At 22.6% G+C, this 72,089-nt stretch overlaps 2 protein-coding genes, 1 long non-coding RNA gene and 5 pseudogenes across 3 annotated transcripts; 4 read left to right on the top strand and 4 right to left on the bottom strand.

Annotated features, from left to right (window-relative positions):
- Positions 1–23,660: 23,660 nt before the first annotated feature.
- Positions 23,661–25,933, top strand: LOC143363424 (cytochrome c oxidase subunit 1 pseudogene; annotated as a pseudogene).
- Positions 24,690–25,933, top strand: LOC143363462 (cytochrome c oxidase subunit 2 pseudogene; annotated as a pseudogene).
- A 2,509-nt stretch (positions 25,934–28,442) lies between these two features.
- On the bottom strand, positions 28,443–29,609 carry LOC143363445 (NADH-ubiquinone oxidoreductase chain 5-like; the record flags this gene model as incomplete). Its single annotated transcript, XM_076804023.1, has 1 exon — positions 28,443–29,609. A coding segment is annotated over one exon (780 nt), but the record flags the coding sequence as incomplete, so codon positions are not given.
- A 97-nt stretch (positions 29,610–29,706) lies between these two features.
- On the bottom strand, positions 29,707–35,027 carry LOC143363428 (uncharacterized). Its single transcript, XR_013083823.1, has 2 exons — positions 33,391–35,027; positions 29,707–29,821 (listed from the first exon to the last, which is right to left on the bottom strand). It is a non-coding gene; the product is annotated as an uncharacterized LOC143363428 (long non-coding RNA).
- Positions 30,259–31,368, bottom strand: LOC143363444 (NADH-ubiquinone oxidoreductase chain 4 pseudogene; annotated as a pseudogene).
- Positions 35,028–53,857: 18,830 nt separating the features above from the next.
- LOC143363460 (uncharacterized) lies at positions 53,858–55,638 on the bottom strand. The gene is made up of 2 exons (XM_076804039.1): positions 54,958–55,638; positions 53,858–54,766 (listed from the first exon to the last, which is right to left on the bottom strand). The coding sequence occupies exons 1-2, from the start codon at positions 55,636–55,638 to the stop codon at positions 53,858–53,860; spliced, it is 1,590 nt and encodes a 529-aa protein (XP_076660154.1).
- Positions 55,639–66,927: 11,289 nt separating this feature from the next.
- Positions 66,928–68,428, top strand: LOC143363425 (cytochrome c oxidase subunit 1 pseudogene; annotated as a pseudogene).
- Positions 68,429–68,450: 22 nt separating this feature from the next.
- LOC143363459 (cytochrome c oxidase subunit 2 pseudogene) lies at positions 68,451–69,200 on the top strand (annotated as a pseudogene).
- The last annotated feature ends 2,889 nt before the right edge of the window (positions 69,201–72,089 follow it).

The following is a 72,089-nucleotide window of genomic DNA, read 5'->3' as shown; positions in this document are numbered from 1 at the left end:
ATAGGAATTCCTCTTTAATTTGTTTTCTCCATAATAATTCTTTAAAATTCAATTTTTATATAAATTTTCCCCTGAAATTTAAATAAAAATTATTTTCTATAAGAATTCTTCTTTAATTTATTTCCTCCATAATAATTCTTTAAAATTCAATTTTTGTATAAATTTTCCCCTAAAATTTAAATAAAAATTATTTTCTATAAGAATTCTTCTTTAATTTATCTCCTCCATAATAATTCTTTAAAATTCAATTTTTGTATAAATGTAGGATCGATTTTATCGAGGGTGACGGAAATGAAGAGACGGTTAGGTTATAACAACTAACGATTTAATAAATAACATACGAAATACAACAAACGACGTGACAACGTGCTGCATTCGACCGTTACAACGTATATCCTAAAAAAAACAATCGCCACGCCACGCCGCGCCGCGCCTCCGCGATCGCTCATTCCCGCGTGAAACAAAACATCACGCCACCTTTCTCCCGCATTCGTTAAATTGCGAGCGGAACCACCGTGACGCCATCTTTCCCTTGATCTGGGAAATCACATTCGCGCCCGACCGTAGTCGCAGACTCCCGACTAACCTATCCCTCATAAATTTTCCCCTAAAATTTAAATAAAAATTATTTTCTATAGGAATTCCTCTTTAATTTGTTTTCTCCATAATAATTCTTTAAAATTCAATTTTTATATAAATTTTCCCCTGAAATTTAAATAAAAATTATTTTCTATAAGAATTCTTCTTTAATTTATTTCCTCCATAATAATTCTTTAAAATTCAATTTTTGTATAAATTTTCCCCTAAAATTTAAATAAAAATTATTTTCTATAAGAATTCCTCTTTAATTTGTTTTCTCCATAATAATTCTTTAAAATTCAATTTTTATATAAATTTTCCCCTGAAATTTAAATAAAAATTATTTTCTATAAGAATTCCTCTTTAATTTGTTTTCTCCATAATAATTCTTTAAAATTCAATTTTTATATAAATTTTCCCCTGAAATTTAAATAAAAATTATTTTCTATAAGAATTCTTCTTTAATTTATTTCCTCCATAATAATTCTTTAAAATTCAATTTTTGTATAAATTTTCCCCTAAAATTTAAATAAAAATTATTTTCTATAAGAATTCCTCTTTAATTTGTTTTCTCCATAATAATTCTTTAAAATTCAATTTTTATATAAATTTTCCCCTGAAATTTAAATAAAAATTATTTTCTATAAGAATTCCTCTTTAATTTGTTTTCTCCATAATAATTCTTTAAAATTCAATTTTTATATAAATTTTCCCCTGAAATTTAAATAAAAATTATTTTCTATAAGAATTCTTCTTTAATTTATTTCCTCCATAATAATTCTTTAAAATTCAATTTTTGTATAAATTTTCCCCTAAAATTTTGTTAGGATTAGGGATTGAGAGTGTGCAATAACGAGAACACTGGTGAGATATAAAAACCTTTATTCAAGAATAACTGTAAATTCGGCGCGGTCAAGCGTACGTGCGAACAAGACGCGATGCACTTTCAGAGTGGGGGGAGGACGCGACGAATAACAGAGGAAGACCGCTCGACTCGCCACCAACCTACGACGCTGCAGTTATACCAACTTAAACGTAATGCGGTGGTCGCATTCGGTGATTGGTTCTGACGTCGTACCAACACCCCCCCTCGAGTTGATGGGTCGACACGTCAATCCTGACAATATTAGACGGGCATGCCGAGTCCGCAATGTCTAATACACCACTCGTGTTTCGGTTTAGGGAGGCCCTTAGTGAGTGCATCGGCAATCTGATGTTCCGTAGATTTATGAATTACATGAAATTGCTTCTGCTTCAACATGTCGCGAATGAAGTGGTGCCTTATGTCGATGTGCTTGCTTTTCGCGTGAAAAGTAGGGTTTTCCGCTAATTTGATCGCGCTTAGACTATCGCAGAATACATCTATTTTTCCTAACTCATCGAAACCGAGCTCCTCTAAAAACCTTTTCAAATGTACGCATTCTTTAGCGCATTCCGCCAACGCTATGTACTCCGACTCTGTCGTCGAAAGAGCTATCGTTCTCTGTTTCCTCGCGTCCCATGAAATCGGAGATCCGTGTAGCAGGAAGATGTATCCCGAGTAGGAGCGCCTATCTTCAGAGCTGCTTCCCCAATCTGCATCGACGTATCCGCTAACCGGTCCGGGTTCTGGTCCGTACACCAATCCCAGATCGATGGTCCCCTTTAAATATCGCAGGACCCGCTTCGCGGCCTTCCAGTGCTCCTCGCCATAACAATTATTGAATTGGCCGAGGAAGCTCGCTGCGAAGCTAATGTCGGGTCTGGTTGCGGTCGCCAAGTATGTTAAAGCGCCGACCAGCTCTCGATACGGCAGTTCGGCGATTTCCTGATCTCGCGATTCGTTCTTTTTCAGCTTCAGATTCGCCTGAATAGGTGTAGACACGGGGTTTGATTCGCTCATGCCAAATCTACTCAATAAATCATTGATGTACCCTCTCTGATGCATGGCTATATGATTTTTGCGTTGCGTGAATTCGATACCCAGACAATAGCTGACATTTCCTATGTCTTTGATGTCGAGATGCTTCGAAAGCTCCTGTCCAAGCTTGATGATCGCTCCCCGGTCACGCGACGCGACCAAAATATCGTCCACATAGACGGCTACCATCATCACGTTTTCGCCTGTGTTGACGTGATATAGGCATGGGTCTGAATTAGTTGGAGTCATTCCACAATTTCTCAGAATTTGGTCGATCTTGGCGTGCCAGCTTCTTCCGGCCTGTCTTAGGCCATATAAGGCTTTCTTTAAGAGGCACACTCTGTTGCCCTTCTTGAGATCGGACAACATCTTTCTCGCTTTAAGACCGATAGTGCTTTCTTGTTCGTTCTCAGCTATTCTCTGCAGAATTTCGTGTAAATTCTTCGGTGGTTCCATATATAACTTTTCCTCGAGTTCCCCATTTAAGTAAGCTGTTGTGACGTCAAATTGCCTGATTTGCATTTTGTATGCAGCTGCTAGCGACGTCATCAGTCGGATGGTTCCGATCCGAGCCACTGGTGCAAAAGTTTCTGAAAAATGGACTCCCGGTTGTTGACTGAAGCCTTGTGCCACTAAACGCGCCTTGCGCCTTTCCAAGGTGCCATCCGATCTGAATTTATTTCGAAGCACCATTCGACTTCCTATGACCTTTTCGTTATCAGGGCGACTGACCAGTGTCCATGTATTATTTTTAATGATCGACTTCATCTCGTCATCGATGGCTTTGCACCATTCGTTGGCTTCAGGGCTGCGTAGAGCCTGATTCGCGGGAACTTCGGCGAGATGCCCTTGTTCTTCTTCTACGACGTTCGCATCTCCTGTGACGGTGTGGAATAATCGTCGTGGTCTTCCTCTCATGCCCGTTCTGGTTAGGGCAGGTCTACCGCGACCTCTTCTTGGAGGGACCTGAACGTTCTCTTCTCCTTGAACTTCATGTGTACTTGGTTCGATAGTGTTGTATAGTTCAATATCCATGTGATGGGTTGCGGACGCGTCTTCGTCCTCGACTTCTGGTTGCTCTTCTGGAGCGAAATCTTTGAAGTTGCTTGTGCGTTGTGGCGTCTCATCAACGAATTTTACGTCCCTGCTGATAATAATTTTCCTGTCGTCCGTCGACCAGATTCGAAAACCCTTGCATTCCTCAGCGTATCCAAGAAATAAGCCTTTCTTTCCACGGGGATCAAATTTTCCTCTTCCTGGCTCTCTGTTGAGAAAATATACACGGCTACCGAAAACTCGAAAATGATTTACGTCGGGTACATTCCCGGTCCATACCTCGTACGGGGTTCGCCCGTTTAAACTACTGGAAGGTGAACGGTTTCGAATATAATTCGCCGTATTAACAGCCTCTGCCCAGAAAGAAGGGGGAAGACCGAATTCCATCATTAGACATCTGGCCATCTCTACGAGCGTTCGATTTCTTCGTTCGGCCACTCCGTTTTGTTCCGGGTTGTATGGAATGGTCAATCTTCGAGTTATTCCATTCTTCTTCAGGTAATTTTCGATGTCGTGACTTGTGAACTCTTTTCCGTTATCGGATTGTAAGCATTTAACGCTCGTTCCCTTTTGCTTTTCAACGAGCGCAATGTATTCCGTGATCGCTTTTAATGCGTCTGATTTAGCGTTCAAAAAACGTACTTCGCACCACCTAGATTTATCGTCAATAAATTCTATAAAATATTTCGCACGACCGAGTGATTCGACACGCATAGGCCCGCATAAGTCCGTGTGAATTATATCTAATACGTTTGTTGCCCTGTTCGACTTTTTGGGAAATGGTTTCCGCGTCATTTTTCCCGCCGCACAAACGTTACAATTTAATTCGCGAATTACGTCTCCGTGTTGGATTCCGAGTATTGCCCCGCCGCGCTTAGCGTTTATGATATCTTTTACATTTACGTGGCCCATTCGCCGGTGCCATAATTCGAGCGCGTCGTCGGGCTTCGACGCATTCGCGGCGTTGCATGCATCTGTTTGATATTCGCGTATATAATATAAGTCGCCGATTCGCTCCGCGCATAATTTCACATCGCCGTTCGCGGTTGAAACAAATGCCTTATCCTTTTTAAAATGAACTTCTAGCCCTTTGTCGGTTATTTTGCTTACTGACAATAAATTAGTTCTGAGATCGGGTACGTGCAAAGCATTGCCGAGAAAAATATTCTTTCTTTTGCCGAAAACGTCGGCTTCTAAATGTATCGTTCCCATTGCAGTGACTTCGGTTGACGAATTGTTGGCAAGGTTCAAAACACCGCGATCTGTATTACCTACTTCACTAAAATTATTTAGTTCGTGACATAAATGTGACGTCGCGCCACTATCGAGGCACCATTTTCGATCGCTTTTTCGATCGTAGTCGATCGAGTCGGCACGTGAGACGACAACGGTATTCAAACATACATCTTCAGCACATCTCGCGGATTCTCTATTGTTCACTCTCGCGTAGCATTCGTTCGCGGTATGACCCACACGGTTGCACTTATAACATCGAATTACAGATTTATTCGGTCGTTTGAATTTTGGATTACCGTTCCTATTGGGCGCTTCGCTCCGCTCCCGCCAATCGCGCGCGTTCGCGTGTTTTCTCGCCAACATGGCGTCCGATGACGACGACGACGCCACCGCGCGTATTTCGCTTTTTCGCGCGTCGTTCTCCTCTACAATTTTTATACGTAGGGCCTCGGGCTTCGGTAATTCGTCGCGTGACTCGATGGCGCATCGAAAGTTCTCGAAACTCGCGGGTAAACTATAAAGCAACATGATCGCTAGTAAATCGGGATGTACGTTTACGTCCATATCGGCCAATTTATCGACGGTATCGAAGAAATCATTCAAATGCTCACGCACGTCGCTGTTGTCCGCCATCCTTTGCAGCGTCAGCTTCTTCAGCAGCGTGGCTTTTCTGGCCGGTCCCGTCGATTGATAGATGGCTTGGAGCTTTAGCCATGTCTCGTTTGATGTCTCGCAATTTTTAATTTGCTTCAGCTCGCTCGGGCTGATGGCCAAGATAAGGTCGGACATAGCCTTGCCGTCGTTTCTCGTCCATGCGTCCGTGGCGGCGGCATTCTCGTTTGTCGCCTCTGGTTTTACAGCTGTCCCGTTTGCATAGCCCCACAGATCGTTCCTTATTAGGATAGCTTTCATCTGGAGCTTCCACGTATCGTAATTATTTTTATTTAAGAGTTCGATCCTCACTGTTCCCGGTACACTCATTATCGTTCTGCACGTGGACCGTTACGTCGCTCACGAGAAAAAAAAAAAGAGAAATTGATATTTTAAATACTTTTTAGTCGCGTATCTCTGGGCCCATAACCTGTTAGGATTAGGGATTGAGAGTGTGCAATAACGAGAACACTGGTGAGATATAAAAACCTTTATTCAAGAATAACTGTAAATTCGGCGCGGTCAAGCGTACGTGCGAACAAGACGCGATGCACTTTCAGAGTGGGGGGAGGACGCGACGAATAACAGAGGAAGACCGCTCGACTCGCCACCAACCTACGACGCTGCAGTTATACCAACTTAAACGTAATGCGGTGGTCGCATTCGGTGATTGGTTCTGACGTCGTACCAACAAATTTAAATAAAAATTATTTTCTATAAGAATTCCTCTTTAAATTGTTTTCTCCATAATAATTCTTTAAAATTCAATTTTTATATAAATTTTCCCCTGAAATTTAAATAAAAATTATTTTCTATAAGAATTCCTCTTTAATTTGTTTTCTCCATAATAATTCTTTAAAATTCAATTTTTATATAAATTTTCCCCTGAAATTTAAATAAAAATTATTTTCTATAAGAATTCCTCTTTAATTTGTTTTCTCCATAATAATTCTTTAAAATTCAATTTTTGTATAAATTTTCCCCTGAAATTTAAATAAAAATTATTTTCTATAAGAATTCTTCTTTAACTTGTTTTCTCCATAATAATTCTTTAAAATTCAATTTTTGTATAAATTTTCCCCTGAAATTTAAATAAAAATTATTTTCTATAAGAATTCTTCTTTAATTTATTTTCTCCATAATAATTCTTTTAAATTCAATTTTTGTATAAATTTTCCCCTGAAATTTAAATAAAAATTATTTTCTATAAGAATTCCTCTTTAATTTGTTTTCTCCATAATAATTCTTTAAAATTCAATTTTTATATAAATTTTCCCCTGAAATTTAAATAAAAATTATTTTCTATAAGAATTCCTCTTTAATTTGTTTTCTCCATAATAATTCTTTAAAATTCAATTTTTATATAAATTTTCCCCTGAAATTTAAATAAAAATTATTTTCTATAAGAATTTCTCTTTAATTTATTACCTCCATAATAATTCTTTAAAATTCAATTTTTGTATAAATTTTCCCCTGAAATTTAAATAAAAATTATTTTCTATAAGAATTTCTCTTTAATTTATTACCTCCATAATAATTCTTTAAAATTCAATTTTTATATAAATTTTCCTCTGAAATTTGAATAAAAATTATTTCCTATAAGAATTTCTCTTTAATTTCTTATCTCCATAATAATTCTTTAAAATTCAATTTTTGTATAAATTTTCCTCTGAAATTTAAATAAAAATTATTTCCTATAAGAATTTCTCTTTAATTTATTACCCCCATAATAATTCTTTAAAATTCAATTTTTATATAAATTTTCCCCTGAAATTTAAATAAAAATTATTTTCTATAAAAATTTCTCTTTAATTTGTTTTCTCCATAATACTTCTTTAAAATTCAATTTTTGTATAAATTTTCCCCTGAAATTTAAATAAAAATTATTTTCTATAAGAATTTCTCTTTAATTTATTATCTCTATAATAATTCTTCAAAAATTCAATTTTTATATAAATTTTCCTCTGAAATTTGAATAAAAATTATTTCCTATAAGAATTTCTCTTTAATTTATTATCTCCATAATAATTCTTTAAAATTCAATTTTTGTATAAATTTCTCCCGGAAATTTAAATAAAAATTATTTTCTATAAGAATTTCTCTTTAGTTTATTACCTCCATAATAATTCTTTAAAATTCAATTTTTGTATAAATTTTCCTCTGAAATTTAAATAAAAATTATTTCCTATAAAAATTTCTCTTTAATTTATTCCCCCCATAATAATTCTTTAAAATTCAATTTTTATATAAATTTTCCCCTGAAATTTAAATAAAAATTATTTTCTATAAGAATTTCTCTTTAATTTATTTCCTCCATAATAATTCTTTAAAATTCAATTTTTGTATAAATTTTCCCCTAAAATTTAAATAAAAATTATTTTCTATAAGAATTCTTCTTTAATTTATCTCCTCCATAATAATTCTTTAAAATTCAATTTTTGTATAAATTTTCCCCTAAAATTTAAATAAAAATTATTTTCTATAGGAATTCCTCTTTAATTTGTTTTCTCCATAATAATTCTTTAAAATTCAATTTTTATATAAATTTTCCCCTGAAATTTAAATAAAAATTATTTTCTATAAGAATTCTTCTTTAATTTATTTCCTCCATAATAATTCTTTAAAATTCAATTTTTGTATAAATTTTCCCCTAAAATTTAAATAAAAATTATTTTCTATAAGAATTCCTCTTTAATTTGTTTTCTCCATAATAATTCTTTAAAATTCAATTTTTATATAAATTTTCCCCTGAAATTTAAATAAAAATTATTTTCTATAAGAATTCCTCTTTAATTTGTTTTCTCCATAATAATTCTTTAAAATTCAATTTTTATATAAATTTTCCCCTGAAATTTAAATAAAAATTATTTTCTATAAGAATTCTTCTTTAATTTATTTCCTCCATAATAATTCTTTAAAATTCAATTTTTGTATAAATTTTCCCCTAAAATTTAAATAAAAATTATTTTCTATAAGAATTCCTCTTTAATTTGTTTTCTCCATAATAATTCTTTAAAATTCAATTTTTATATAAATTTTCCCCTGAAATTTAAATAAAAATTATTTTCTATAAGAATTCCTCTTTAATTTGTTTTCTCCATAATAATTCTTTAAAATTCAATTTTTATATAAATTTTCCCCTGAAATTTAAATAAAAATTATTTTCTATAAGAATTCTTCTTTAATTTATTTCCTCCATAATAATTCTTTAAAATTCAATTTTTGTATAAATTTTCCCCTAAAATTTAAATAAAAATTATTTTCTATAAGAATTCCTCTTTAAATTGTTTTCTCCATAATAATTCTTTAAAATTCAATTTTTATATAAATTTTCCCCTGAAATTTAAATAAAAATTATTTTCTATAAGAATTCCTCTTTAATTTGTTTTCTCCATAATAATTCTTTAAAATTCAATTTTTATATAAATTTTCCCCTGAAATTTAAATAAAAATTATTTTCTATAAGAATTCCTCTTTAATTTGTTTTCTCCATAATAATTCTTTAAAATTCAATTTTTGTATAAATTTTCCCCTGAAATTTAAATAAAAATTATTTTCTATAAGAATTCTTCTTTAACTTGTTTTCTCCATAATAATTCTTTAAAATTCAATTTTTGTATAAATTTTCCCCTGAAATTTAAATAAAAATTATTTTCTATAAGAATTCTTCTTTAATTTATTTTCTCCATAATAATTCTTTTAAATTCAATTTTTGTATAAATTTTCCCCTGAAATTTAAATAAAAATTATTTTCTATAAGAATTCCTCTTTAATTTGTTTTCTCCATAATAATTCTTTAAAATTCAATTTTTATATAAATTTTCCCCTGAAATTTAAATAAAAATTATTTTCTATAAGAATTCCTCTTTAATTTGTTTTCTCCATAATAATTCTTTAAAATTCAATTTTTATATAAATTTTCCCCTGAAATTTAAATAAAAATTATTTTCTATAAGAATTTCTCTTTAATTTATTACCTCCATAATAATTCTTTAAAATTCAATTTTTGTATAAATTTTCCCCTGAAATTTAAATAAAAATTATTTTCTATAAGAATTTCTCTTTAATTTATTACCTCCATAATAATTCTTTAAAATTCAATTTTTATATAAATTTTCCTCTGAAATTTGAATAAAAATTATTTCCTATAAGAATTTCTCTTTAATTTCTTATCTCCATAATAATTCTTTAAAATTCAATTTTTGTATAAATTTTCCTCTGAAATTTAAATAAAAATTATTTCCTATAAGAATTTCTCTTTAATTTATTACCCCCATAATAATTCTTTAAAATTCAATTTTTATATAAATTTTCCCCTGAAATTTAAATAAAAATTATTTTCTATAAAAATTTCTCTTTAATTTGTTTTCTCCATAATACTTCTTTAAAATTCAATTTTTGTATAAATTTTCCCCTGAAATTTAAATAAAAATTATTTTCTATAAGAATTTCTCTTTAATTTATTATCTCTATAATAATTCTTCAAAAATTCAATTTTTATATAAATTTTCCTCTGAAATTTGAATAAAAATTATTTCCTATAAGAATTTCTCTTTAATTTATTATCTCCATAATAATTCTTTAAAATTCAATTTTTGTATAAATTTCTCCCGGAAATTTAAATAAAAATTATTTTCTATAAGAATTTCTCTTTAGTTTATTACCTCCATAATAATTCTTTAAAATTCAATTTTTGTATAAATTTTCCTCTGAAATTTAAATAAAAATTATTTCCTATAAAAATTTCTCTTTAATTTATTCCCCCCATAATAATTCTTTAAAATTCAATTTTTATATAAATTTTCCCCTGAAATTTAAATAAAAATTATTTTCTATAAGAATTTCTCTTTAATTTATTTCCTCCATAATAATTCTTTAAAATTCAATTTTTGTATAAATTTTCCCCTAAAATTTAAATAAAAATTATTTTCTATAAGAATTCTTCTTTAATTTATCTCCTCCATAATAATTCTTTAAAATTCAATTTTTGTATAAATTTTCCCCTAAAATTTAAATAAAAATTATTTTCTATAGGAATTCCTCTTTAATTTGTTTTCTCCATAATAATTCTTTAAAATTCAATTTTTATATAAATTTTCCCCTGAAATTTAAATAAAAATTATTTTCTATAAGAATTCTTCTTTAATTTATTTCCTCCATAATAATTCTTTAAAATTCAATTTTTGTATAAATTTTCCCCTAAAATTTAAATAAAAATTATTTTCTATAAGAATTCTTCTTTAATTTATCTCCTCCATAATAATTCTTTAAAATTCAATTTTTGTATAAATGTAGGATCGATTTTATCGAGGGTGACGGAAATGAAGAGACGGTTAGGTTATAACAACTAACGATTTAATAAATAACATACGAAATACAACAAACGACGTGACAACGTGCTGCATTCGACCGTTACAACGTATATCCTAAAAAAAACAATCGCCACGCCACGCCGCGCCGCGCCTCCGCGATCGCTCATTCCCGCGTGAAACAAAACATCACGCCACCTTTCTCCCGCATTCGTTAAATTGCGAGCGGAACCACCGTGACGCCATCTTTCCCTTGATCAGGGAAATCACATTCGCGCCCGACCGTAGTCGCAGACTCCCGACTAACCTATCCCTCATAAATTTTCCCCTAAAATTTAAATAAAAATTATTTTCTATAGGAATTCCTCTTTAATTTGTTTTCTCCATAATAATTCTTTAAAATTCAATTTTTATATAAATTTTCCCCTGAAATTTAAATAAAAATTATTTTCTATAAGAATTCTTCTTTAATTTATTTCCTCCATAATAATTCTTTAAAATTCAATTTTTGTATAAATTTTCCCCTAAAATTTAAATAAAAATTATTTTCTATAAGAATTCCTCTTTAATTTGTTTTCTCCATAATAATTCTTTAAAATTCAATTTTTATATAAATTTTCCCCTGAAATTTAAATAAAAATTATTTTCTATAAGAATTCCTCTTTAATTTGTTTTCTCCATAATAATTCTTTAAAATTCAATTTTTATATAAATTTTCCCCTGAAATTTAAATAAAAATTATTTTCTATAAGAATTCTTCTTTAATTTATTTCCTCCATAATAATTCTTTAAAATTCAATTTTTGTATAAATTTTCCCCTAAAATTTAAATAAAAATTATTTTCTATAAGAATTCCTCTTTAATTTGTTTTCTCCATAATAATTCTTTAAAATTCAATTTTTATATAAATTTTCCCCTGAAATTTAAATAAAAATTATTTTCTATAAGAATTCCTCTTTAATTTGTTTTCTCCATAATAATTCTTTAAAATTCAATTTTTATATAAATTTTCCCCTGAAATTTAAATAAAAATTATTTTCTATAAGAATTCTTCTTTAATTTATTTCCTCCATAATAATTCTTTAAAATTCAATTTTTGTATAAATTTTCCCCTAAAATTTAAATAAAAATTATTTTCTATAAGAATTCCTCTTTAAATTGTTTTCTCCATAATAATTCTTTAAAATTCAATTTTTATATAAATTTTCCCCTGAAATTTAAATAAAAATTATTTTCTATAAGAATTCCTCTTTAATTTGTTTTCTCCATAATAATTCTTTAAAATTCAATTTTTATATAAATTTTCCCCTGAAATTTAAATAAAAATTATTTTCTATAAGAATTCCTCTTTAATTTGTTTTCTCCATAATAATTCTTTAAAATTCAATTTTTGTATAAATTTTCCCCTGAAATTTAAATAAAAATTATTTTCTATAAGAATTCTTCTTTAACTTGTTTTCTCCATAATAATTCTTTAAAATTCAATTTTTGTATAAATTTTCCCCTGAAATTTAAATAAAAATTATTTTCTATAAGAATTCTTCTTTAATTTATTTTCTCCATAATAATTCTTTTAAATTCAATTTTTGTATAAATTTTCCCCTGAAATTTAAATAAAAATTATTTTCTATAAGAATTCCTCTTTAATTTGTTTTCTCCATAATAATTCTTTAAAATTCAATTTTTATATAAATTTTCCCCTGAAATTTAAATAAAAATTATTTTCTATAAGAATTCCTCTTTAATTTGTTTTCTCCATAATAATTCTTTAAAATTCAATTTTTATATAAATTTTCCCCTGAAATTTAAATAAAAATTATTTTCTATAAGAATTTCTCTTTAATTTATTACCTCCATAATAATTCTTTAAAATTCAATTTTTGTATAAATTTTCCCCTGAAATTTAAATAAAAATTATTTTCCATAAGAATTCCTCTTTAATTTGTTTTCTCCATAATAATTCTTTAAAATTCAATTTTTGTATAAATTTTCCCCTGAAATTTAAATAAAAATTATTTTCTATAAGAATTTCTCTTTAATTTATTACCTCCATAATAATTCTTTAAAATTCAATTTTTATATAAATTTTCCTCTGAAATTTGAATAAAAATTATTTCCTATAAGAATTTCTCTTTAATTTCTTATCTCCATAATAATTCTTTAAAATTCAATTTTTGTATAAATTTTCCTCTGAAATTTAAATAAAAATTATTTTCTATAAAAATTTCTCTTTAATTTGTTTTCTCCATAATACTTCTTTAAAATTCAATTTTTGTATAAATTTTCCCCTGAAATTTAAATAAAAATTATTTTCTATAAGAATTTCTCTTTAATTTATTATCTCTATAATAATTCTTCAAAAATTCAATTTTTATATAAATTTTCCTCTGAAATTTGAATAAAAATTATTTCCTATAAGAATTTCTCTTTAATTTATTATCTCCATAATAATTCTTTAAAATTCAATTTTTGTATAAATTTCTCCCGGAAATTTAAATAAAAATTATTTTCTATAAGAATTTCTCTTTAGTTTATTACCTCCATAATAATTCTTTAAAATTCAATTTTTGTATAAATTTTCCTCTGAAATTTAAATAAAAATTATTTCCTATAAAAATTTCTCTTTAATTTATTCCCCCCATAATAATTCTTTAAAATTCAATTTTTATATAAATTTTCCCCTGAAATTTAAATAAAAATTATTTTCTATAAGAATTTCTCTTTAATTTATTTCCTCCATAATAATTCTTTAAAATTCAATTTTTGTATAAATTTTCCCCTAAAATTTAAATAAAAATTATTTTCTATAAGAATTCCTCTTTAATTTGTTTTCTCCATAATAATTCTTTAAAATTCAATTTTTATATAAATTTTCCCCTGAAATTTAAATAAAAATTATTTTCTATAAGAATTCCTCTTTAATTTGTTTTCTCCATAATAATTCTTTAAAATTCAATTTTTATATAAATTTTCCCCTGAAATTTAAATAAAAATTATTTTCTATAAGAATTCCTCTTTAATTTGTTTTCTCCATAATAATTCTTTAAAATTCAATTTTTGTATAAATTTTCCCCTGAAATTTAAATAAAAATTATTTTCTATAAGAATTCTTCTTTAATTTGTTTTCTCCATAATAATTCTTTAAAATTCAATTTTTGTATAAATTTTCCCCTGAAATTTAAATAAAAATTATTTTCTATAAGAATTCTTCTTTAATTTATTTTCTCCATAATAATTCTTTTAAATTCAATTTTTGTATAAATTTTCCCCTGAAATTTAAATAAAAATTATTTTCTATAAGAATTCCTCTTTAATTTGTTTTCTCCATAATAATTCTTTAAAATTCAATTTTTATATAAATTTTCCCCTGAAATTTAAATAAAAATTATTTTCTATAAGAATTCCTCTTTAATTTGTTTTCTCCATAATAATTCTTTAAAATTCAATTTTTATATAAATTTTCCCCTGAAATTTAAATAAAAATTATTTTCTATAAGAATTTCTCTTTAATTTATTACCTCCATAATAATTCTTTAAAATTCAATTTTTGTATAAATTTTCCCCTGAAATTTAAATAAAAATTATTTTCTATAAGAATTCCTCTTTAATTTGTTTTCTCCATAATAATTCTTTAAAATTCAATTTTTGTATAAATTTTCCCCTGAAATTTAAATAAAAATTATTTCCTATAATAATTTCTCTTTAATTTATTATTTCCATAATAATTCTTTAAAATTCAATTTTTATATAAATTTTACCCTGAAATTTAAATAAAAATTATTTTCTATAAGAATTTCTCTTTAATTTATTATCTCCATAATAATTCTTTAAAATTCAATTTTTATATAAATTTTCCTCTGAAATTTAAATAAAAATTATTTCCTATAAGAATTTCTCTTTAATTTATTACCCCCATAATAATTCTTTAAAATTCAATTTTTATATAAATTTTCCCCTGAAATTTAAATAAAAATTATTTTCTATAAAAATTTCTCTTTAATTTGTTTTCTCCATAATAATTCTTTAAAATTCAATTTTTGTATAAATTTTCCCCTGAAATTTAAATAAAAATTATTTTCTATAAGAATTTCTCTTTAATTTATTATCTCTATAATAATTCTTCAAAAATTCAATTTTTATATAAATTTTCCTCTGAAATTTGAATAAAAATTATTTCCTATAAGAATTTCTCTTTAATTTATTATCTCCATAATAATTCTTTAAAATTCAATTTTTGTATAAATTTCTCCCGGAAATTTAAATAAAAATTATTTTCTATAAGAATTTCTCTTTAGTTTATTACCTCCATAATAATTCTTTAAAATTCAATTTTTGTATAAATTTTCCTCTGAAATTTAAATAAAAATTATTTTCTATAAGAATTCCTCTTTAATTTGTTTTCTCCATAATAATTCTTTAAAATTCAATTTTTATATAAATTTTCCCCTGAAATTTAAATAAAAATTATTTTCTATAAGAATTCCTCTTTAATTTGTTTTCTCCATAATAATTCTTTAAAATTCAATTTTTGTATAAATTTTCCCCTGAAATTTAAATAAAAATTATTTTCTATAAGAATTCTTCTTTAACTTGTTTTCTCCATAATAATTCTTTAAAATTCAATTTTTGTATAAATTTTCCCCTGAAATTTAAATAAAAATTATTTTCTATAAGAATTTCTCTTTAATTTATTACCTCCATAATAATTCTTTAAAATTCAATTTTTGTATAAATTTTCCCCTGAAATTTAAATAAAAATTATTTTCTATAAGAATTCCTCTTTAATTTGTTTTCTCCATAATAATTCTTTAAAATTCAATTTTTGTATAAATTTTCCCCTGAAATTTAAATAAAAATTATTTCCTATAATAATTTCTCTTTAATTTATTATTTCCATAATAATTCTTTAAAATTCAATTTTTATATAAATTTTACCCTGAAATTTAAATAAAAATTATTTTCTATAAGAATTTCTCTTTAATTTATTATCTCCATAATAATTCTTTAAAATTCAATTTTTATATAAATTTTCCTCTGAAATTTAAATAAAAATTATTTCCTATAAGAATTTCTCTTTAATTTATTACCCCCATAATAATTCTTTCAAATTCAATTTTTGTATAAATTTTCCTCTGAAATTTAAATAAAAATTATTTCCTATAAGAATTTCTCTTTAATTTGTTTTCTCCATAATAATTCTTTAAAATTCAATTTTTGTATAAATTTTCCTCAGAAATTTAAATAAAAATTATTTCCTATAAGAATTTCTCTTTAATTTGTTTTCTCCATAATAATTCTTTAAAATTCAATTTTTGTATAAATTTTCCCCTGAAATTTAAATAAAAATTATTTTCTATAAGAATTTCTCTTTAATTTATTATCTCTATAATAATTCTTTAAAATTCAATTTTTATATAAATTTTCCTCTGAAATTTAAATAAAAATTATTTCCTATAAGAATTTCTCTTTAATTTGTTTTCTCCATAATAATTCTTTAAAATTCAATTTTTTATAAATTTTACCCTGAAATTTAAATAAAAATTATTTTCTATAAGAATTTCTCTTTAATTTATTATCTCCATAATAATTCTTTAAAATTCAATTTTTATATAAATTTTCCTCTGAAATTTAAATAAAAATTATTTCCTATAAGAATTTCTCTTTAATTTATTACCCCCATAATAATTCTTTCAAATTCAATTTTTGTATAAATTTTCCTCTGAAATTTAAATAAAAATTATTTCCTATAAGAATTTCTCTTTAATTTATTACCCCCATAATAATTCTTTAAAATTCAATTTTTGTATAAATTTTCCTCTGAAATTTAAATAAAAATTATTTCCTATAAGAATTTCTCTTTAATTTGTTTTCTCCATAATAATTCTTTAAAATTCAATTTTTGTATAAATTTTCCCCTGAAATTTAAATAAAAATTATTTTCTATAAGAATTTCTCTTTAATTTATTATCTCTATAATAATTCTTTAAAATTCAATTTTTATATAAATTTTCCTCTGAAATTTGAATAAAAATTATTTCCTATAAGAATTTCTCTTTAATTTATTACCTCCATAATAATTCTTTAAAATTCAATTTTTATATAAATTTCCCCCTGAAATTTAAATAAAAATTATTTTCTATAAGAATTTCTCTTTAATTTATTACCTCCATAATAATTCTTTAAAATTCAATTTTTGTATAAATTTTCCCCTGAAATTTAAATAAAAATTATTTTCTATAAGAATTTCTCTTTAATTTATTACCTCCATAATAATTCTTTAAAATTCAATTTTTATATAAATTTTCCTCTGAAATTTGAATAAAAATTATTTCCTATAAGAATTTCTCTTTAATTTATTATCTCCATAATAATTCTTTAAAATTCAATTTTTGTATAAATTTTCCTCTGAAATTTAAATAAAAATTATTTCCTATAAGAATTTCTCTTTAATTTATTACCCCCATAATAATTCTTTAAAATTCAATTTTTATATAAATTTTCCCCTGAAATTTAAATAAAAATTATTTTCTATAAAAATTTCTCTTTAATTTGTTTTCTCCATAATAATTCTTTAAAATTCAATTTTTGTATAAATTTTCCCCTGAAATTTAAATAAAAATTATTTTCTATAAGAATTTCTCTTTAATTTATTATCTCTATAATAATTCTTCAAAAATTCAATTTTTATATAAATTTTCCTCTGAAATTTGAATAAAAATTATTTCCTATAAGAATTTCTCTTTAATTTATTACCTCCATAATAATTCTTTAAAATTCAGTTTTTGTATAAATTTTCCGCTGAAATTTAAATAAAAATTATTTTCTATAAGAATTTCTCTTTAATTTATTACCTCCATAATAATTCTTTAAAATTCAATTTTTGTATAAATTTTCCCCTGAAATTTAAATAAAAATTATTTTCTATAAGAATTTCTCTTTAATTTATTACCTCCATAATAATTTTTTAAAATTCAATTTTTATATAAATTTTCCTCTGAAATTTGAATAAACATATTTCCTATAAGAATTTCTCTTTAATTTATTATCTCCATAATAATTCTTTAAAATTCAATTTTTGTATAAATTTCTCCCGGAAATTTAAATAAAAATTATTTTCTATAAGAATTTCTCTTTAGTTTATTACCTCCATAATAATTCTTTAAAATTCAATTTTTGTATAAATTTTCCTCTGAAATTTAAATAAAAATTATTTCCTATAAAAATTTCTCTTTAATTTATTCCCCCCATAATAATTCTTTAAAATTCAATTTTTATATAAATTTTACCCTGAAATTTAAATAAAAATTATTTTCTATAAGAATTTCTCTTTAATTTATTATCTCCATAATAATTCTTTAAAATTCAATTTTTATATAAATTTTCCTCTGAAATTTAAATAAAAATTATTTCCTATAAGAATTTCTCTTTAATTTATTACCCCCATAATAATTCTTTCAAATTCAATTTTTGTATAAATTTTCCTCTGAAATTTAAATAAAAATTATTTCCTATAAGAATTTCTCTTTAATTTGTTTTCTCCATAATAATTCTTTAAAATTCAATTTTTGTATAAATTTTACCCTGAAATTTAAATAAAAATTATTTTCTATAAGAATTTCTCTTTAATTTATTATCTCTATAATAATTCTTTAAAATTCAATTTTTATATAAATTTTCCTCTGAAATTTAAATAAAAATTATTTCCTATAAGAATTTCTCTTTAATTTGTTTTCTCCATAATAATTCTTTAAAATTCAATTTTTTATAAATTTTACCCTGAAATTTAAATAAAAATTATTTTCTATAAGAATTTCTCTTTAATTTATTATCTCCATAATAATTCTTTAAAATTCAATTTTTATATAAATTTTCCTCTGAAATTTAAATAAAAATTATTTCCTATAAGAATTTCTCTTTAATTTATTACCCCCATAATAATTCTTTCAAATTCAATTTTTGTATAAATTTTCCTCTGAAATTTAAATAAAAATTATTTCCTATAAGAATTTCTCTTTAATTTATTACCCCCATAATAATTCTTTAAAATTCAATTTTTGTATAAATTTTCCTCTGAAATTTAAATAAAAATTATTTCCTATAAGAATTTCTCTTTAATTTGTTTTCTCCATAATAATTCTTTAAAATTCAATTTTTGTATAAATTTTCCCCTGAAATTTAAATAAAAATTATTTTCTATAAGAATTTCTCTTTAATTTATTATCTCTATAATAATTCTTTAAAATTCAATTTTTATATAAATTTTCCTCTGAAATTTGAATAAAAATTATTTCCTATAAGAATTTCTCTTTAATTTATTACCTCCATAATAATTCTTTAAAATTCAATTTTTATATAAATTTCCCCCTGAAATTTAAATAAAAATTATTTTCTATAAGAATTTCTCTTTAATTTATTACCTCCATAATAATTCTTTAAAATTCAATTTTTGTATAAATTTTCCCCTGAAATTTAAATAAAAATTATTTTCTATAAGAATTTCTCTTTAATTTATTACCTCCATAATAATTCTTTAAAATTCAATTTTTATATAAATTTTCCTCTGAAATTTGAATAAAAATTATTTCCTATAAGAATTTCTCTTTAATTTATTATCTCCATAATAATTCTTTAAAATTCAATTTTTGTATAAATTTTCCTCTGAAATTTAAATAAAAATTATTTCCTATAAGAATTTCTCTTTAATTTATTACCCCCATAATAATTCTTTAAAATTCAATTTTTATATAAATTTTCCCCTGAAATTTAAATAAAAATTATTTTCTATAAAAATTTCTCTTTAATTTGTTTTCTCCATAATAATTCTTTAAAATTCAATTTTTGTATAAATTTTCCCCTGAAATTTAAATAAAAATTATTTTCTATAAGAATTTCTCTTTAATTTATTATCTCTATAATAATTCTTCAAAAATTCAATTTTTATATAAATTTTCCTCTGAAATTTGAATAAAAATTATTTCCTATAAGAATTTCTCTTTAATTTATTACCTCCATAATAATTCTTTAAAATTCAGTTTTTGTATAAATTTTCCGCTGAAATTTAAATAAAAATTATTTTCTATAAGAATTTCTCTTTAATTTATTACCTCCATAATAATTCTTTAAAATTCAATTTTTGTATAAATTTTCCCCTGAAATTTAAATAAAAATTATTTTCTATAAGAATTTCTCTTTAATTTATTACCTCCATAATAATTTTTTAAAATTCAATTTTTATATAAATTTTCCTCTGAAATTTGAATAAAAATTATTTCCTATAAGAATTTCTCTTTAATTTATTATCTCCATAATAATTCTTTAAAATTCAATTTTTGTATAAATTTCTCCCGGAAATTTAAATAAAAATTATTTTCTATAAGAATTTCTCTTTAGTTTATTACCTCCATAATAATTCTTTAAAATTCAATTTTTGTATAAATTTTCCTCTGAAATTTAAATAAAAATTATTTCCTATAAAAATTTCTCTTTAATTTATTCCCCCCATAATAATTCTTTAAAATTCAATTTTTATATAAATTTTCCTCTGAAATTTAAATAAAAATTATTTTCTATAAGAATTTCTCTTTAATTTATTTCCTCCATAATAATTCTTTAAAATTCAATTTTTGTATAAATTTTCCCCTAAAATTTAAATAAAAATTATTTTCTATAAGAATTCCTCTTTAATTTGTTTTCTCCATAATAATTCTTTAAAATTCAATTTTTATATAAATTTTCCCCTGAAATTTAAATAAAAATTATTTTCTATAAGAATTCCTCTTTAATTTGTTTTCTCCATAATAATTCTTTAAAATTCAATTTTTATATAAATTTTCCCCTGAAATTTAAATAAAAATTATTTTCTATAAGAATTCCTCTTTAATTTGTTTTCTCCATAATAATTCTTTAAAATTCAATTTTTGTATAAATTTTCCCCTGAAATTTAAATAAAAATTATTTTCTATAAGAATTCTTCTTTAATTTGTTTTCTCCATAATAATTCTTTAAAATTCAATTTTTGTATAAATTTTCCCCTGAAATTTAAATAAAAATTATTTTCTATAAGAATTCTTCTTTAATTTATTTTCTCCATAATAATTCTTTTAAATTCAATTTTTGTATAAATTTTCCCCTGAAATTTAAATAAAAATTATTTTCTATAAGAATTCCTCTTTAATTTGTTTTCTCCATAATAATTCTTTAAAATTCAATTTTTATATAAATTTTCCCCTGAAATTTAAATAAAAATTATTTTCTATAAGAATTCCTCTTTAATTTGTTTTCTCCATAATAATTCTTTAAAATTCAATTTTTATATAAATTTTCCCCTGAAATTTAAATAAAAATTATTTTCTATAAGAATTTCTCTTTAATTTATTACCTCCATAATAATTCTTTAAAATTCAATTTTTGTATAAATTTTCCCCTGAAATTTAAATAAAAATTATTTTCTATAAGAATTCCTCTTTAATTTGTTTTCTCCATAATAATTCTTTAAAATTCAATTTTTGTATAAATTTTCCCCTGAAATTTAAATAAAAATTATTTCCTATAATAATTTCTCTTTAATTTATTATTTCCATAATAATTCTTTAAAATTCAATTTTTGTATAAATTTTACCCTGAAATTTAAATAAAAATTATTTTCTATAAGAATTTCTCTTTAATTTATTATCTCTATAATAATTCTTTAAAATTCAATTTTTATATAAATTTTCCTCTGAAATTTAAATAAAAATTATTTTCTATAAGAATTTCTCTTTAATTTATTACCTCCATAATAATTCTTTAAAATTCAATTTTTGTATAAATTTTCCCCTGAAATTTAAATAAAAATTATTTTCTATAAGAATTTCTCTTTAATTTATTACCTCCATAATAATTCTTTAAAATTCAATTTTTGTATAAATTTTCCCCTGAAATTTAAATAAAAATTATTTTCTATAAGAATTTCTCTTTAATTTATTACCTCCATAATAATTCTTTAAAATTCAATTTTTATATAAATTTTCCTCTGAAATTTGAATAAAAATTATTTCCTATAAGAATTTCTCTTTAATTTATTATCTCCATAATAATTCTTTAAAATTCAATTTTTGTATAAATTTCTCCCTGAAATTTAAATAAAAATTATTTTCTATAAGAATTTCTCTTTAGTTTATTACCTCCATAATAATTCTTTAAAATTCAATTTTTGTATAAATTTTCCTCTGAAATTTGAATAAAAATTATTTTCTATAAAAATTCTTCTTTAATTTGTTTTCTCCATAATAATTCTTTAAAATTCAATTTTTGTATAAATTTTCCCTAAAATTTAAATAAAAATTATTTTCTATAAGAATTTCTCTTTAATTTTCTCTATATAATAATTATTATAAACTTATATAAATAAGCTAAATTTAAGCTTTTAGGTTCATACCCTAAATATAGAAAAATCTTTTATATAAGTAGAATGCCTGAATAAAGGATTATTTTGATGTAATAAAAATGTGTTAAAAAATCACTTTTACTAAATTTTTATTAATAAATTTTATTTATTTATTTATTATTATATAAATATATTTATATTCATTAAATTAATTAATTCCACAAAATTCAAAATTTTATATGCTTAAAACACTTGAATATATTTAAATTTATAATTTATAATTAAAATTTTTAATATAATTAATTTTTAAAATTAAAACTAAATATAAATTAATTATTAATAAACTTTATTATTTATTTAAATTTATTAAGTTTAATAATTCTCTCCTTACTTATTCCTAATTTATTCTTTATATGAATATTTTTAGAAATTTCCTCTATATTATACACTATTTATTTAAATATTAATTCTTTAAAAATTTATAGAATTATATATTTTATAATTTCTTCAATAACTTCTATTTTAATTATTTATAGATTTTTAAATAAAACATTTAATTTATATATTAATTTTATTTTGTTATTTAGCTTATGATTAAAATTAGGATTATACCCCTTAAATAGATGAATAAATTTTTTAATAAAAAAAATTAATTTTAATTCATTAATTTTATTACTAACAATTATTAAATGTATCCCTATTTTTATATTTTTAAATTTTATTAAATTTAATTTTATTATTTTATTTATATTAATTTTCTTTATACTACCCCCAGTAATTTTTTCAATAAATACCTCATCCTTTACTCTTTTAATAAATTACTCATCCATATATAATATTCCTTTATTATTAATCTTTTCTTATTTAAATTTTAATATTATAATCATTTATATAACCATTTATATAACTTCAACTCTTATAATCTTACTTATACTTAAAAAATTAAATCTTTACTACAAAAACTCTTTAAATTTAAGATTAAATTATAAAAATAAAATATTTTATAATTTAATAATATTCAAATACTCCCAACTTCCACCATTTTTACCATTTATTATTAAATGAAATTTAATTGATCTTATATTATCAAATAATTATATAATTATATTATCTATATTAATTATCTTTTCTAGATTACTAATAACCTTTAATTATTTAAATTTTAATAATAACAATTTTTTTTTAACAAATTCTAAAATTAGACATAAAATTAATTTATTTGATTATTCTAATTTTAATATTATATTTATTATATATTTTTCATTTTTAACATTTACCTTAATTTTTACCTTTTCATTTATAAACTAAATTTATAATTTTTTAATTTCTTTAAATTTGCAATTTAATATTTTTTATAAACTATATAAATAAAGATTTTAAGTTAATAAAACTTAAAACCTTCAAAGTTTTATATAAATATATATTTAACTTAATTATTTAAATCTTAATTTAATATTAGAAAATTTATTTTCATAAATAAATTTACAGTTTACTCCTTTTATCAGGCATAATATTTCTAAATAAAATTTATTACCAAAAATGATTTTATTCAACTAACCATAAAAATATTGGAATACTTTATTTTATCTTTGCTATATGATCAGGAATAATCGGAGCATCTTTAAGTATAATTATTCGTATAGAATTAAGAACACCTGGAAGATGAATTAATAATGACCAAATTTATAATACTATTGTAACTTCACATGCTTTTATTATAATTTTTTTTATAGTTATACCATTTATAATTGGAGGATTTGGAAATTGATTAGTACCACTAATAATTGGAGCTCCTGATATAGCCTTCCCACGTATAAATAATATAAGATTTTGATTATTAATTCCTTCATTATTTATACTTATAATAAGAAGAACTTTATCTACAGGATCAGGAACAGGTTGAACTATTTACCCTCCCCTATCTTCAATTATATATCACTCATCTTTTTCTGTTGATTTTACTATTTTTTCTTTACATATTGCAGGTATTTCTTCTATTATAGGTGCTATTAATTTTATTGTTTCAATTATATTAATAAAAAATATTTCACTTAATATAAATCAAATCCCCTTATTTCCTTGATCAGTTAAAATTACTGCTATTTTACTTCTTCTTTCTCTCCCTGTTTTAGCAGGTGCTATTACTATACTATTAACAGACCGAAATTTAAATACATCTTTTTTTGATCCTTCTGGGGGAGGAGACCCTATTCTTTACCAACATTTATTCTGATTTTTTGGTCATCCTGAAGTTTATATTTTAATTCTCCCCGGCTTTGGATTAATTTCACATATTATTTTTAACGAAAGAGGAAAAAAAGAAATTTTCGGAAATTTAGGAATAATTTATGCTATATTAGGAATTGGATTTTTAGGATTTATTGTATGAGCTCATCATATATTTACTGTAGGATTAGATGTTGATACACGAGCATATTTTACATCTGCCACTATAATTATTGCTGTACCAACAGGAATTAAAGTATTTAGATGAATTGCTACTTATTGTGGGTCAAAAATTAAAATAAACCCATCAATTATATGATCTTTAGGATTTATCTTCTTATTTACATTAGGAGGATTAACTGGAATTATGTTATCAAATTCTTCTATTGATATTATACTTCATGATACATATTATGTAATTGGCCATTTCCATTATGTTTTATCTATAGGTGCAGTATTTGCAATTATTGCAAGATTAATTCATTGATACCCCCTATTCACTGGACTTACACTAAATAAAAAACTATTAAATATTCAATTTATTATAATATTCCTTGGAGTAAACATAACTTTTTTCCCACAACACTTCTTAGGATTAATAGGAATACCTCGACGATATTCAGATTACCCAGATGCTTACTATTGTTGAAATTTAATTTCATCAATTGGTTCATTAATTGCTTTTAATAGAATAATTTTATTAATTTTTATTATTTTAGAAAGATTAATTATAAAACGTTTAATTATATTTAAATATTTTCAATCATCTTTAGAGTGATTACAAAATTACCCCCCTTATAGACATTCATATAATGAACTTCCTATTATTATTTTTAAATTTTAATATGGCAGAATAGTGTAATGAATTTAAGTCTCATAAATAAAATTAATAATTTTTATTAAAATTTATTTATATAATAAATATAGCTACATGAAATATATATTCTTTCCAAGATCCTAACTCTCCATTTGCTGATAATTTATTTTATTTTTATAATTTTACAATAATTATCCTAACAATAATTACTATTTCTACTATATATATAATAATTTTTATTTTAAATAATAAATATTTAAATTTAAATTTATTAAAAAATCATAATATTGAAATTTTATGAACTATCACTCCTATAATTATACTTTTAATTATTTCAATCCCTTCTCTTAAAACTCTTTATTTTATTGATGAATTATGAAACCCTACATATTTTACTATTAAATCAATTGGTCATCAATGATATTGAAGTTATGAATACCCTGAATTTTCTAATTTTATATTTGACTCATATATAATTAAATCAATTGAAAATATTAATCAATTTCGTTTATTAGATGTTGATAATCGAGCAGTTATTCCTTATAAAATTCCTATTCGATTACTAGTATCTTCTATAGATGTAATTCACTCATGAACTATCCCAACTATAGGAATTAAAATAGATGCCTCACCAGGTCGAATTAATCAAATATCTTTAATTTCTTTACGACCTGGAATATTTTTTGGACAATGTTCTGAAATTTGTGGAGCATACCATAGATTTATACCTATTGTTATTGAAAGAACAAATTATTTTAATTTTATTAATTGAATTAATAAAAATAATTAAAGAATTAGTTAAATTTTATAACATTAAATTGTCATTTTAAAATTATTATAATAATACTCTTTCATTAGATGTCTGAAAGAAAGAAATGGTCTCTTAAACCAAAATATAGTAGTTAATCGTCTACTTCTAATGATTTTATTCTTTTATCCCTCAAATAAGACCTATATATTGACTTTTACTTTTCTTTTTCATACTTATAGTTATATATATATATATTTCAATTTTATATTTTTCTCCTTTTTCATTTTCACCAACTACTTATACTAATTTAAATAATTTTAAATTAATAAAAAAAACTATTAAATTTTAAATGTTAACAAATTTATTTTCAATTTTTGACCCTTCTACAAATAAATTTTTATCTTTAAATTGATTAATTTTATTTTTTCCTTTAATATTAATAAATTGACCTTATTGATTACTACCTTCACGAATTAATATCTTTTGATTAAACTTCTACAAAAAAATTTTTCAAGAATTTTTTAATTTAACAAAAAAAAAATTTTCATCAAACTTAATTATTTTTTTAACTATTATAATTATATTTTTAAAATTAAATTTATTAAGTTTAATACCTTATATTTTTACTCCATCAAGACATTTATCTATTAATCTTTCTTTATCCCTAAGATTATGAATAAGATTTATATTATTTGGATGATTAAATAACACTAATAAAATATTCATTCATCTTCTACCCATAAACACACCAGGACCTTTAATAATTTTTATAATTTTAATTGAATCTATTAGAAATTTTATTCGACCATGAACTCTTGCAATTCGACTATCTGCTAATATATTAGCAGGACATTTACTTTTATCCTTATTAGGAACAACTTTAGAAAATATACCTTATATATTAATTCTTTTTTTTATCCAAAATTTATTAATAATTTTAGAAATTTCAGTTTCTATTATTCAATCTTATGTATTTTCTATTTTAACTTTATTATATTTTAATGAATCTAATTAAATGAAAATATCTCATCACCATCCATTTCATATAGTAACTTTAAGACCCTGACCTTTAATAACTTCATGAAGAATTTTAAATTTGTTATTAAGAACTATTTATTGATTTAATTCTTCTAACTTCAATATTATTATATTTAATTTATTAATTCTATTTTTAATTCTATACCAATGATGACGAGATATTATTCGAGAAAGAACAATACAAGGATGTCATACATTAAGTGTTTTAAAATTATTAAAATTTGGAATAATTTTATTTATTATTTCAGAATTATTTTTTTTTATTTCTTTTTTTTGAACTTACCTTCATTCAGCAATCTCCCCAAGAATTGAAATTGGTATAATATGACCACCTAAAAATATTATTATATTTAACCCTTATGATATCCCCCTTTTAAATTCAATTATTTTAATTTCTTCAGGATTTACTATTACATGAAGACATAATTTATTAATTAAAAACAAAAAAAAATCTATAACACCATTAATTTTTACAATTCTACTAGGCATGTATTTTTCCTCTATCCAAATAATTGAATATATGGAAGCTCCTTTTACTTTTAACGATGGAATTTTTGGATCAATTTTTTTTATATCTACAGGATTTCATGGTCTCCATGTATTATTAGGTATCATTTTTTTAAGAACAAGATTAATTCGAATATATTTAAACCACTTTTCTAAAATTCATCATTTTCATTTTGAAGCAGCTACATGATATTGACATTTTGTTGATATTATTTGACTTATTCTTTATATCCTAATTTATTGATGAATATATTAAATATATATATATATATATATATATATATATATATAGTATAAATAATTACATTTAATTTCCAATTAAAAGATTTAATTAAATAATATATATAATTTTTAATATCTTCATATTTTTTATCTTTATATTTATTATTATCTCTTTAATTATTCTAATTAATTTTTTTTTTTCAATAATTATAAATAAAGATCGAGAAAAAATTACACCATTTGAATGTGGATTTGACCCTATTACTAGAGCACGATTACCATTTTCAATTAATTTTTATATTATAACTCTAATGTTTCTTATTTTTGATGTAGAAATTATTCTAATTTTACCAATTTTAAAATTACTTAATAATCTTTCAATTTTATCTATTTATACTTTTTTCACTTTTCTTTTAATTTTAATTATTAGATTATGAATTGAATGAACTTGTAACTTATTTAAATGAATTCATTAATTTATATATAGTAATTTTTACATTTAATTTCGACTTAAAAAAAAGAAATTTATTTTTCTTATATAAACAGGATATTAGTTAATATTATATATAACATTAAATTTGCTTTTTAAAATTAAATTATTTATATCTTTTAATTGAAACCAAAATTTAGGTAAATTATTGTTAATAATTTTTTTGAGATTAATATCTCCAATTAAAGAAATATAAATTTAGAACTTCTAATTCTTTTAATATGATTTAATCATAAATATTTCTAAATTTATATAATTTAAAAAAAATATTATAATTTCAATATAAAATTAACTATTAAGTTTATAAATTTATTTAAAAATTTTTAATTATCTTAATATTTTCAATATTAAACTTTTTATTAAGCTATTTAAATAATTATAAATAAATAAAATAAAAATTAATAACACTATAAAATTTTATCAACTTTATTATATGAATTGAATATAATCATCTATTCATCAATGGATACACCTTCTGTAAATAAAATATTTTTTTTATATTTACACCTAAAATTTTATCTATTCATTTCTCATTAAATTTCTCATATGTTAATATAAATTTTAAAAAATTTAAATAAATTATTTTATAAAAAAAAATTGAATAAAATATTCTCATAATGAAATTTAAATAACTAAAATTTATTAACTTCTTACATCTAAAATGAAATCTAAAGGTTACTATTCATCTAAGAATATATATTATTATTAAAACTAATTTATCATTTTCTGTAATTATACAAATAAAATAATTAATTAATCTTAAATAAAAATATCCAAAAAAAATTACTAATAATATTATAAAAAATTTACAAAAAATTATAAATTTCCCATCTCCTACATATTGATATCTATAAATCCCTAAATATATTTCAAAAAATAATTTTATAATTCGAACTCTATAATTAATTGTTAAAACTGTTGAAATCATTAAAATATAAATTATTAATTTATTTAATCTTCTTACTATTATAAATTCTAAAATTAAATCTTTTGAATAAAATCCAGAAATAAATGGGAAACCACTTAAATTCATAAAAGAAAAAATAAATACAACACTCTTTAAAGGAGTTATTCTTATTACACCTTTAAATTTACGTAAATCTTGCCTTCCTAAAGATGTATGAATATACCCCCCAACACATATAAATATTAAAGATTTAAAAAAAGCATGAATTAATAAATGATAAAATCCTAAATTTACTATACCTAGCCCTAAAATTCTTATTATAAACCCTAATTGTCTTAAAGTTGAAAGAGCAATTACTTTTTTTAAATTATATTCATAATTTGCTATTAACCCAGCCATAAACATTGTTAAACTAGAAATAATAATAATATATCTTTTCACTTCAATTAAAATAAATTTATTATACCGAATTATTAAATAAATACCAGCAGTAACCAAAGTAGAAGAATGTACTAAAGAAGAAATAGGAGTAGGGGCAGTTATAGCAGCAGGTAATCAGGCCGAAAAAGGTAGTTGAGCACTTTTTGTAATTATTAAAATTAATATTAAAATTATTATAATTAATCTTATTCTATATAATATTAAATTTCAAGAACCTAAAAATGATGATATTCTAATTAATATTAATAACCCAACATCTCCTAATCGATTACAAAGAATAGTTAATATTCCTGAATTATAAGAATTCTTATTTTGATAATAAATTACTAAACAATAAGAAATTAAACCTAACCCATCTCATCCTAATAAAATCCTTAAAATCCTTGGACTTAAAATTATTAAACATATTGAAAAAATAAATAATAATAATAGATATTTAAATCGATTAATATATATGTCCCCATTTATATAATTTATTCTATAAAATATAATAAAAAAAGAAATAATTAAAACAACTCCTATATATATTAAACCTATATAATCTAAATAAATTATATAATTAAATTTTATTCTACTTAATATAAAAATTGTTCACTCTAAAATTATTATTATATTATATATATATATATATATACTTATTAAAATAAAAAATATCCCTAAAAAAAATATAATTACCCCATAAACTATTAATTCATAAATAATTTAAAGTTATTATACATCTTTGAAATCACAATTCAAAATTTTTTTTCTTAAACTATTTAAATTAAAAAAAAATTAAATCCAAAAATATAATATTTAAAGGTAATCAATGTAAAATTAATACAATATAATTAATTATTTTACTTCTTTTAATTTTTAAATAATAATTTAATTCCCCATGTTGGACATAACAAAATAAATATAATGAATAAATAAATCTAAAAAAACAAAAAAAAATTATAACAATTATTAAATACTCTATCCATATTATTAACCCTACTAATAATATAATTTCTCCCACTAAATTTAATGACACTGGAGCAGATATATTTGAAGAACATAATAAAAATCATATTATTCTTATTTTAGGCATATAATTTATTAAGCCCTTATTAATTAATATTAAACGTCTATTAGTTTCTTGATAACAAATATTTACTAAAAAAAATAATCCAGAAGAACATAATCCATGGGCAATTATAATAATATACCTCCCAATTACTCTAATTTTAAAAAATGTTAACATTCTCCTAATTAAAATTCCTATATGAACAACTGATGAATAAGCAACTAAAATTTTTATATCTAATTGACGTAAACATACCCCCCTCAAAATAACTCTACCTAATAAACTAATTATTATTACATAAAATTTTATATTTATAAATAAATAATAAAATATAATTACTATTTGTAATAAACCATAAGTTCCTAATTTTAATAAAATTGAAGCTAAAATTATTGAACTATAAACTGGGGCTTCAACATGAGCCTTTAATAACCACCCATGAAATATATATATAGGAATCTTTACTAAAAAAGTTCCTATTATAAATATAAAAAAATAACTTCTTATTTTAATTTTTTTTAATTCTACTATTATTATTAAATCTAATATTAATTCATTTATAATTAAAAATAAAAAAATTAAAAAAGGTAAAGAAAAAAATATTGTATAAAATATTATAAAATAAGCAGCTTCCAACCGTTTTTCCCCTAATCCCCATTTAATAATTATAAAAAAAATTAAAATTAACCTTACTTCAAATATAAAATAAAATAATAATAATTGAATTCTTATAAAAAATATTATTAAAATAATTAATAAAACTAAATGTATTTTTATACATAATAAAATATTCTTATCTATTAAAAATAAAAAAATAATACCAAAAATTCATAAACTTAGTATAATTAATATAAATGAATAATTATTTAGTCTAAATAATCTACTTATTACAGAAAAATTTACAATAAAATTATATTTAAAAAAAATTTTTACTGTTAAAAATATTAATACACATCTAATAAAATTTTTTAATAAACTTATTTTTATAAATTTATTTTTAAATAATATTAAATATAAATAAGTAATAATTAAAATTTCTACTATCATTTTAAATTTAAAATTTTTATTCTTTGTGAACCATACCTATGGACAATTCTAACTATTAAAGAAATTCCAATAACTCTCTCACAAACTCCTATAATTAATATATATATAAATATTCAATCATTATTTAAACTGTCAGAAATAATTAAAGTTATAAACAAATAAAATATTAATATATATTCCAACCCAATTAAAAATATTAAAAAATTCTCTATAAATATAAAAATTATTAATAAAATTAATAATACTATTACTAAATAATAATTATTTAAATAAATCAATTTAGCTAAATAATTTAAAATAAAATATTAATTTTGTAAATTAAATATGAAAATTTTTTCTTTAGCTTAAACTTCAAGAAAATTAATCTTAATATCTTTAATCCCCAAAATTAATATTCTATTTAAACTATTTCTTGAATTCAATGAACAGTTCTTATGAATTTTTTATTAAATTTATACTTTATATTAATATATATATAATTATTATTATTATATATAATAAAAATTTTATTTTTTAAGAAAAATTCTTTTTTGAATTTTTATTTTATCTTTTATCATATTAACATGATTAGGGGGACAATTAATTGAACCTCCATTTATTAACTTAAGTATATTATTTACATTAATTTACTTTTTATATTTCATTTTAACCCCCTCACTAAATTATATCTGAGATAAATTAATCTATTAGTTAATAAGCTTTAATAGCATTTATTTTGAAAATATTTTATAGATATAAAACTATCTATTAACTTATATTTATATAAATAATTAATTCCTTTATCCTTAAAATAAATAAAATATATAATAATGATAATGATAAAAATTTCTTTCAACATATTATTATTAATTCATCATAACGAATTCGAGGTAAAACCCCTCGAATTCAAATCACAAAAAATATATGGAAAATTATTCTAACAATAAATTTTAATCTTAATAATTTAAACCCTAAAAACATAATTGTTACTAAAAACCTTATAAAAATAATCCTTAAATATTCAGATATAAAAATTAAAGCAAATAATCTTCTGAAATACTCTGTATTAAAACCAGAAACTAACTCAGATTCTCCTTCAACTAAATCAAAAGGGGTACGATTTAATTCAATTAATATTCTAACCATAAATATTAGATAAACTGGATAAATTATAATTAAAAATTTAATATTTTCTTGAAATTTTAAAAATTCTAATAAATTAAATCTTTCAACTAATAAAATTAAATTAAAAATAATTAAAAATAATCTTACTTCATAAGAAATTGATTGAGCAACTGAACGAATAGCCCCCAACATAGAATAATTAGAATTTGAAGCCCACCCCCCTAATATAATTGGAAAAACCCCTACACTCATTAATCTTAATATAAATAAAATTCCTAAATTTATTGAAAATATATTTACATAAAATGGGTAAACTAATCATAATATTATAGATAAAATTAAAGAAATTATAGGTATAAATATATAATAATTTAAATTAATTTTATCTAAAAAAAATAATTCCTTATTTAATAATTTAATTACATCTCTAAAAGGTTGAAAAATTCCTATAATTAACACTTTATTTGGTCCCTTTCGATTTTGAATAAACCCTAATACTTTTCGTTCAAATAATGTTAAAAAAGCTATACTAATTAATATTATTAAAATTAAGACAATAAAAAAAAATAAATTAAAATATAAATTAAATTTTAATACATAAATTATTATCTGTATACTTATTGTATACTTTATTAAATTCTAAATTTATTACACTAATCTGCCAAAATAATTATTTATATTTATATATATATATACATATATAATATTAATTATTAAAAATACTTAGTCCTTTCGTACAAAAATATTATTTTACTTTTAAAGATAGAAACCGATCTGGCTTACACCGATCTGAACTCAAATCATGTAAGATTTCAAAAGTCGAACAGACTTAATTTTTAAACTTCTGCATTTAAAATTTATCTTAATTCAACATCGAGGTCATAAACATCTTTATAAATAAGGCCTTCTTAAAGATATTATGCTGTTATCCCTAAGGTAATTTTTCTTATAATTTATAATACAATATCATTTTTATTAACATTAATTTATGATTTCTTAATTTAAAGTTTATTAAATTTAAATATCACCCCAATAAAATAAATTAATAAATTTTTTTATAAATAAATTAAAAACTTTATTAATTTATTAAATTCTATAGGGTCTTATCGTCCCTTAAATTAATTTAAGCATTTTTACTTAAAATTTAATTTCATTTTTTAATATTGAAACAGTTTATACTTCATCAACCCTTTCATTCCAGCCTTTAATTAAAAGACAAATGATTATGCTACCTTTGTACAGTCAGTATACTGCAGCTATTTAAAAATTATTCATGGAGCAGGGACAACTTTAAATTAAATTCAAAAAGACATGTTTTTGTTAAACAGGTGAGTATAATTTTTGCCAAATTCTTTAATATTATATATATATATATATATATATATTTATATCTATATAATCAATTACTTATATTATCATTATATCTTTAAATTTTTAATTTATTTAATTTTTTTTATAATTAAATTATATTCTAGCTAATTAAATTTTTTTTTATACATATACATATATATATTTTTATTATTAAATTATTAAATTTTTTTTATAATATATTAAATTTTAAAATTAATTTATTTATTATATTTCAATTAAAAATTATAAATTTAATTTAAAGTTTATCCCCTAAATTATTTATATTTATTAATATATATATATATATATATATATATATATATATTAATATAATAAATATATGAATTAAATTCATTTCTAAAAAAACTAGATATCTATAAATTCGTATTACATTTCACATCAAATTAAATATTCATAATTTTTTTGTTACAAAAAAAATTTTAATTAATTAGCTCATTTATATTCGAGAATAATATAAACTATATTTAAATTTTAATAACCCCTGATACAAAAGGTACAAAAATAAATTCTACTTTTAAATATTTTATTTATTATCTTTCACAATACTATCTATATAAAATTTTTATTTTTTTCTTAAATAAATACTAAAAATTTAATTTTTTAAAATAATTTTTTTTATAATATATTTAACCTTAAACACTATCAACCCTAAATATTTAATTATTTAATTTAAAATTTTATTTCATGTAAATCTTTTCAATGTAAACGAAATATTTTTATATTAAACTAAATTTTTTATTAAAAACATTTTCCAATACCTTTACTATGTTACGACTTATTCCATTTATAATGAAAGTGACGGGCAATTTGTACACTAAATAAAACTAATTTCAATTTCATTAATTTATAAAATTTACTTTTAAATCCTATCTTTATTAAATATTAAAATTTAACTTAAAAAAAAATAATTTTTATGTAACTCATTATATCTTAAATAAACTACATTTTGATTTGAATTACTATTATATACATATATATATATATATATATATATATATATATATATATATATATAATATTTTAAAAATAAAATTTCTATAAATTTTTTAAACAACAATACATAAATTTTCCATTTAAGTTTATCTTAACGTGGGATATCAATTTAATAAACAAGTTCCTCTAATAAGTATATAAAGCCGCCATATTATTTAATTTTAATGATTAACATTTAATATTTAACATTTTTAATTTATCTTTATAATAGGGTATCTAATCCTAGTCTATTCTTAAGATTTTTCAAAAATTTGTATTTTAATAATTAAATATATTATACTTTTATATTTCACCAAAAAAAATAATATACATTTAAACTAAATTTCAAAATTTCTAATTATTTCATTAATTAACTCATAACAATAGTGTAACCGCTGATGCTGGCACTAAAATTTACCATTATTTATTTTAAATTTCTTTGTCAAACTTTCATTTAAATATAAACTTAATTTTTACACAAAATTTATAAAAATTTTTTAAATTTTTACTTTTAAATAAATTTCATTTATAAATAAATTTTTATAATTAATTTTTAAACTATAATTAAATTTTCTATAAAATTCATCAACAATCATTTATATTTATATAAATGTAAGACCAAATATTTTTTATATAATTTTTTAATAAGATATTTATTAATAATTTTCAATATTAATTATTAAACTTTTATTATTAATTTAATATAATTTTTATATAAATTTTTTTTATATATATATATATATATATATATATATATATATATTTATACTTAAATAAATTCTTATTTTAATTCAATACTAAACTTTCCATAAATAAATTTCCTAATAATTCTTTTTGTAAATAATTTTATATAAAAAATTCATTCAAATAAATTTTTATTATTAATTCAATACAAATTTTTTAAAATTAAAATTTCCCTAATAATTCTTTTTTATAAATAATTTTATATAAAAAATCCATTCAAATAAATTTTTATTACTAATTCAATATAAATTTTTTATAAATAAAATCCCCTAATAATTCTTTTCATAAATAATTTTATATAAAAAATTCATTCAAATAAATTTTCATTACTAATTCAATACAAATTTTTTATGAATAAAATTTCCCTAATAATTCTTTTCATAAATAATTTTATATAAAAAATTCATTCAAATAAATTTTTATTACTAATTCAATACAAATTTTTTTTACAAATAAAATTTTCACAATAATTCTTTTCATAAATAATTTTATATAAAAAATTCATTCAAATAAATTTTTATTATTAATTCAATACAAATTTTTTATAAATAAAATTTTCCTAATAATTCTTTTCTATAAATAATTTTATATAAAAAATTCATTCAAATAAATTTTTATTACTAATTCAATACAAATTTTTTATAAATAAAATTTCCCTAATAATTCTTTTCACAAATAACTTTATATAAAAAATTCATTCAAATAAATTTTTATTACTAATTCAATATAAATTTTTTTACAAATAAAATTTTCCCAATAATTCTTTTCATAAATAATTTCATATAAAAAATTCACTCAAATAAATTTTTATTACTAATTCAATACAAATTTTTTATCAATAAAATTCCCCTAATAATTCTTTTTATAAATAATTTTATATAAAAAATTTATTCAAATAAATTTTTATTACTAATTCAATACAAATTTTTATGAATAAAATTTCCCTAATAATTCTTTTCATAAATAATTTTATATAAAAAATCCACTCAAATAAATTTTTATTACTAACTCAATACAAATTTTTTTATAAATAAAATTTTCCCAATAATTCTTTTTTTATAAATAATTTTATATAAAAAATTTATTCAAATAAATTTTTATTATTAATTCAATATAAAATTTTCCCAATAATTCTTTTTTATAAATAATTTTATATAAAAAATCCACTCAAATAAATTTTTATTACTAACTCAATACAAATTTTTTTACAAATAAAATTTTCCCAATAATTCTTTTCATAAATAATTTTATATAAAAAATTCACTCAAATAAATTTTTATTACTAATTCAATACAAATTTTTTATCAATAAAACTCCCCTAATAATTCTTTTCATAAATAATTTTATATAAAAAATTCATTCAAATAAATTTTTATCACTAATTCAATACAAATTTTTTATAAATAAAATTTACCTAATAATTCTTTTCATAAATAATTTTATATAAAAAATCTATTCATATAAATTTTTATTACTAATTTAATACAAATTTTTTTCTAAATAAAATTTTCCTAATAATTCTTTTCATAAATAATTTTATATAAAAAATCTATTCAAATAAATTTTTATTACTAATTCAATATAAATTTTTTATGAATAAAATTCCCCTATTAATTCTTCCCATAAATAATTTTATATAAAAAATTCACTCAAATAAATTTTTATTACTAATTCGATATAAATTTTTTTACAAATAAAATTTTCCCAATAATTCTTTTTTGTAAATAATTTTGTATAAAAAATCCATTCAAATAAATTTTTATCACTAATTCAATATAAATTTTTTATGAATAAAATCCCCCTATTAATTCTTCCCATAAATAATTTTATATAAAAAATTCATTCAAATAAATTTTTATTACTAATTTAATATAAATTTTTAAAAATAAAATTTCCCTAAAATTTTATATTAATAAATTTATTATTAATTAATTATTCCTTATTTTATTTAAATTTACCCCTAAATTTAAATTTTTCATACTAATTCAATAAAATTATTATTTTTTTCTAAAAAAAAAATCATTTTCACCCTAAATCAAAGCTTTTTTCTCATTTTTTTTTTTATTTATTATTGACGTTAATGCACAACTTAACTTATTATTATAGGTTTATTAAATATAATTAATTTTAATATAAATCAACTATTATTAAAAATTTACTAAATTAACTCAATAAATTTTAAATATTAACAATTCTATATAAATTCTTTTCATAAATAATTTTATATAAAAAATTCATTCAAATAAATTTTTATTATTAATTCAATATAATTTTTTTTACAAATAAAATTTTCCTAATAATTCTTTTTTATAAATAATTTTATATAAAAAATCCACTCAAATAAATTTTTATTACTAATACAAATTTTTTTATGAATAAAATTCCCCTAATAATTCTTTTTATAAATAATTTTATATAAAAAATTCATTCAAATAAATTTTTATTACTAATTCAATACAAATTTTTTATAAATAAAATTTCCCCAATAATTCTTTTTTATAAATAATTTTATATATAAAATCCACTCAAATAAATTTTTATCATTGATTCAATACAAATTTTTTTATAAATAAAATTTTCCTAATAATTCTTTTTTATAAATAATTTTATATAAAAAATCTACTCAAATAAATTTTTATTACTAACTCAATACAAATTTTTTTATAAATAAAATTTCCCTAATAACTCTTTTCATAAATAATTTTATATAAAAAATTCATTCAAATAAATTTTTATTACTAATTCAATACAAATTTTTTATAAATAAAATTTCCCCAATAATTCTTTTTTATAAATAATTTTATATATAAAATCCACTCAAATAAATTTTTATCATTAATTCAATACAAATTTTTTTATAAATAAAATTTCCCCAATAATTCTTTTTTATAAATAATTTTATATATAAAATCCACTCAAATAAATTTTTATCATTAATCCAATACAAATTTTTTTATAAATAAAATTTCCCTAAAATTTTATATTAATAAATTTATTATTAATTAACTACCCCTTATTTTATTTAAATTTACCCCTAAATTTAAATTTTTCATATTAATTCAATAAAATTATTATTTTTTTTTCTAAAAAAATCATTTTTCCCCCAAATCAAAGCTTTTTTCTCATTTTTTTTTTTATTTATTATTGACGTTAATGCACAACTTAATTTATTATTATAGGTTTATTAAATATATTTAATTTTAATATAAATCAACTATTATTAAAAATTTACTAAATTAATTTAATAAATTTTAAATATTAACAATTCTATATAAATTCTTTTCATAAATAATTTTATATAAAAAACTCATTCAAATAAATTTTTATTATTAATTCAATATAAATTTTTTTACAAATAAAATTTTCCCAATAATTCTTTTCATAAATAATTTTATATAAAAAATCCATTCAAATAAATTTTTATTACTAATTCAATACAAACTTTTTATGAATAAAATCCCCCTAATAATTCTTTTCATAAATAATTTTATATAAAAAATTCATTCAAATAAATTTTTATTACTAATTCAATATAAATTTTTTTATAAATAAAATTTTCCTAATAATTATTTTTTTTAAATAATTTTATATAAAAAATCCACTCAAATAAATTTTTATTACTAATTCAATACAAATTTTTTTTATAAATAAAATTTTCCCAATAATTCTTTTTTATAAATAATTTTATATATAAAATCCACTCAAATAAATTTTTATCATTAATTCAATACAAATTTTTTTATAAATAAAATTTTCCCAATAATTCTTTTTTATAAATAATTTTATATAAAAAATCCATTCAAATAAATTTTTATTATTAATTCAATACAAATTTTTTTATGAATAAAATTTCCCTAATAATTCTTTTCATAAATAATTTTATATAAAAAATCCATTCAAATAAATTTTTATTATTAATTCAATATAAATTTTTTTATAAATAATATTTTCCCAATAATTCTTTTTCATAAATAATTTTATATAAAAAATCCACTCAAATAAATTTTTATTATTAATTCAATATAAATTTTTTATGGATAAAATTCCTCTAATAATTCTTTTCATAAATAATTCTATATAAAAAATTCATTCAAATAAATTTTTATTACTAATTCAATACAAATTTTTTTATGAATAAAATTTCCCTAATAACTCTTTTCATAAATAATTTTATATAAAAAATTCACTCAAATAAAATTTTATTACTAATTCAATACAAATTTTTTTATGAATAAAATTTCCCTAATAATTCTTTTCATAAATAATTTTATATAAAAAATTCATTCAAATAAATTTTTATTACTAATTCAATATAAATTTTTTTATAAATAAAATTTATCCAATAATTCTTTTTTATAAATAATTTTATATAAAAAATCCATTCAAGTAAATTTTTATTACTAATTCAATACAAATTTTTTTTATGGATAAAATTTCCCTAATAATTCTTTTCATAAATAATTTTATATAAAAAATCCATTCAAATAAATTTTTATTACTAATTCAATACAAATTTTTTTATGGGTAAAATTTTCCAATAATTCTTTTTTATAAATAATTTTATATAAAAAATTCATTCAAATAAATTTTTATTACTAATTCAATACAAATTTTTTTATGAATAAAATTTCCCTAATAACTCTTTTCATAAATAATTTTATATAAAAAATTCACTCAAATAAAATTTTATTACTAATTCAATACAAATTTTTTTATGAATAAAATTTCCCTAATAATTCTTTTCATAAATAATTTTATATAAAAAATTCATTCAAATAAATTTTTATTACTAATTCAATATAAATTTTTTTATAAATAAAATTTATCCAATAATTCTTTTTCATAAATAATTTTATATAAAAAATTCATTCAAATAAATTTTTATTACTAATTCAATATAAATTTTTTTATAAATAAAATTTATCCAATAATTCTTTTTCATAAATAATTTTATATAAAAAATCCACTCAAATAAATTTTTATTACTAATTCAATACAAATTTTTTTATGAATAAAATTTCCCTAATAATTCTTTTCATAAATAATTTTATATAAAAAATCCACTCAAATAAATTTTTATTACTAATTCAATATAAATTTTTTTATAAATAAAATTTCCCCAATAATTCTTTTTTATAAATAATTTTATATATAAAATCCACTCAAATAAATTTTTATTACTAATTCAATACAAATTTTTTTTATGGATAAAATTTCCCTAATAATTCTTTTTATAAATAATTTTATATAAAAAAATTCATTCAAATAAATTTTTATTGCTAATTCAATATAAATTTTTTTATAAATAAAATTTTCCTAATAATTCTTTTCTATAAATAATTTTATATAAAAAATTCACTCAAATAAATTTTTATTACTAATTCAATATAAATTTTTTTACAAATAAAATTTTCCCAATAATTCTTTTCATAAATAATTTTATATAAAAAATTCATTCAAATAAATTTTTATTACTAATTCAATACAAATTTTTTATGAATAAAATTTCCCTAATAATTCTTTTCATAAATAATTTTATATAAAAAATTCATTCAAATAAATTTTTATTACTAATTCAATACAAATTTTTTTACAAATAAAATTTTCCTAATAATTCTTTTCTATAAATTGCTTTATATAAAAAATTCATTCAAATAAATTTTTATTACTAATTCAATACAAATTTTTTATGAATAAAATTCCCCTAATAATTCTTTTCATAAATAACTTTATATAAAAAATTCATTCAAATAAATTTTTATTACTAATTCAATATAAATTTTTTTACAAATAAAATTTTCCCAATAATTCTTTTCATAAATAATTTTATATAAAAAATTCACTCAAATAAATTTTTATTACTAATTCAATACAAATTTTTTTATAAATAAAATTTCCCTAATAATTCTTTTCATAAATAATTTTATATAAAAAAATTCATTCAAATAAATTTTTATTGCTAATTCAATATAAATTTTTTTACAAATAAAATTTTCCTAATAATTCTTTTCTATAAATAGCTTTATATAAAAAATTCATTCAAATAAATTTTTATTACTAATTCAATACAAATTTTTTATGAATAAAATTCCCCTAATAATTCTTTTCATAAATAACTTTATATAAAAAATTCATTCAAATAAATTTTTATTACTAATTCAATACAAATTTTTTTACAAATAAAATTTTCCTAATAATTCTTTTCTATAAATAGCTTTATATAAAAAATTCATTCAAATAAATTTTTATTACTAATTCAATACAAATTTTTTATGAATAAAATTCCCCTAATAATTCTTTTCATAAATAACTTTATATAAAAAATTCATTCAAATAAATTTTTATTACTAATTCAATATAAATTTTTTTACAAATAAAATTTTCCCAATAATTCTTTTCATAAATAATTTCATATAAAAAATTCACTCAAATAAATTTTTATTACTAATTCAATACAAATTTTTTAAAATAAAATTCCCCTAAAATTTTATATTAATAAATTTATTATTAATTAATTATCCCTTATTTTATTTAAATTTACCCCTAAATTTAAGTTTTTCATATTAATTCAATAAAATTATTATTTTTTTTCTAAAAAAAATCATTTTTCCCCCAAATCAAAGCTTTTTTCTCATTTTTTTTTTTATTTATTATTGACGTTAATGCACAACTTAACTTATTATTATAGGTTTATTAAATATATTTAATTTTAATATAAATCAACTATTATTAAAAATTTACTAAATTAATTCAATAAATTTTAAATATTAACAATTATATATAAATTCTTTTCATAAATAATTTTATATAAAAAAATTCACTCAAATAAATTTTTATTACTAATTCAATACAAATTTTTTATAAATAAAATTCCCCTAATAATTCTTTTCATAAATAATTTTATATAAAAAATTCATTCAAATAAATTTTTATTACTAATTCAATATAAATTTTTTATGAGTAAAATTCCCCTAATAATTCTTTTCATAAATAATTTTATATAAAAAATTCACTCAAATAAATTTTTATTACTAATTCAATATAAATTTTTTATGAGTAAAATTCCCCTAATAATTCTTTTCATAAATAATTTTATATAAAAAATTCACTCAAATAAATTTTTATTACTAATTCAATACAAATTTTTTATGAATAAAATTCCCCTAATAATTCTTTTCATAAATAGCTTTATATAAAAAATTCATTCAAATAAATTTTTATTACTAATTCAATACAAATTTTTTATGAATAAAATTCCCCTAATAATTCTTTTCATAAATAACTTTATATAAAAAATTCATTCAAATAAATTTTTATTACTAATTCAATATAAATTTTTTTACAAATAAAATTTTCCCAATAATTCTTTTCATAAATAATTTCATATCAAAAATTCACTCAAATAAATTTTTATTACTAATTCAATACAAATTTTTTAAAATAAAATTCCCCTAAAATTTTATATTAATAAATTTATTATTAATTAATTATCCCTTATTTTATTTAAATTTACCCCTAAATTTAAGTTTTTCATATTAATTCAATAAAATTATTATTTTTTTTCTAAAAAAAATCATTTTTCCCCCAAATCAAAGCTTTTTTCTCATTTTTTTTTTTATTTATTATTGACGTTAATGCACAACTTAACTTATTATTATAGGTTTATTAAATATATTTAATTTTAATATAAATCAACTATTATTAAAAATTTACTAAATTAATTCAATAAATTTTAAATATTAACAATTATATATAAATTCTTTTCATAAATAATTTTATATAAAAAAATTCACTCAAATAAATTTTTATTACTAATTCAATACAAATTTTTTATAAATAAAATTCCCCTAATAATTCTTTTCATAAATAATTTTATATAAAAAATTCATTCAAATAAATTTTTATTACTAATTCAATACAAATTTTTTTTACAAATAAAATTTTCACAATAATTCTTTTCATAAATAATTTTATATAAAAAATTCATTCAAATAAATTTTTATTATTAATTCAATACAAATTTTTTATAAATAAAATTTTCCTAATAATTCTTTTCATAAATAATTTTATATAAAAAATTCACTCAAATAAATTTTTATTACTAATTCAATATAAATTTTTTATGAGTAAAATTCCCCTAATAATTCTTTTCATAAATAATTTTATATAAAAAATTCACTCAAATAAATTTTTATTACTAATTCAATATAAATTTTTTATGAGTAAAATTCCCCTAATAATTCTTTTCATAAATAATTTTATATAAAAAATTCACTCAAATAAATTTTTATTACTAATTCAATACAAATTTTTTTACAAATAAAATTTTCCTAATAATTCTTTTCTATAAATAGCTTTATATAAAAAATTCATTCAAATAAATTTTTATTACTAATTCAATACAAATTTTTTATGAATAAAATTCCCCTAATAATTCTTTTCATAAATAACTTTATATAAAAAATTCATTCAAATAAATTTTTATTACTAATTCAATACAAATTTTTTATGAATAAAATTCCCCTAATAATTCTTTTCATAAATAATTTTATATAAAAAATTCACTCAAATAAATTTTTATTACTAATTCAATATAAATTTTTTATGAGTAAAATTCCCCTAATAATTCTTTTCATAAATAATTTTATATAAAAAATTCACTCAAATAAATTTTTATTACTAATTCAATACAAATTTTTTTACAAATAAAATTTTCCTAATAATTCTTTTCTATAAATAGCTTTATATAAAAAATTCATTCAAATAAATTTTTATTACTAATTCAATACAAATTTTTTATGAATAAAATTCCCCTAATAATTCTTTTCATAAATAACTTTATATAAAAAATTCATTCAAATAAATTTTTATTACTAATTCAATACAAATTTTTTATGAATAAAATTCCCCTAATAATTCTTTTCATAAATAATTTTATATAAAAAATTCACTCAAATATATTTTTATTATTATTTCAATACAAATTTTTTTACAAATAAAATTTTTCTAATAATTCTTTTCTATAAATAGCTTTATATAAAAAATTCATTCAAATAAATTTTTATTACTAATTCAATACAAATTTTTTATAAGTAAAATTTCCCTAATAATTCTTTTCATAAATAACTTTATATAAAAAATACACTCAAATAAATTTTTATCACTAATTCAATATAAATTTTTTAAAATAAAATTCCCCTAAAATTTTATATTAATAAATTTATTATTAATTAATTATCCCTTATTTTATTTAAATTTACCCCTAAATTTAAATTTTTCATATTAATTCAATAAAATTATTATTTTTTTCTAAAAAAAATCATTTTTTCCCCAAATCAAATCTTTTTTCTCATTTTTTTTTTTATTTATTATTGACGTTAATGCACAACTTAACTTATTATTATAGGTTTATTAAATATATTTAATCCCAATGAATTTTATTAAAAATTTTTCATTTATTTTATTTCTCATAATAAAATTTAAACTCAATATTAAATTAATTAATTATAAAATAATTTAAATAAATTATTCACTTTCTCTTTTTTTTTTTTTTTCCAATAAAATAAATATTATTATGTATTATATATATATATATATATATATATATATATATATATATAAATAATTTATATGTATATATACATATATATATATATATATATATATATATATATATATATATATATATTCATATAAATAATTTATATATATATATGTATATATAATTTAATTATATATATAAATATATATATATATATAAATAATTTATATATATATATATGCATATATAAATTAATTAAATATATATATATTATATAAATAATTTATATATATATATAAATGTATATATATATGGCATATAATTATATGTATATTGGAATGAATATTATATAGATTAGATGTTTAGAGTAAGAGATTGTTATGTATTTATATAAATGTGATTCATATTAGGATATTATAATTAACACAGATGGTTAAGCATTAAATGTATATATATATATAAATAATTTATATATTATTAAATAATTATATATATATATATTAAAATATTTTAAAAATTAATTAAATAAATATAAATTCTTAATTCTCTTTATATATAATAAAATATTTATAAAAATAAATAAATATATATATATTATTATTATATATATATAAATACCTAACAAATAAATATTTAATATATATTAAATAATTTATATATATATAAATATTTATATAATAAATTATTTATTTATAATTAAATTTATATATTTATAATTGTATGAATATTTATAGGTTATTATGAATTAATTAAATCTGATATAAATGTCTAATAATTAGTTTTACTCTAGGATATATTCATAAATGGATTCATTTTACAAATGTTGATATTATAATTAAATATATAGTATATTATTAAATTATTATTGTTCTGTAGTAAAAAATTTAAAAATTAATATAAATGTATATATTATATATAAATTTATTAGAGATATTTAAATTTAATTAGATATATATAAATAATTTATATATATATAAATATTTAATAAATAAATTATTTATATATATATAAATTAATATTATTCAATAAATTATTTATATATATATACTATAAATATTTATTAATATAAATTATTTATATATATATATAAATATTTATTAATATAAATTATTTATATATATATATATATATCAAAATTAAAATTCTAAATTTCGTTTTTTTCTATATTTTCTATTTTACAAAAAAATTCATACTAATATCTTTACTTATCAATAACGTTCAATAAGTAATAAAAATTTTAGAATGAAAATCTCCCTCAAATTACAAAAAAATCTAGAAAATCCCCCCTAAATTCAATTTTTGTATAAATTTCCCCCTGAGATTTATATAAAAATTATTTTCTATAAGAATTCTTCTTTAATTTATTTTCTCCATAATAATTCTTTAAAATTCAATTTTTATATAAATTTCCCCCTAAAATTTAAATAAAAATTATTTTCTATAAGAATTCTTCTTTAATTTATTTTCTCCATAATAATTCTTTTAAATTCAATTTTTATATAAATTTCCCCCTAAAATTTAAATAAAAATTATTTTCTATAAGAATTCTTCTTTAATTTATTTTATCCATAATAATTCTATTAAATTCAATTTTTGTATAAATTTACCCCTGAAATTTAAATAAAAATTATTTTCTATAAGAATTCTTCTTTAATTTATTTTCTCCATAATAATTCTTTTAAATTCAATTTTTGTATAAATTTTCCCCTAAAATTTAAATAAAAATTATTTTCTATAAGAATTTCTCTTTAATTTATTTTCTCCATAATAATTCTTTAAAATTCAATTTTTATATAAATTTCCCCCTAAAATTTAAATAAAAATTATTTTCTATAAGAATTCTTCTTTAATTTATTTTCTCCATAATAATTCTTTTAAATTCAATTTTTGTATAAATTTTCCCCTAAAATTTAAATAAAAATTATTTTCTATAAGAATTTCTCTTTAATTTATTTTCTCCATAATAATTCTTTTAAATTCAATTTTTGTATAAATTTACCCCTGAAATTTAAATAAAAATTATTTTCTATAAGAATTCTTCTTTAATTTATTTTCTCCATAATAATTCTTTTAAATTCAATTTTTGTATAAATTTCCCCCTAAAATTTAAATAAAAATTATTTTCTATAAGAATTTCTCTTTAATTTATTTTCTCCATAATAATTCTTTAAAATTCAATTTTTATATAAATTTCCCCCTAAAATTTGAATAAAAATTATTTTCTATAAGAATTCCTCTTTAATTTATTTTCTCCATAATAATTCTTTTAAATTCAATTTTTATATAAATTTCCCCCTGAAATTTAAATAAAAATTATTTCCTATAAGAATTTCTCTTTAATTTATTTTCTCCATAATAATTCTTTAAAATTCAATTTTTATATAAATTTTCCCCTGAAATTTAAATAAAAATTATTTCCTATAAGAATTTCTCTTTAATTTATTATCTCTATAATAATTCTTTAAAATTCAATTTTTATATAAATTTTCCTCTGAAATTTAAATAAAAATTATTTTTTATAAGAATTCCTCTTTAATTTATTTTCTCCATAATAATTCTTTAAAATTCAATTTTTGTATAAATTTCCCCCTGAAATTTAAATAAAAATTACTTTCTATAAAAATTCTTCTTTAATTTATTTTCTCCATAATAATTCTTTAAAATTCAATTTTTGTATAAATTTTCCCCTGAAATTTAAATAAAAATTATTTTCTATAAGAATTCTTCTTTAATTTATTTTCTCCATAATAATTCTTTTAAATTCAATTTTTGTATAAATTTTCCCCTGAAATTTAAATAAAAATTATTTCCTATAAGAATTTCTCTTTAATTTATTTCCCCCATAATAATTCTTTAAAATTCAATTTTTATATAAATTTTCCCCTGAAATTTAAATAAAAATTATTTCCTATAAGAATTTCTCTTTAATTTATTATCTCTATAATAATTCTTTAAAATTCAATTTTTATATAAATTTTCCTCTGAAATTTAAATAAAAATTACTTTCTATAAAAATTCTTCTTTAATTTATTTTCTCCATAATAATTCTTTAAAATTCAATTTTTGTATAAATTTCCCCCTGAAATTTAAATAAAAATTATTTTCTATAAGAATTCTTCTTTAATTTATTTTCTCCATAATAATTCTTTAAAATTCAATTTTTATATAAATTTCCCCCTAAAATTTGAATAAAAATTATTTTGTATAAGAATTTCTCTTTAATTTATTTACTCCATAATAATTCTTTAAAATTCAATTTTTATATAAATTTTCCCCTGAAATTTAAATAAAAATTATTTTCTATAAGAATTCTTCTTTAATTTATTTTCTCCATAATAATTCTTTAAAATTCAATTTTTATATAAATTTCCCCCTAAAATTTGAGTAAAAATTATTTTCTATAAGAATTTCTCTTTAATTTATTTTCTCCATAATAATTCTTTAAAATTCAATTTTTATATAAATTTTCCCCTGAAATTTAAATAAAAATTATTTCCTATAAGAATTTCTCTTTAATTTATTATCCCCATAATAATTATTTAAAATTCAATTTTTGTATAAATTTTCCTCTGAGATTTAAATAAAAATTATTTCCTATAAGAATTTCTCTTTAATCTATTATATCCATAATAATTCTTTAAAATTCAATCTTTGTATAAATTTTACTCTGAAATTTGAATAAAAATTATTTTCTATAAGAATTCTTCTTTAATTTATTTTCTCTATAATAATTCTTTAAAATTCAATTTTTATATAAATTTTCCTCTGAAATTTAAATAAAAATTATTTCCTATAAGAATTTCTCTTTAATTTATTATCTCCATAATAATTCTTTAAAATTCAATTTTTATATAAATTTTCCTCTGAAATTTAAATAAAAATTATTTTCTATAAGGATTATACTTTAATTTATTATCCACATAATAATTCTTTAAAATTCAATTTTTATATAAATTTTCCCCTGAAATTTAAATAAAAATTATTTCCTATAAGAATTTCTCTTTAATTTATTTTCTCCATAATAATTCTTTAAAATTCAATTTTTATATAGATTCCCCCCTGAAATTTAAATAAAAATTACTCCCTATAAGAATTTCTCTTTAATTTATTTTCTCCATAATAATTCTTTTAAATTCAATTTTTATATAAATTTCCCTCTGAAATTTAAATAAAAATCACTCCCTATAAGAATTTCTCTTTAATTTATTTTCTCCATAATAATTCTTTTAAATTCAATTTTTATATAAATTTCCCTCTGAAATTTAAATAAAAATTATTTCCTATAAGAATTTCTCTTTAATTTATTATCCCCATAATAATTATTTAAAATTCAATTTTTGTATAAATTTTCCTCTGAGATTTAAATAAAAATTATTTCCTATAAGAATTTCTCTTTAATCTATTATATCCATAATAATTCTTTAAAATTCAATTTTTGTATAAATTTTACTCTGAAATTTGAATAAAAATTATTTTCTATAAGAATTCTTCTTTAATTTATTTTCTCTATAATAATTCTTTAAAATTCAATTTTTATATAAATTTTCCTCTGAAATTTAAATAAAAATTATTTCCTATAAGAATTTCTCTTTAATTTATTACCCCCATAATAATTCTTTAAAATTCAATTTTTATATAAATTTTCCCCTGAAATTTAAATAAAAATTATTTTCTATAAAAATTTCTCTTTAATTTGTTTTCTCCATAATAATTCTTTAAAATTCAATTTTTGTATAAATTTTCCCCTGAAATTTAAATAAAAATTATTTCCTATAATAATTTCTCTTTAATTTATTATTTCCATAATAATTCTTTAAAATTCAATTTTTATATAAATTTTACCCTGAAATTTAAATAAAAATTATTTTCTATAAGAATTTCTCTTTAATTTATTATCTCTATAATAATTCTTTAAAATTCAATTTTTATATAAATTTTCCTCTGAAATTTAAATAAAAATTATTTCCTATAAGAATTTATCTTTAATTTATTACCCCCATAATAATTCTTTAAAATTCAATTTTTGTATAAATTTTCCTCTGAAATTTAAATAAAAATTATTTCCTATAAGAATTTCTCTTTAATTTGTTTTCTCCATAATAATTCTTTAAAATTCAATTTTTGTATAAATTTTCCCCTGAAATTTAAATAAAAATTATTTTCTATAAGAATTTCTCTTTAATTTATTATCTCTATAATAATTCTTTAAAATTCAATTTTTATATAAATTTTCCTCTGAAATTTGAATAAAAATTATTTCCTATAAGAATTTCTCTTTAATTTATTACCTCCATAATAATTCTTTAAAATTCAATTTTTATATAAATTTCCCCCTGAAATTTAAATAAAAATTATTTTCTACAAGAATTTCTCTTTAATTTATTACCTCCATAATAATTCTTTAAAATTCAATTTTTGTATAAATTTTCCCCTGAAATTTAAATAAAAATTATTTTCTATAAGAATTTCTCTTTAATTTATTACCTCCATAATAATTCTTTAAAATTCAATTTTTGTATAAATTTTCCTCTGAAATTTGAATAAAAATTATTTTCTATAAGAATTCTTCTTTAATTTATTTTCTCCATAATAATTATTTAAAATTCAATTTTTGTATAAATTTTCCTCTGAAATTTAAATAAAAATTATTTCCTATAAAAATTTCTCTTTAATTTATTACCTCCATAATAATTCTTTAAAATTCAATTTTTGTATAAATTTTCCTCTGAAATTTGAATAAAAATTATTTTCTATAAAAATTCTTCTTTAATTTATTTTCTCCATAATAATTCTTTAAAATTCAATTTTTGTATAAATTTTCCTCTGAAATTTAAATAAAAATTATTTTCTATAAGAATTTCTCTTTAATTTATTATCTCCATAATAATTCTGTTAGAAATCTATCAGATAGATGGCGCTGCGAGCGGAGTGTTGTAGGTTTACGGTCTGGGGAATTTCCAGACTGCGGCCTACTACCGCCGGGAAACCGGAAACTGGATGGAAGGCACTGTTGCGTGTTGTAGTACAGAAAACTTTATTACGTCTTATCACGACGAAGGTTGTTACAAGAGAGAGATTGTGTAATCTCGGCGGCGGCAAATCCGCCTTGGGTCGTCGGACACGTAGAGTCGAGAGCGGCGACTCGCTCTTGCCGCTTGCACGCGGCTGATGCCGGCGATGCTAGCGCTGCGGCAAGGTACGGCAGCATACGTAGCCCCTACACACTCCCCCCCAAGGAAAAGCGGCAGCGAACAACAGATACTTTGCTTAAAGGCTACATAGAATTACAAACGACTCTTATAAACTACGACTTACATGCTACGCGTATATTTACAAAACCTTAACCTAATGTACGGAGTCCGCAAAAGTGACTCTTTTACGCGAGTAGGTGCGCACAGGCACGCTCGGCAGCGACGGGGCACCGCTCGATACTGGGACTGCAAGTCCCTCGCAAACGCTATGCGCGGGTTTCAACAGCTCTACGGAGACGTTGCGCGGTAAACCGTTGACCTCGATTGAATACACTTGTTCGGAAATACGCTGAAGCACCCGATGGGGTCCCGTGTAAGGCCGTTCCAACGGTCTACGCACGGATTTAACAAGCATAAATACATGCGAACATGATCCGAGATCTTTGTATACAAAGGTTTTAACGCTACGCTTGTGCGCTACGGGCACAGGCTTGACGGCACGCATATACTGTCGGAATTCCTCGAGGAATGGCTGCGGATCAGGGCTAAAATTATCTAATAGGAAAAATTCGCCCGGCAGACGCAACGAGGTTCCGTAAACGTAATCGGCAGGAGAAGCGTTAGTATCGAGACGGATATGAGTACGCAACCCTAACAGTACAATAGGTAAGACGCGCGACCATTGCTGATTGGCGTGACACATAATTGCTGCCTTCAAGACGCGGTGCCAGCGCTCAACCATGCCGTTAGACGCGGGGTGATACGCGGTGGTTCTCTTTCTCCGGCATCCAACGAGCGCCAGGAGGGCTGAGAAAAGCTGTGACTCGAATTGCGGACCTTGATCACTCGTCAAAAATGCAGGAGCGCCGAAACGTGACACCCAATGCTCAAAAAAGGCGCGGCCGACCGTCTGAGCGGACGTCTCCTTCAGGGGAACGGCCTCAGCCCAGCGAGAGAATCTGTCGATCATGGTAAGGCAGTATTGAAAGCCTTCGCTGACCGGCAGCGGACCGACAAGGTCGATGTGTACGTGAGTAAAACGTCCGTCGGGCGCGACGAACTGGGACGGAGTCAGCTTGACGTGTCGAGAAATTTTGGATTGCTGGCAATCGACACACGACTTACACTGGCGAGCTATGTCGCGGTGCATGTCGGGCCAGACATATCGCTGTCGTATGAGTCGGTCAGTGACTTTCGCGCTCGGATGTGCGGAAGAATGAAAGAGCTTGAACAACCGCTCGCGCATGGAGGCGGGGATATACGGACGGATGCACTCCTCGGATACGCTGCAATACACAGGAGAGTGATCTGTGCCCCACGTGAGTCTCTTAAGGGCGAGAGAGTGGTCTGGCGATGCAAGAATTTCCCTGAGCTCGGGGTCGTTTTCCTGCTCGCGAGAGAGCTCATTCAAATCGAATTGCGTCGGCAGACGGATTGCCTCGGTACGCGAGAGCGAATCGGCAACGACGTTTTCATTTCCGGGCAAGAAGAGAATCTTCGACGTAAATTGCGCTATATAGCACAACTGCCGAGTCTGCCGAGGAGACGCACGCTCAGAGTTCTGCGCAAAGGCGTAGATGAGCGGTTTGTGGTCGGTGTAGATAATGAATTCGCGACCTTCTAGGAAGTGGCGAAAGTGGCGCACAGCTTCGTAAGCTGCGGTAAGCTCACGGTCGTATGTGCTGTATTTGCACTGAGCCGGGGAAAACTTTCGCGAGAAAAAGGCGAGCGGTCTCCAACTATCGCCACACAGCTGCTCGAGAACTGCACCCATGGCCACGTCGGAAGCGTCTGAGACAAGGGGCACGGTGGCCGATTCGCAGGGGTGCGTTATAAGGGCAGCGTTCGCAAGATCATCCTTGCATTTAACGAAAGCCGCTTCGGCTTCGGGCGTCCATACGATGGGTCGCTTATCACGTTTGCGCGCGTCCTGCATGTACGCGTTCAACGGAGCTTGAGTGGCGGCAGCGTGAGGAATACAGCGCCGGTAAAAATTTACCATTCCTAGAAAACGACGCAGGTCGTCGATCGTGCGCGGTTTGGGGAAACGACTAATAGCCTCGACCTTCTCTGGAGTGGGTTTAAACCCCTCAGAGTTAACTAGGTGTCCCAAAAAAACTAACTCGGATACGCCGAAACGGCATTTATCCAGGTTCACGCGCAGATGAAAGTCACGTAAACGCTCTAGGACGATCGCCAGATGGGTCTCATGCTCTTCCGGAGAGGAAGAGGCGATGAGGATGTCATCGAGAAACGTGAAAACGAAATCGAGATCGCCGAGAGCACGGTTTATATATCTCTGAAAAGTTTGCCCTGCGTTGCGGAGGCCAAAGGTCATTGCACACTATTCAAAAAGGCCGAAGGGAGTGATGACGGCAGTTTTTTGAATATCTTCGGCAGCTACGGGTATCTGATGATACGCTTTGTACAGGTCTAGCGCCGTGAAAATGGTCTTGCCGTGAAGGTTAGCCGGGAAGTCGTGCAGGTGAGGCACGGGGTAACGATCGGGTATCGTCACGCTATTCAAACGGCGGTAATCTCCGCATACCCGCCATTCACCGGACTTCTTTTTGACTAAGTGGATCGGACTAGCCCAAGGGCTGCTAGAAGGCCTGCAAATTCCTGCCTCGATCAGGTGTTTAAACTCGGCCTTCGCGGCCTTGAGTTTTTCAGGCGATAGACGCCGAGCACGCTCCGCGACGGGGGGACCGGTGGTGGAAATGTGATGATACACACCGCGCGACTCGAGAGGAGTCGGTTGCTCGAGTCCGATGACTTGCGGGAAACGAGCTAATATACTAGAGTACTTGAACGACGGTCCAAGGACGTTCACGCATGAAGAGGGAGAGCTCGCGATACCGGCCAAAACAAACAAACCGGTAGCAGAATCTATCAGGCGACGCCTCTTCAAATCTACCGTGAGACCATGATGCGTAAGCAGGTCGGCTCCTATGATGGGATACGGGACTGCTGCTACGCAAAAATTCCACTCTATCGGGCGGCGCAATCCGAAATCGAGGGCAACGCGAATATCGCCATACGTATCGATACGGGTGTCGTTCGCGGCAAACAATTTAAACGCGCTGGGACGCGCACGCGACGCAGCTGAAACCGGCAGCAAAGACAAATCCGAACCTGTGTCTACGAGAAAGGTACGGCCTGACTTACGGTCGCGTATGTGGAGACGTTTCGAGGACGCATAACACTCTCCAACAGTCTCCGAGGAGGAGGGTGGCCTCAGTTTTCCGACGCTCTAGGAGGACTGGGCCACGCGCACGGCTTAATGCAACGAAACGCGCGTTCGCCGAACTTCGCATGCAGACGGCAGAGACCGGAAGGGTCACGACTCTGGGACCTATTCCGAGTTCTCGAAGCGACATTTCTCCCGGGGCTACGCTGGCGTGTCCGCGAGACACGCTCGATCGCGGTATTCAATCTAGCTACCTCACGGAAGAGTTTGTCCAACTGCTCTTGCATGGAGCCCGGCCGTGATACGTCGGCAGCTGCTGCGAGGACAGAAGCGCTCGCTGGCTGTATCGTCTCGACGATCTTGTCGGCCAGAAGGGCCATCTCCTGCAGGTCGTCATGCTTGGACGCGACTAGAATTGCGCGGCACTGCTCGGGCAGCAGGTCGAAAAAAATCGATTTAAGCACATTATCTGCGCAAGCACCATTGTTTAAATTACGCATAAGTGACAAGATATGCGAAGGTTTGCCATGTGACGCTACCTGCCCCTTGAGGAGCTGCCGGAGTTTCGTTTCGGCCGAAGTGGAGAGAGTGGAAATAATGCGCTCTTTGATTCGATTATACGGCGCGACGGGATCCGGCGACAATATGAGATCGGATATAACCGACGCGGTATCCGCATCCAGGCCGGCAATTACGGTGTCGGCCATTGTAGTCTGGCTCGTAATTCGTGCGTTTCGAAACGACGCCTCGACCTGTCCGAACCATAGCGCAGGGTCGTTCTTGAAAAATGCGGGGAGTTTCGGCGCACGATAACTATCTACGCGGTTCGCGAACGCGTCGGCATCCGATGCAGAACGGGCGTTTAAAAGTTCGCGCGCGGCCTCGAGCTCCGCCTCTAACCGTGCGATTCTATCTTCCGGCGTGGGCTGCGACATTTTTCACACGCGAGACTAGAATTAAAACGGAACGAAAACGACTTAAAAAAAAATACGCTCACTTCACCACGACGGCAGCTTTTCACGGCTTCGGCAGCGGCGTCGGCAACGGTACCCACGTGGCGGCAGCAACGGCAGCGATAATGGTACCCTCGTAGCGGCAGCAATGGCGGCGACGGTGGTACCCACGTGGCGTCGATGGCTTCACGCTCGGCGGCTGCAGCGTGCAGCGAGCGGCCTGCTCGCCGCCTGGAAACAGGAACGGCGGATTGCAGCGAGCGGATTGCTCGCCGCCAGGAAACCTCTTCTTCGTCGGATCTCCGAACAACGTGCACGGTTTCCGAGCACGTGCAGCCAGGCTTTTCGGTACGAAAAGCACGTCGGCGGAGGTACAACGGCAGCAACAGGCAATGTCCCTTCCACGAGGCGTCCAATGCCTCGTCACAGTTTCGAAAATTTTCCGAAAACACGACCTATCAGTCGGCAGCGATCACGTCGGGGTCACCAGATGTGGGTTTACGGTCTGGGGAATTTCCAGACTGCGGCCTACTACCGCCGGGAAACCGGAAACTGGATGGAAGGCACTGTTGCGTGTTGTAGTACAGAAAACTTTATTACGTCTTATCACGACGAAGGTTGTTACAAGAGAGAGATTGTGTAATCTCGGCGGCGGCAAATCCGCCTTGGGTCGTCGGACACGTAGAGTCGAGAGCGGCGACTCGCTCTTGCCGCTTGCACGCGGCTGATGCCGGCGATGCTAGCGCTGCGGCAAGGTACGGCAGCATACGTAGCCCCTACAGTGTGTGTGGTCCGTTTTCGGTTGTCACGTGCCGATCTGGTGTGTTCTTGTTCTGTTCGATTCTTGATCATGAATGCGCGCCCTTGCCATGAGGTTTCGATCGACAATCATTGTATAAGTTTTGTTTTACTTTATTCTGTCCGGGTGACCACAATAATGTGCTCACATCATTGTTTATAGTCTATTGTAATTTCAATCAAGTGCGAATATAGTTTTCTTTTTTCGAGTTGGTATTTTAATAGGTTATGGGCCCAGTGCACGTGGCGTGACATAATGGCGGATATACGGTTTTCGATTACAAAGCTGAATAATGCGAACTACGAGATATGGAGGAGTAAAGTTGAATTGCTGTTAATTAAGGAGGACTTGTGGCATACTATAAATAAGGATAAGCCTGCGGATGCAAATGAAAAATGGCTTAAAGCGGACGGTCAAGCCAGGGCGATCATCGGACTTCTATTGGAAGATGACCAATTTATACATTTTAAGGGAGCTACCGATGCAAAAGCAGCATGGGAAGCGTTAAGGAAATACCACCAGAAAGCCTCTTTGACAAATCAGGTACACTTGTTAAAAAGAATTATTAATCTAAAGTTAGACGAGAACGGCGATATGGAAAGGTACGTCCATGAAATTTTGAGCCTCGTGGACCGGCTTGCCGCCATAGGGGAAACTCTGAAGGAGAAAATCGTTATATCAATAATGCTGAGTAACCTTCCGGATTCTTTCGGGACGCTTATTACAGCGCTAGAAACCCGAAATGAAAATGAGCTGACCTTGGAACTCGTTAAGGGGAAATTAATAGATGAAGCAGCAAGGCGTCAAAATTTGAGAAATGGAATTCCAGAAGAAGATAAAGCTTTAAAAGTAACTCAAAGAAACACATTCGGATCAGGAAAAACTACAGAACAGCCGAGTATGTATACCTGTTATTTCTGCAAGAAGCAGGGTCATTTGAAGAAGAATTGCACAAAGTACCAGAGGTGGAAGGAAAAGAATCCAGGCAAGTCAAATCAGAAAGCTAGTCAGGTTGTTCGTCAGAGAGTACGTACAGACTCTACGGATCCTCACTCTACAAGTGATGTTTGTTTCCATGCTGAGGTCAACAGCGTATCATGGAATAAAGATGATTGGTGCATTGACTCCGGTGCCACCAGTCATATGTCAAATAATAGAAATTTCTTTCTTAGTTTAAAGAAGTGCAATAATGAGAAAGTGAGACTAGCGAATGGTTCTTGTGCAGAAATTGAAGGCAGAGGAGATGGAAAAATTTGGTGCGAAGGCCCTCAAGGAAATCCTCTTGCTATTCATATAAAGGATGTGTTATATGTTCCAGCATTAAAAGAGAATTTGATATCCGTCAAGAGGTTGACAGATAAGGATTTTGAGGTTAATTTTACCAAAGGAATGTGTGAAATAAGCAGCAAAGACCATGTTATAATCAAGACTGAATCATACGGTGACCTATTTAAATTAAGGAGTGTCGACAAGGCTCTTGTTGCTACTAGTCAGCATTCATTAAACTGCCAGCACACATGGCACAGAAAATTAGGCCATAGGGACTTTGAGGCAATAAAGGAAATGGTGTCGAAAGGACTTATACAGGGAATAAAAATTAAGGACTGCGGATTGAGACAAATATGTGACACCTGCGTAAAGGGAAAAATGACCAGAAGACCTTTCCCTCAGAAGTCTGACAGTAAGTCTGAATCGATATTAGATTTAATACACACCGATGTATGTGGACCGATGCAGACTAGAACTCCAGGTCAGAAACGTTATGTGTTGACTTTAATTGACGATTTTAGCAGGTATACGACAATATATCTGTTAGGTCATAAATCTGACACAACAAACAGGATCAAGGACTTTGTACAAGAAGCAAAGACCAAATTTGGAAAAGTTCCTAAAGTTTTCAGATCCGACCGAGGTACGGAGTACATCAATAAAGAATTAAAGGATTTCTTCACAGCACATGGAATAAAATGTCAATATACGGTCAGCTACACCCCGGAACAGAACGGTGTAGCAGAAAGGAAAAATAGATCTCTCATGGAGATGGCAAGGTGCCTGTTAATCGATGCTGGACTTGAGAGAAAATACTGGGGTGAGGCAGTCCATTTTTCAAATTATCTACAAAATCGACTGGTTACAAAAGCTACAGGTACATCTCCAATGGAGAGATGGTGCGGAATAAAGCCTGACTTTAAGGATATGCATATTTTTGGATCAAAAGCATATGCACATGTACCAAAAGAATTGAGAAAAAAGCTAGATAACAAGGCAAAGCAATACATTTTTGCAGGGTTTGATGAAAAATCCAAAGGATACCGTCTTCTAGACACAAGCACAGACAAAATTGTAGTCAGCCGCGATGTGAAGTTCACAGACTCAACTCAAGACATCAATAAGGAAAAGTATTCAACTAAGGAAGATGAGAAAAACGATTCTATAATAGAATTCGCGGATAAAGCTCCAGAAAATGAAGAAATTGATAGAGAAAATGAAGAAATTGATGGAGAAAATGAAGAGAACCCTGAAGATGATGATAATGAGGACGAATTCAACATAGAGTCTAGAAGAGGCCCCGGACGCCCTCGAATCATAAGGACTGGAGGCCGAGGCAGACCACGCAAAGTATACTCGCAAAGAACAAATAATCAAGAAAATTTTTTAGGATATGCCAGTGAGATTCCCCTGGACGTTGCCATATCTGGCGCAGATGCAGATGAATGGATATTGGCAATGGTTGATGAAATAAAATCCATGCTGGAAAAGGACGTTTGGGACTTGGTTGAGCGACCCGAAGGAAGAAATGTTGTGGATTGTCGCATGGTACTGACAAATAAACATGGACCAAATGGAGCAATCGAGCGAAGGAAAGCCAGATTGGTTGCTCGAGGATTTAGCCAAAGACCTGGAATGGACTATAATGAAACTTTCGCACCTGTAGCGCGCCTAAGTTCGATTCGATTAGCTGCTGCTTTGGCTGCTCATTACGGAATGAGTATCAATCAAATTGATATAACAACCGCATATTTAAATGGTTCACTAGACGAAGAGGTATATATGGAGATGCCCAGGAATCTACAGACCATACTACGGAAAATTGCAGATTCAGGAGACAGTAGCAGTCGTGTTAAAGTTGCGGCCAGGGAGATGTTAAAGCAAGCAAGATCTGGCAATAAAGTTTGCAAGTTAAAGAAAGCCATCTACGGTCTTAAGCAAGCAGGACGACAGTGGCACACCAAGTTGGACAAGGAATTAAGACTTTTAGGGATGAGTCCATCAAATTTCGATCCTTGCGTGTACCGTCGTAACAAAGGGGAAGATTTGTTATTAGTTGTCGTCTACGTGGACGATATTCTAATTTTGTGCAGAGACTCAAAGAAAATTGAAGACATCAAGCGTGGACTATCTAAGGTTTTTTCTTCCGTTAAAGACTTAGGGAATTTAGAGTATTGTTTAGGAATAGAGTTTGAGTTAGGCATTGGAAAGGTTAAATTGAGCCAAAAAGGATATATTCAGAAGTTACTTGAAAGGTTCAACATGGTAGAGGCCAATCCCGTTAAAATGCCCTTAGAACCTGGGATTGCACTGGTCAAGGAAGATGCAGATATCCAGAGTAAACAGTATCCTTACCGCGAATTGGTAGGTAGTTTGATGTATCTTGCCGTGGTGTCTAGGCCTGACATAGGCTACGCGGTGAGTTATCTTAGTCAGTTTAACAACTGCTACGGAAGGGCACATTGGGAAGCCGCTAAAAGGGTACTGAGATACCTTAAGGGAACTTGTAATTATTGTATAATTTATAAATCAGGTAACGACTCATTGACAGGCTATACGGATGCCGATTGGGGAGGATGCGAGATCGACCGACGTTCCTTCACCGGCTATGTATTTTATTTTTGCGGAGGTCCTGTCACCTGGGAGTCCCGGAAGCAACGGACGGTTGCGTTATCCTCAACTGAAGCTGAATACACGGCCATTACTGATGCCGCTAAAGAGGTCCTGTACTTGTCCAATACATTTAAGGAGCTTGGGGTTCAAACTGGATTCGACGTGACTATTTTCAACGACAATGCGAGTGCGTTAAAGTTGGTTAAGAATCCGGTCTACCATGCGAGGACCAAACATATAGCGATTAGGCATCATTTTATAAAGGAAATTTTGCGTGAAGAAAAGATTAATTTTAAGTATTTGCGAACGGAAGACATGGTTGCTGATGTATTAACCAAGCCTTTGAATGGCTCAAAGCACGAAAAATGTATAAAAGCGCTAGGTTTAGTTAATTAAGGTTTCTTTAAAGTAAGGTTTTCTATATGAGTAAATTTAAGGTTTCTCCTTTTAAATTTAAGGGGAAGTGTTAGAAATCTATCAGATAGATGGCGCTGCGAGCGGAGTGTGTGTGGTCCGTTTTCGGTTGTCACGTGCCGATCTGGTGTGTTCTTGTTCTGTTCGATTCTTGATCATGAATGCGCGCCCTTGCCATGAGGTTTCGATCGACAATCATTGTATAAGTTTTATTTTACTTTATTCTGTCCGGGTGACCACAATAATGTGCTCACATCATTGTTTATAGTCTATTGTAATTTCAATCAAGTGCGAATATAGTTTTCCTTTTTCGAGTTCGTATTTTAATAAATTCTTTAAAATTCAATTTTTGTATAAATTTCTCCCTGAAATTTAAATAAAAATTATTTTCTATAAGAATTTCTCTTTAGTTTATTACCTCCATAATAATTCTTTAAAATTCAATTTTTGTATAAATTTTCCTCTGAAATTTAAATAAAAATTATTTCCTATAAAAATTTCTCTTTAATTTATTCCCCCCATAATAATTCTTTAAAATTCAATTTTTGTATAAATTTTCCTCTGAAATTTGAATAAAAATTATTTTCTATAAGAATTTCTCTTTAATTTATTATCTCATTAATAATTATTTAAAATTCGATTTTTATATAAATTTTCCTCTGAAATTTAAATAAAAATTATTTTCTATAAGAAATCTTCTTTAATTTATTTTCTTCATAATAATTCTTTAAAATTCAATTTTTATATAAATTTTCCTCTGAAATTTGAATAAAAATTATTTTCTATAAGAATTTCTCTTTAATTTGTTTTCTCCATAATAATTCTTTAAAATTCAATTTTTATATAAATTTTCCCCTGAAATTTAAATAAAAATTATTTTCTATAAGAATTCTTCTTTAATTTATTTTCTCCATAATAATTCTTTTAAATTCAATTTTTGTATAAATTTCCCCCTGAAATTTAAATAAAAATTATTTCCTATAAGAATTTCTCTTTAATTTATTATCTCCATAATAATTCTTTAAAATTCGATTTTTATATAAATTTCCCCCTGAAATTTAAATAAAAATTATTTTCTATAAAAATTCTTCTTTAATTTATTTTCTCCATAATAATTCTTTTAAATTCAATTTTTGTATAAATTTCCCCCTGAAATTTAAATAAAAATTATTTCCTATAAGAATTTCTCTTTAATTTATTATCTCCATAATAATTCTTTAAAATTCGATTTTTATATAAATTTCCCCCTGAAATTTAAATAAAAATTATTTTCTATAAAAATTCTTCTTTAATTTATTTTCTCCATAATAATTCTTTTAAATTCAATTTTTGTATAAATTCCCCCCTGAAATTTAAATAAAAATTATTTCCTATAAGAATTTCTCTTTAATTTATTATCTCCATAATAATTCTTTAAAATTCGATTTTTATATAAATTTCCCCCTGAAATTTAAATAAAAATTATTTTCTATAAAAATTCTTCTTTAATTTATTTTCTCCATAATAATTCTTTTAAATTCAATTTTTGTATAAATTTCCCCCTAAAATTTAAATAAAAATTATTTCCTATGAGAATTTCTCTTTAATTTATTATCTCCATAATAATTCTTTAAAATTCGATTTTTATATAAATTTTCCCCTGAAATTTAAATAAAAATTATTTTCTATAAAAATTCTTCTTTAATTTATTTTCTCTATAATAATTCTTTTAAATTCAATTTTTGTATAAATTTCCCCCTGAAATTTAAATAAAAATTATTTCCTATAAGAATTTCTCTTTAATTTATTTTCTCCATAATAATTCTTTTAAATTCAATTTTTGTATAAATTTCCCCCTGAAATTTAAATAAAAATTATTTCCTATAAGAATTTCTCTTTAATTTATTATCTCCATAATAATTCTTTAAAATTCGATTTTTATATAAATTTCCCCCTGAAATTTAAATAAAAATTATTTTCTATAAAAATTCTTCTTTAATTTATTTTCTCCATAATAATTCTTTTAAATTCAATTTTTGTATAAATTTCCCCCTGAAATTTAAATAAAAATTATTTCCTATAAGAATTTCTCTTTAATTTATTATCTCCATAATAATTCTTTAAAATTCGATTTTTATATAAATTTCCCCCTGAAATTTAAATAAAAATTATTTTCTATAAAAATTCTTCTTTAATTTATTTTCTCCATAATAATTCTTTTAAATTCAATTTTTGTATAAATTTCCCCCTAAAATTTAAATAAAAATTATTTCCTATGAGAATTTCTCTTTAATTTATTATCTCCATAATAATTCTTTAAAATTCGATTTTTATATAAATTTCCCCCTGAAATTTAAATAAAAATTATTTTCTATAAAAATTCTTCTTTAATTTATTTTCTCTATAATAATTCTTTTAAATTCAATTTTTGTATAAATTTCCCCCTAAAATTTAAATAAAAATTATTTCCTATAAGAATTTCTCTTTAATTTTTATCTCCATAATAATTCTTTAAAATTCAATTTTTATATAAATTTTCCCCTGAAATTTAAATAAAAATTATTTTCTATAAAAATTCTTCTTTAATTTATTTTCTCCATAATAATTCTTTTAAATTCAATTTTTATATAAATTTCCCCCTGAAATTTAAATAAAAATTATTTTCTATAAAAATTCTTCTTTAATTTATTTTCTCCATAATAATTCTTTTAAATTCAATTTTTGTATAAATTTCCCCTAAAATTTAAATAAAAATTATTTTCTATAAGAATTCTTCTTTAATTTATTTTCTCCGTAATAATTCTTTTAAATTCAATTTTTGTACAAATTTTCCCCTAAAATTTAAATAAAAATTATTTTCTATAAGAATTCTTCTTTAATTTATCATCTCCATAATAATTCTTTTAAATTCAATTTTTGTATAAATTTCCCCCTGAAATTTAAATAAAAATTATTTCCTATAAGAATTTCTCTTTAATTTATTATCTCCATAATAATTCTTTAAAATTCGATTTTTATATAAATTTCCCCCTGAAATTTAAATAAAAATTATTTTCTATAAAAATTCTTCTTTAATTTATTTTCTCCATAATAATTCTTTTAAATTCAATTTTTGTATAAATTTCCCCCTAAAATTTAAATAAAAATTATTTCCTATGAGAATTTCTCTTTAATTTATTATCTCCATAATAATTCTTTAAAATTCGATTTTTATATAAATTTCCCCCTGAAATTTAAATAAAAATTATTTTCTATAAAAATTCTTCTTTAATTTATTTTCTCTATAATAATTCTTTTAAATTCAATTTTTGTATAAATTTCCCCCTAAAATTTAAATAAAAATTATTTCCTATAAGAATTTCTCTTTAATTTTTATCTCCATAATAATTCTTTAAAATTCAATTTTTATATAAATTTTCCCCTGAAATTTAAATAAAAATTATTTTCTATAAAAATTCTTCTTTAATTTATTTTCTCCATAATAATTCTTTTAAATTCAATTTTTATATAAATTTCCCCCTGAAATTTAAATAAAAATTATTTTCTATAAAAATTCTTCTTTAATTTATTTTCTCCATAATAATTCTTTTAAATTCAATTTTTGTATAAATTTCCCCTAAAATTTAAATAAAAATTATTTTCTATAAGAATTCTTCTTTAATTTATTTTCTCCGTAATAATTCTTTTAAATTCAATTTTTGTACAAATTTTCCCCTAAAATTTAAATAAAAATTATTTTCTATAAGAATTCTTCTTTAATTTATCATCTCCATAATAATTCTTTAAAATTCAATTTTTATATAAATTTTCCCCTGAAATTTAAATAAAAATTATTTTCTATAAGAATTCTTCTTTAATTTATTTTCTCCATAATAATTCTTTTAAATTCAATTTTTGTATAAATTTTCCCCTAAAATTTAAATAAAAATTATTTTCTATAAGAATTCTTCTTTAATTTATTTTCTCCATAATAATTCTTTTAAATTCAATTTTTATATAAATTTTCCTCTGAAATTTGAATAAAAATTATTTTCTATGGGAATTCTTAATTTATTACCTCCATAATAATTCTTTAAAATTCAATTTTTATATAAATTTTCCTCTAAAATTTGAATAAAAATTATTTTCTATGAGAATTCTTCTTTAATTTATTATCTCCATAATAATTCTTTAAAATTCAATTTTTATATAAATTTTCCTCTAAAATTTGAATAAAAATTATTTTCTATAAGAATTCTTCTTAATTTATTATCTCCATAATAATTCTTTAAAATTCAATTTTTATATAAATTTTCCCCTGAAATTTAAATAAAAATTATTTTCTATAAAAATTCTTCTTTAATTTATTTTCTCCATAATAATTCTTTTAAATTCAATTTTTATATAAATTTTCCTCTGAAATTTGAATAAAAATTATTTTCTATGGGAATTCTTAATTTATTATCTCCATAATAATTCTTTAAAATTCAATTTTTATATAAATTTTCCTCTAAAATTTGAATAAAAATTATTTTCTATGAGAATTCTTCTTTAATTTATTATCTCCATAATAATTCTTTAAAATTCAATTTTTATATAAATTTTCCCCTGAAATTTAAATAAAAATTATTTTCTATAAGAATTCTTTAACTTTCTCTATATAATAATTATTATAAACTTATATAAATAAGCTAAATTTAAGCTTTTAGGTTCATACCCTAAATATAGAAAAATCTTTTATATAAGTAAAATGCCTGAATAAAGGATTATTTTGATGTAATAAAAATGTGTTAAAAAATCACTTTTACTAAATTTTTATCAATAATTTTATTTATTTATTATTATACAAATATATTTATATTCATTAAATTAATTAATTCCACAAAATTCAAAATTTTATATGCTTAAAACACTTGAATATATTTAAATTTATAATTAAAATTTTTAATATAATTAATTTTTAAAATTAAAACTAAATATAAATTAATTATTAATAAACTTTATTATTTATTTAAATTTATTAAGTTTAATAATTCTCTCCTTACTTATCCCCAATTTATTCTTTATATGAATATTTTTAGAAATTTCCTCTATATTATACACTATTTATTTAAATATTAATTCTTTAAAAATTTATAGAATTATATATTTTATAATTTCTTCAATAACTTCTATTTTAATTATTTACAGATTTTTAAATAAAACATTTAATTTATATATCAATTTTATTTTATTATTTAGCTTATGATTAAAATTAGGGTTATACCCCTTAAATAGATGAATAAATTTTTTAATAAAAAAAATTAATTTTAATTCATTAATTTTATTATTAACAATTATTAAATGTATCCCTATTTTTATATTTTTAAATTTTATTAAATTTAATTTTATTATTTTATTTTTATTAATTTTCTTTATACTTCCTCCAGTAATTTTTTCAATAAATACCTCATCCTTTACTCTTTTAATAAATTATTCATCCATATATAATATTCCTTTATTATTAATCTTTTCTTATTTAAATTTTAACATTATAATCATTTATATAACCATTTATATAACTTCAACTCTTATAATCTTACTTATACTTAAAAAATTAAATCTTTATTACAAAAACTCTTTAAATTTAAGATTAAATTATAAAAATAAAATATTTTATAATTTAATAATATTCAAATACTCCCAACTTCCACCATTTTTACCATTTATTATTAAATGAAATTTAATTGATCTTATATTATCAAATAATTATATAATTATATTATCTATATTGATTATCTTTTCTAGATTATTAATAACCTTTAATTATTTAAATTTTAATAATAACAATTTTTTTTTAACAAATTCTAAAATTAGACATAAAATTAATTTATTTGATTATTCTAATTTTAATATTATATTTATTATATACTTTTCATTTTTAACATTTACCTTAATTTTTACCTTTTCATTTATAAACTAAATTTATAATTTTTTAATTTCTTTAAATTTGCAATTTAATATTTTTTATAAACTATATAAACAAAGATTTTAAGTTAATAAAACTTAAAACCTTCAAAGTTTTATATAAATATATATTTAACTTAATTATTTAAATCTTAATTTAATATTAGAAAATTTATTTTCATAAATAAATTTACAGTTTACTCCTTTTATCAGGCATAATATTTCTAAATAAAATTTATTACCAAAAATGATTTTATTCAACTAACCATAAAAATATTGGGATACTTTATTTTATCTTTGCTATATGATCAGGAATAATCGGAGCATCTTTAAGTATAATTATTCGTATAGAATTAAGAACACCTGGGAGATGAATTAATAATGATCAAATTTATAATACTATTGTAACTTCACATGCTTTTATTATAATTTTTTTTATAGTTATACCATTTATAATTGGGGGATTTGGAAATTGATTAGTACCACTAATAATTGGAGCTCCTGATATAGCTTTCCCACGTATAAATAATATAAGATTTTGATTATTAATTCCTTCATTATTTATACTTATAATAAGAAGAACTTTATCTACAGGATCAGGAACAGGTTGAACTATTTACCCTCCCCTATCTTCAATTATATACCACTCATCTTTTTCTGTTGATTTTACTATTTTTTCTTTACATATCGCAGGTATTTCTTCTATTATAGGTGCTATTAATTTTATTGTTTCAATTATATTAATAAAAAATATTTCACTTAATATAAATCAAATCCCCTTATTTCCTTGATCAGTTAAAATTACTGCTATTTTACTTCTTCTTTCTCTCCCTGTTTTAGCAGGTGCTATTACTATACTATTAACAGACCGAAATTTAAATACATCTTTTTTTGACCCTTCTGGAGGAGGAGACCCTATTCTTTACCAACATTTATTCTGATTTTTTGGTCATCCTGAAGTTTATATTTTAATTCTCCCCGGCTTTGGATTGATTTCACATATTATTTTTAACGAAAGAGGAAAAAAAGAAATTTTCGGAAATTTAGGAATAATTTATGCTATATTAGGAATTGGATTCTTAGGGTTTATTGTATGAGCTCATCACATATTTACTGTAGGATTAGATGTTGATACACGAGCATATTTTACATCTGCCACTATAATTATTGCTGTACCAACAGGAATTAAAGTATTTAGATGGATTGCTACTTATTGTGGATCAAAAATTAAAATAAACCCATCAATTATATGATCTTTAGGATTTATCTTCTTATTTACATTAGGGGGATTAACTGGAATTATATTATCAAATTCTTCTATTGATATTATACTTCATGATACATATTATGTAATTGGCCATTTCCACTATGTTTTATCTATAGGTGCAGTATTTGCAATTATTGCAAGATTAATTCATTGATACCCCCTATTCACTGGACTTACACTAAATAAAAAACTATTAAATATTCAATTTATTATAATATTCCTTGGAGTAAACATAACTTTTTTCCCACAACACTTCTTAGGATTAATAGGAATACCTCGACGATATTCAGATTATCCAGATGCTTACTATTGTTGAAATTTAATTTCATCAATTGGTTCATTAATTGCTTTTAATAGAATAATTTTATTAATCTTTATTATTTTAGAAAGATTAATTATAAAACGTTTAATTATATTTAAATATTTTCAATCATCTTTAGAATGATTACAAAATTACCCCCCTTATAGACATTCATATAATGAACTTCCTATTATTATTTTTAAATTTTAATATGGCAGAATAGTGTAATGAATTTAAGTCTCATAAATAAAATTAATAATTTTTATTAAAATTTATTTATATAATAAATATAGCTACATGAAATATATATTCTTTTCAAGATCCTAACTCTCCATTTGCTGATAATTTATTTTATTTTTATAATTTTACAATAATTATCCTAACAATAATTACTATTTCTACTATATATATAATAATTTTTATTTTAAATAATAAATATTTAAATTTAAATTTATTAAAAAATCACAATATTGAAATTTTATGAACTATCACTCCTATAATTATACTTTTAATTATTTCAATCCCTTCTCTTAAAACTCTTTATTTTATTGATGAATTATGAAACCCTACATATTTTACTATTAAATCAATTGGTCATCAATGATATTGAAGTTATGAATACCCTGAATTTTCTAATTTTATATTTGATTCATATATAATTAAATCAATTGAAAATATTAATCAATTTCGTTTATTAGATGTTGATAATCGAGCAGTTATTCCTTATAAAATTCCTATTCGATTACTAGTATCTTCTATAGATGTAATTCACTCATGAACTATCCCAACTATAGGAATTAAAATAGATGCCTCACCAGGTCGAATTAATCAAATATCTTTAATTTCTTTACGACCTGGAATATTTTTTGGACAATGTTCTGAAATTTGTGGTGCATACCATAGATTTATACCTATTGTTATTGAAAGAACAAATTATTTTAATTTTATTAATTGAATTAATAAAAATAATTAAAGAATTAGTTAAATTTTATAACATTAAATTGTCATTTTAAAATTATTATAATAATACTCTTTCATTAGATGTCTGAAAGAAAGAAATGGTCTCTTAAACCAAAATATAGTAGTTAATCGTCTACTTCTAATGATTTTATTCTTTTATCCCTCAAATAAGACCTATATATTGACTTTTACTTTTCTTTTTTATACTTATAATTATATATATATATATTTCAATTTTATACTTTTCTCCTTTTTCATTTTCACCAACTACTTATACTAATTTAAATAATTTTAAATTAATAAAAAAAACTATTAAATTTTAAATGTTAACAAATTTATTTTCAATTTTTGACCCTTCTACAAATAAATTTTTATCTTTAAATTGATTAATTTTATTTTTTCCTTTAATATTAATAAATTGACCTTATTGATTACTACCTTCACGAATTAATATCTTTTGATTAAACTTCTACAAAAAAATTTTTCAAGAATTTTTTAATTTAACAAAAAAAAAATTTTCATCAAACTTGATTATTTTTTTAACTATTATAATTATATTTTTAAAATTAAATTTATTAAGTTTAATACCTTATATTTTTACCCCATCAAGACATTTATCTATTAATCTTTCTTTATCCCTAAGATTATGAATAAGATTTATATTATTTGGATGATTAAATAACACTAATAAAATATTCATTCATCTTCTACCCATAAACACACCAGGACCATTAATAATTTTTATAATTTTAATTGAATCTATTAGAAATTTTATCCGACCATGAACTCTTGCAATTCGACTATCTGCTAATATATTAGCAGGACATTTACTTTTATCTTTATTAGGGACAACTTTAGAAAATATACCTTATATATTAATTCTTTTTTTTATCCAAAATTTATTAATAATTTTAGAAATTTCAGTTTCTATTATTCAATCTTATGTATTTTCTATTTTAACTTTATTATATTTTAATGAATCTAATTAAATGAAAATATCTCATCACCATCCATTTCATATAGTAACTTTAAGTCCATGACCTTTAATAACTTCATGAAGAATTTTAAATTTGTTATTAAGAACTATTTATTGATTTAATTCTTCTAACTTCAATATTATTATATTTAATTTATTAATTCTATTTTTAATTCTATACCAATGATGACGAGATATTATTCGAGAAAGAACAATACAAGGATGTCATACATTAAGTGTTTTAAAATTATTAAAATTTGGAATAATTTTATTTATTATTTCAGAATTATTTTTTTTTATTTCTTTTTTTTTGAACTTACCTTCATTCAGCAATCTCCCCAAGAATTGAAATTGGTATAATATGACCCCCTAAAAATATTATTATATTTAACCCTTATGATATCCCCCTTTTAAATTCAATTATTTTAATTTCTTCGGGATTTACTATTACATGAAGACATAATTTATTAATTAAAAACAAAAAAAAAATCTATAACACCATTAATTTTTACAATTCTACTAGGGATATATTTTTCCTCTATCCAAATAATTGAATATATAGAAGCTCCTTTTACTTTTAACGATGGAATTTTTGGATCAATTTTTTTTATATCTACAGGATTTCATGGTCTCCATGTATTATTAGGTATCATTTTTTTAAGAACAAGATTAATTCGTATATATTTAAACCACTTTTCTAAAATTCATCATTTTCATTTTGAAGCAGCTACATGATATTGACATTTTGTTGATATTATTTGACTTATTCTTTATATCCTAATTTATTGATGAATATATTAAATTATATATATATATATATATATATATATATATATATATATAGTATAAATAATTACATTTAATTTCCAATTAAAAGATTTAATTAAATAATATATATAATTTTTAATATCTTCATATTTTTTATCCTTATATTTATTATTATCTCTTTAATTATTTTAATTAATTTTTTTTTTTCAATAATTATAAATAAAGATCGAGAAAAAATTACACCATTTGAATGTGGATTTGACCCTATTACTAGAGCACGATTACCATTTTCAATTAATTTTTATATTATAACTCTAATGTTTCTTATTTTTGATGTAGAAATTATTCTAATTTTACCAATTTTAAAATTACTTAATAATCTTTCAATTTTATCTATTTATACTTTTTTCACTTTTCTTTTAATTTTAATTATTAGATTATGAATTGAATGAACTTGTAACTTATTTAAATGAATTCATTAATTTATATATAGTAATTTTTACATTTAATTTCGACTTAAAAAAAAGAAATTTATTTTTCTTATATAAACAGGATATTAGTTAATATTATATATAACATTAAATTTGCTTTTTAAAATTAAATTATTTATATCTTTTAATTGAAACCAAAATTTAGGTAAATTATTGTTAATAATTTTTTTGAGACTAATATCTCCAATTAAAGAAATATAAATTTAGAACTTCTAATTCTTTTAATATGGTTTAATCATAAATATTTCTAAATTTATATAATTTAAAAAAAATATTATAATTTCAATATAAAATTTATTAAATAAAATGCTTACAGAACTCGCACGTGTTAGTCGTTACAAGGTCCCACAGAGAGAGAGGGCGCATACGTCGCACGCACGCTCGCACGCGAATCCCCAGTTCGGCTCGCGCGTTGCCAACCTATAGGATTTCTACATCCCTACTGTTTATTTCAATATCCAACACTTCCCCTTTGAAATAAAAAAAAATGTAACGCAATAAACTAAGGTTAGGTTTCAATTCCCAACCCTCTCACACATCTATCATGTTTCGCTTTCGGCAACGCTTTAGTCAGTATGTCGGCTGTCATATCCTCCGACTTCAAATACTCAATAACAATATCGCCGTTTTGAATGGCCTCGCGAACAAAGTGATGTCTTAAATCAATATGC

This window comes from Halictus rubicundus, unplaced genomic scaffold (genome assembly GCF_050948215.1).
Source record: "Halictus rubicundus isolate RS-2024b unplaced genomic scaffold, iyHalRubi1_principal scaffold0047, whole genome shotgun sequence".
In the NCBI taxonomy this organism is placed as follows: domain Eukaryota; kingdom Metazoa; phylum Arthropoda; class Insecta; order Hymenoptera; family Halictidae; genus Halictus; species Halictus rubicundus.
This window is presented reverse-complemented; position numbering and strand designations above follow the sequence as displayed.

Excerpts from the sequence above, each read along its gene's own strand:
- LOC143363460 (XM_076804039.1), bottom strand. The coding sequence starts at position 55,638 with ATGTCGCAGCCCACGCCGGAAGATAGAATCGCACGGTTAGAGGCGGAG. Across the intron at positions 54,767-54,957 it reads TGGACAAACTCTTCCGTGAG|AGCGTCGGAAAACTGAGGCC; the intron begins GTAGCTAGATTG and ends CAGTCCTCCTAG.